Source organism: Nothobranchius furzeri, chromosome 4 (genome assembly GCF_043380555.1).
Source record: "Nothobranchius furzeri strain GRZ-AD chromosome 4, NfurGRZ-RIMD1, whole genome shotgun sequence".
NCBI classification, from domain to species: Eukaryota; Metazoa; Chordata; class Actinopteri; order Cyprinodontiformes; family Nothobranchiidae; genus Nothobranchius; species Nothobranchius furzeri.
Window position 1 is genome coordinate 53670347 of NC_091744.1, and position 72089 is coordinate 53742435.

General features: G+C 44.6%; 2 protein-coding genes across 11 annotated transcripts; both read left to right on the forward strand.

The window, feature by feature from the left end:
- The first annotated feature begins 4517 nt into the window (after positions 1-4517).
- Positions 4518-12518, forward strand: LOC139069630 (protein brambleberry-like). 10 transcript variants are annotated; one of them, XM_070550272.1, is made up of 10 exons: positions 4518-5065; positions 5167-5230; positions 5305-5558; positions 5972-6047; positions 6129-6201; positions 9863-10100; positions 10185-10311; positions 10403-10544; positions 10637-10718; positions 12361-12518. In XM_070550272.1, exons 6-8 carry the CDS (start codon positions 10033-10035, stop codon positions 10457-10459), a joined length of 252 nt encoding a protein of 83 aa, XP_070406373.1. In that variant the 5' UTR covers positions 4518-5065; positions 5167-5230; positions 5305-5558; positions 5972-6047; positions 6129-6201; positions 9863-10032; the 3' UTR covers positions 10460-10544; positions 10637-10718; positions 12361-12518. The 10 variants fall into 10 exon arrangements, 1 of the variants encoding a protein (XP_070406373.1); XR_011520321.1 differs by lacking the exons at positions 5305-5558; positions 5972-6047 and having other exon boundaries at positions 10185-10325; XR_011520316.1 differs by having other exon boundaries at positions 5167-6201; positions 10185-10325.
- Positions 12519-35757: 23239 nt separating this feature from the next.
- Positions 35758-56924, forward strand: LOC107374406 (gastrula zinc finger protein XlCGF57.1). Its single transcript, XM_054732769.2, is given in 4 exon segments — positions 35758-40751; positions 41623-41735; positions 51355-52855; positions 52857-56924. Coding segments are annotated over 3 exon segments (1644 nt in total). The 5' UTR covers positions 35758-40751; positions 41623-41725; the 3' UTR covers positions 52990-56924.
- The last annotated feature ends 15165 nt before the right edge of the window (positions 56925-72089 follow it).

The window sequence follows — 72089 nt, forward strand, 5'->3', positions numbered from 1 at the left end:
AGGAGAAGGTTTCGGTCCAGTCAGCAGCTCCCTCGTCTCTAGGCCAAAGGATCGAGCCTGCAGTCCACCCAGCAGAGCTCGCCGGTCTCCAAGCTGAGCTGGCCCAACTCCATCAGAGCCTCAGTCTCCAGGAGCTCCAGCTGGACAATCTATCCTCCCTGCTCTTCCAGTTACCGGTGCCACTAGTTCAGTCAGCTCCAGTTCCAGTGGTGACCCAAGAGGCTCTTCCCCCGGGCCGGACTGTCCATGTGTCAGAGCCCAGTCCGGCGGCTTCAGCCAAGGAAGCAGTCCTGTCTGCAGCAGCTCCTCCTCCACTCCAGAAGTCAGCGGTTCAGAAGCCGGTGGTCCCGATGCCGATGTCCAGAAGCTGACGGTCCAGAAGCCGACGGTCCAGAAGTTGACGCCTCCGGACCAGAAGTCGACATCTCCGGACCAGAAGTCGACGCCTCCGGACCAGAGGTTGACGCCTCCGGACCAGAGGTTGAAGCCTTCGGACCAGAAGTCGACGCCTCCGGACCAGAAGTCGACGGAGGTCGACGCCTACAGCCCTGAGGTTGACGCCTCCAGCCCTGAGGTTGACGCCTCCAGCCCTGAGGTCGACGCCCCCTTGTGTCCAGAAGTCAACGTTCCCTCGTGTCCAGAGGTCGACGCCTCCTCGTGTCCAGAAGTCGACGCCTCCTCGTGTCCAGAAGTTGACGCCTCCTCGTGTACAGAAGTCGACGCCTCCTCATGTACAGAAGTCGACCCCTCCACTCCAAAGGTCGGTGCCCCTTCCAGCCCTGTGATCAACGCCCCTTCCAGTCCTGTGGTCGATGCCCCTTCCGGTCCTGTGGTCGACACCCCTTCCGGTCCTGTGGTCGACGCCCCTTCCGGCCCTGAGGTCGATGCCCCTTCTGGCCCTGAGGTCGACGCCCCTTCCGGCCCTGAAGTCGACGCCTCTTCCGGCCCTGAAGTCGACGCCTCTTCCGGCCCTGAAGTCGACGCCTCTTCCGGCTCTGAAGTCGACGCCACCGGCCCTGAAGTCGAGCCCTCCGGCCCTGAAGTCGACCCCTCCTCCAGTCCAGAGGTCGACGTCCCCTCCAGTCCAGAAGTCAACGTCCCCTCCAGTCCAGAGCTCGACGTCCCCTCCAGTCCAACGTCTCCTCCTCCAGTCCAGTGGTCGACGTCTCCCCCTCCAATCCAGAGGCCGACGTCTCCCCTCCTGTCCAGAGGCCGACGTCTCCCCCTCCTGTCCAGTGGTCGACGCCGTCCCCAGTCCAGTGGTCGACGCCTTCCCCAGTCCAGTGGTTGACGACGTCCCCAATCCAGTGGTCGACGCCGTCCCCAGTCCAGTGGTCGACATCGTCTCCAGTCCAGTGGTCGACGTCGTCCCCAGTCCAGTGGTTGATGCCGTCCCCAGTCCAGTGGTCGACGCCGTCTCCAGTCCAGTGGTCGATGCCGTCTCCAGTCCAGTGGTCGACGCCATCTCCAGTCCAGTGGTCGACGCTGTCTCCAGTCCAGTGGTTGATGCCGCCGCCTCCAGTCCAGAGGCAGACGCTGCCTCCAGTCCAGTGGCCGCCGCCTCCAGTCCAGTGGTCGACGACGCTGCCTCCAGTCCAGAGGCCGACGCCGCCTCCTCCAGTCCAGTGGTCGATGCCGCCGCCTCCAGTCCAGTGGTCGACGACGCCGCCTCCAGTCCAGTGGTCGACGCCGTCGCCTCCATTCCAGTGGTCAACGCCGTCGCCTCCAGTCCAGTGGTTGACCCCGTCTCCAGTCCAGTGATCGACGCCGCCGCCGCCTCCAGTACAGAAATCAAGGACGTCTCCTCCGGCGTCTCTGCCTCCGGTCGCCGCCAGTTCTGCCCTCGCCAGGCACGGGCCCCCAAGAGCCCGTCAGCGTCTCCTCCTCTGCCCCAGACGCAGGCCTCCAAGAGCCCGTTGGCGTCTCCTCCTCTGCCCCAGACGCAGGCCCGCCGGACTCTGCTGGTCCCTGCCTCCTCTCCAACGGTCCCTCGGCTCTTCTTGGCCCTCCTTCCTGGTCCCCCTCCTCCCGCCCTGTTCTGTGTTCCTGTGGGCGTCTGGGATCCACCCTTTGAAGGGGGGGTGGGGGGTACTGTCACACCCTGTCTTGTCTCCCCATGCTGTTCTGTCATGTGTCTCTGTTAATTGCTCCCACCTGCCTCTCGTTTTCCAATCACCCAACCTCCCAGCCCTCATGTATTTAAACCCCTTCAGTTCTGTGTCTCTTGTTGGTTCATTGTTTCCATGTCCTGCGTGCGTTTGTCATTAAAACCTTTTACATTATCCAGTTTGTCTGCCTGCCTGCTTCTTCACCCGCGTGTGGATCCTCACCTCCGCTTCACTCACCGGCATGTTTGTGACAAAAGGTTTCACAAACCACAAACTATGCTTTAAGGGTTCTGTTGTTTGTTTAGATTCATGTAGTCCAGGTTTGAAGAGTCTTGTAGTTTTATAATTAAAACCAAATAATGACGTTCAGGGAGTGGAAAATGAGTTGGAATTGCTCTTTCTCACTCAGAAACTAAGAAAGGGAACCAACTTTAGCTTCATCTGTGTTTTATTTACTTATTATTATTTGTAATCATTTAATATCTTGTTTTTCAATCAAATAAAGAAACAAGCTAAATGGGCACATACATCCATAACCACATCTGAGCTGATACACACGAAGAGGTGGTGCACCTTCACCCCTGATTTGGCTTCCTCAAGTACCAAATGTTGGTTTGCAGAAGAAGTTTGAGCTCATGAAGGCTGCAGCTCTGTGAGATGATCAGAGCGTGGCGTGTGCGAGCTAACGAGCATGTGTGTTTTTGCCGTTTGGGCGGTGTGGAGCAGGTGTGGTCAAAACGCACATCAACTACAGAACCAACGGCTAAACCGAGGGGAAACTGATGTGACACAGGTGTGCAAAGGTGCAGGTTTTAGTCACCAAAGGGGGAGGGGCTAACAGCCAGCGCCTCTCAGAGGGACTAGACTGATGATGCAGTTTATGAGCAAAGTGCATTAAAAGTGTGAGCGTTAAAACCCTCACAACCCATGGCTGTGGTGTTTGATTCTTCAGCGTGAGATATTGGAGGTGTGGCGTGAGAGCGTGTGAAGAGAATCAGATGCTTGTGTTCCACACTCAGTGTGTGGGTGTTGCAGCTGTACATATTAGTAACAATATGAATAGAAAACCTATACAGTTTTTATGTCAATAAAATAATTAGAAACTGCTGTTCCTTTGCTGCTGCTACCTTCTTCTATATATTGTTTATCTGGTTTTATGAATGTTGAAAATCTCCTTCACAAGGTCAATCCATTATCCATCCATATTATTACTGTAATCTATCTTATTTATTGCTGTAATCCATTTTATTACTGTAATCTATCTTATTTATTACTGTAATCCATCTTATTTATTACTGTAATCTATCTTATTAATTACTGTAATCCATCTATTTATTACTGTAATTCATCTTATTTATTACTGTAATCCAGCTTATTTATTACTGTAATCTCTTTTATTTAGTAACCTAATCTGTCTTTTGATTATTTCCTAACTTTTTCAGAAAGCATTTCCAAAGAGCTTATAATTAATAAATGGAAGTCAATAAATAAATAAAAAGATAAGAAATAGTGAAAATACAAAATAATTTGATGGGTTAAATTTGATTGCTGGTGGGCCTGTTCTGGCTGACAGATGTGATTTGGGTGTCGGTTATTTGTTGGGATGCACATTTTGTATCTGTGTTCTGTTTAGGTGGTTTTATCTCAAAAGAACCTTGAAATCTCATCTCTAAACAAATCTTATTTCACAAACCAGGAATATATATGTGTGTGTATATATATATATATATATATATATATATATATATATATATAATAAGCTATGTATACTTTAAGTTACTGTAGCTTACCATTAAATGTGTTATCTATGAAAGATTAAATGCTTTGTGGAGTGAAATAACAGGATTTTCTGGGCCAAGCCCATCCTATTTCACAGACACATCTCTGGCGTTTATAACAAATCAAACATTTTGAAAATCAGTTGAAAATTGAGCAAGTTACACCCCAATGTCAAGAAAGGGGGGAGCTGTCTCAGGTAAGATGGCCGCCACGATCCTACGTCGCATCCCATTTGCGAACAGCGGCACGTGCACAGAGCAGCCGCAGAGCAGCGCAGGATGTCGTAAAACGTCGCGCTGCTGTAGCACGAGAACGACTGGGCAGAAGATTAAAACAAAGACCAGACATACTTCAGCTAACACTTTTTAGAATAAGCATGATGGGACTTAAAATACATTTTTTATGGATTCCAGCTCATTGTGGAATCAGAAGTAATGAAGGAGTCGATAAGATGGCTAGGGAAGCAACAATTAATGCATCGGTTCAGTTAGATATTCACTTTTGTCAAAAAGAGATCAAGAGCATAATAAGGCAAGAAATGAAGAAGAAATGGCAAAACCAATGGGAGGAGGAAAGGAGGGGAAGATGGTTGTATAAAATTCAAAGAAGAGTAGGAGAAATGAGAAACACTGGAAGGAGTAGGAGAGAGGAGGTGATCCTTGCTAGACTAAGGTTTGGACATACTGGGTTAAACAATACATTATTCATAATAGAGAAACATAATACGGGGGAATGTGATTATTGTGGAGAAGATGAAACTATAGATCATGTTATATTACAATGTCAGAAATATCAGGCGGAAAGAAGGACAATGGTTCACAATCTTAGTCGGATGAAAGTGAAACTGGATCTTGTTGATTTATTGAGACAGAATTCAAAAAGTGACTGTTTTTGGATTTTATTTCGGATTTTGAAAGAGATAGGGGTGTTTGGGAGACTTTGAGTTTTTTTTCTTCCCCTGTTAGGTTTTGTTTTGAGGCTGCTGTTCCAGACCACACTCCACACTAGTTGGTGGCGGTAATGCACCATTGGTTGTTTGCCAACCGCCATTAAAACTCCAAAAGAAGAAGAAGAAGAAGAAGAAGAAGAAGAAGAAGAAGAAGAAGAAGAAGGAGGAGGAGAAGACTTAAATCGAGATTCACGACTCGAGTATCTATGTTTCTGGACAGTGAAAAGACGTAAGTTGATGGAATACTTTAGTTTAATTTGGAAATCTGACTGTTGTTCTTTGATAGTCGGATAATGATTGTTGAACGTAAAATGTTTCTACACTACTCAGAGGGGAGATACTTGTGCTGTGTTGAGCTCCACGTGTGTAGCTTTGTTAGGATCACCCTGCATGGGTGAGTTCACTACTTTCTTTGTCTAAAGTGTGTTTTGGGTTAAGACTGAAGTTTAATGGCTGTTCTTTTTGAAGATTACACTTACGCAATGTTTGATAAATGAGACCTCAGGAAGTTTGTCCTCCACCGCTGTCTGCTGGATTAGCTGTCTCTGCACACCGAGTGCTGGGCGAAAATTAGAATCCGGCAGCTACTAACGTTCCCAAAAGGGAAAACCGCATTTCAACTAGCAGAAAACAAAAACGTTTGGACTAACCAGGGTGAAGGTTGGCATCACATCTCAGCAATGGCGGCAGTCACGCGGCCTGAAAATCGATGCTATGCTAAGGTTTGTATTTTACTTTTGGACAAATTATTCTTGCTTCGTATCACAACGTCTCAGCAACATAAAGGCGTTGTTTTATTGTCTGGTTAGAAAGATTGAAGTGGATTATTGCGTTGTTTCATACTTGTGCACGTCACCTTCCTTTGTTAGCACTAATAGCATGCTATGCTAATGCTACTTAAACAGAAATGAACGTGAAACGTGACTTTATGAAAAATAACCGGGGACAAACAGATCAAGATAATCTTAGTCATTCATGTAATTTCCTGTTAATATCTTCACTTTTGGATTTTAGTAACCAACATCCAGCATCTTCTCACTCCTTCGTAGCATGAATAAAACAATATGACTGATCTGAGTGTAAATTTACGTCCAACACATGTTTGATAGCTTGTGTGTGCTTTTATGTCCACTAGAGTCCTTATTTGTGTCAAGATGCTGCCTGTGAGAACATAAATGTCTGCAGCGTTCTCCACTTCTACTTATTTAAATGTAATTTAAGTAAAATAGTGACTGCAAATCTCTGTTGCGTAGTTTATATAATTATTTTATCAACTCTTCATCCATCCAAAGGTGTATGGCAGAAGAAGGAACCACAATAACACCCGTGAGATGCTCTGATGAAACTGACAGCAAACACATTAAGGTAGAGAACAACACTTTAGCTTCTGTGTAAAACATGAGGATTAACAAAAGTACCATAAACGTTTTATATGATAAGAACATTTAATTACCTTATTTTTTATTTCATTTATTTCTTTGTTATTTTAAACAAATGGTAACAAATGGAACAAAACAATACAATTTACACATACCTGAATGAAAAGGAGCAGATTAAAAGATAATCTACCGTAAATCCTCTAACACAGGCCCGGGCCTGTATTTGACTCAAGCTCCAGGCCTTTATTGGAAGGAGGACCAGAATTAGAGGCAGGCCTCTATTTCTATTTGAGCAAAATGAACTAAGGGTTCACTGGAGTTTTTGACAATTAAAATTGCGCCCACATTTTCAAAGTTAAACACATTTCTTTTAACAACGGTAGTTTCTGCTTCAGCCCTCTCCCCCCTCCCCCTGCGCAGCGGCCGCAAACTCACTGATGCTCCTGCAGCCTCTCGGAGTTCCTGCTGCTCTAAACATTAAAATAATTATTTCATTTTCTGTTCCTCACTTCTGATTACCTTCAGTGGTGTCTGTTTGTTGCAACCAGCAGGCACAAAAACTAACTTGTTTTTATTTAACTATTTTTCTGTCCTGCCTGTTTATTATCTTCCTGCATCTCCTCTCAATCCTAAAGAGAAACTGCTACCTGGGTTCATATATATTCACCTTATGAGTTACCTTTTAACTGCAGTTCTAAAAGATCTACCGACCGCAAAAACAGCGGAGTGCTCGCTGCTTGGTGGCCGCATCATCGGTGCATCACCAGAGGACAAGGTGATGTGCCCCACTCCACAGCAGCGAAACACATCAGGTGCAAATAGAAGACAGAAAACATTAAAGGAAATGAGCCGACATGAACGATCGCGTGTCAGTGCCGACGCTCTGGCGCAGCGCGTTGCCCCCCCCAGCGCAGGAGCTTGTCACCTGCTGACAGCAGGCTGCTGTCTTTTCCGAGGGCTGCATCTTGCCGGTCATTATCATGTGACAGCGACTAGTCGATGACAGGCATAAAAAGTCACTATAGTGAATTCGACTAGTTCATACAACCCCTGCTACTGCTCCCCAGAGTGTTCTGCAGCATAATCACCACGTTCTCTTTGAACTTGATATCAAATTTTTGCCTCCTCTTCATCTCCGCACGGTTAAAGTTACCCTCGCGGTCTATCACTGGCAAATCAAAAGTGAGACGGATGACCCCCCCCCCCGTACTTGCTTGTTTACCACATTCCACCCGGCCACAATAAAAAAAAACGGCCATTATTCACCTCCGCTGACTCCGACACAGGCCAAAATGTGATACCCGGCGGTTAATTGAATACAGGCCTGGATTAGAGGATTTACAGTATATATAATCTGCCCCACTCACACCAGATTTGAGATTTTGCTTGGATATTTGATTTCACATGAGCTTTATAGAACAAGTGTAGAGTCCTGTAATCAGCCAGATGGCCCAGTTTTAATATTTGTAACTCAGCCAATAACACACTGGCTGTATCTCTGTGACTTTAGACTAATGATTGTTTTTGCTCATTTTGTGTAAAACCATGAATGGATTAGTGTATGTTTTAGGGCTGTAGCGAAGCCTCGACGACGTCGACGGCTCGATTCTAAAAATTTGTCGACGTCAGATCCGGAAGTCGACGCACCGCGCCCACTTGTTGCATCCCCAGGAGTTTGTAAATAGAGGAGGAATCTGCCTGTTTTTCCTCTAGTTCGCCCTCTTCTCCGCCTTCACTAACATCTCTGCCAAATACCGAAGACCCGGAACAATGTCCGTCCACTACTAGATTATTTTCCTGTTTTGCCCGCCTTCGTCTCCCGGCAACGGACAACAACTTCCGGGGTCAGATGCACTGCTTCGTCTTTACCGCAGATGTAGAAAATCACCGGGAGCGTTTCTCCCTTCATAAAGGAGCTTCTTTCGGACATTAGGAGAGCTGTTTTGGTGGTAGCAGTCTCTCCTCCGTGCTGGTCTGTTTGCTGCTGGGTGTTTTTGGTTTATTTAAACTTGGAAACTTGAACTTAACGTTGGTAAAGCTACTGTTAGCATCTTCGCTAACAGCTTCTTGCGTTTGGATAATGCCGGGCATACACTGTGCGACTTTTTCACTTTTTTGAGCCGATTTTCCAGTCGTGCGAGAAGCCACGACATCGGGGCGAGTTTTGCGCCGAGCGGTCATGTAGTGTACAGGGGGTTACGAGAGGCGATTAACACCACGTGACCAGCCGCCGATCAGCAGTCGTGAGGTAGCAGGGACTTCTGGTGTGTTTAATATTTTGCTCGTCCCTCGTGAGGGTATCGCACTGTTGAAGCGGTGCTGCGAGCAGCTACGATCCAAAAAGTATCAGAACCGCTCACGGCGCATGCGCGCGCAATCCTGCATCAACGCCGGCCGGTCGCTCGCTATTTCCCTAATAACACACGCTGTTCGTTTTATAAATCCCTGTGTGTCCTCCTGCAGCACTCCCGAAGGACAACAGGCAAGACAAAAAAGTCTGACGTGTTGAGTAAAAACTGCTATTTTTAGCACATTTTTAGGGCCGACGTGTTGCTACCAGACGTACAGTGTGAGCAGTCAGGTCGCATGCGAGAACTGGGTCGTACAGTGTGAGCACACGACTCGTGAGATCTGCTCTGCGAGGAAGTCGTACAGTTTGAGCTGAAGCTGAACGCTGCGAGTGAAAAAGTCGCACAGTGTACGCCCGGCTTAAGCTGTTACGTTTTGGTTTAGAGTTCATCTTTTTTGTGGTGTAGATCTCCCTTTTATTACATTTAATGTTGTGGGTTTTCGGTTTAGTTTAAAATATCACCTTGAGTTTGGTTTAACCGCCCAGTTTAGAGTTTGGATCCCTAGTTATTTGTACTTTGTTTTAATTCCCCACAGGCAGAATTAGTTTTATTATTCCCAACCTGTGGATGGAAAGATTTATGATTTTTGTTGTTTTAAATAAACCTGATCATCATTTTAACTTTTAAATCACGTTATTGTCCCTTCCTTTTTGCACACGAGCCAAACTCCCCAGGAAGAGTCGTAACACCACTCCCCTCCCGCACATAAGTGACCAAAACAAAGCAGCATGGAGACACTCCATCTTCTACCACCTCTCAGGCAGCAGCCTGCACTCCCAAGTTCTACACGTCACCAGAACATAACCAACCGCAACACAATAAAAGCAGTGTTATACAAAATGGAAGGCCCGTAGTGTTTATTCTCTTACAGTAAGAATTTATCAATTTTTTTTGAGGAATTTATTTGAGATTTTCTGGTTTTTGTTAATTGTGCAATGGAAAAATAATCATTAGATTAATTTTCTAAATAGTCATTAGAATAGTCGACTATTCGATAAAATAATCGTCAGAATAATCGTTTTAAAAATAATCGTTTACCCCCAGCCCTAGTATGTTTATATGTAATTCCCCAGATTTCAATGCAATAAGTCATATATGGAACAATCACATTATTTTATGACAAAATGCGTTAAAATTCAAAGACTCATTTACTCTGGTTACTATAGCAACTATATACTATACCAGTAATACGTTTATGAGCCCAAAACCTTAATGTCCCTCATTCTATCAACAGTAATGCCTTCTATAGCCAGTGACATGTCAGTATTTACTCCTCTCTCTTTTGTACTGATGCAGTCATGAGCTACCAGCTCCCACACCACCTGCTCACCATCTGCATGCCGGCCTGTCCTTTGGCCAGTGGGATGTTTGAGTGGCTGAGGAACCCACAACCTTCTCCTGCAGCACCTCCTCCTTCTCCTGTTGCTCCAGCACATCTCTCACCTAAGGATGCTTAGTTTGAGGTGATGATGGCAGACGAGAAGCTTCTGTCTGAAGCGGAGCATCTGGAGCACATGACATCTGCCATTACAAGGTGAATGGAGCGGTTTGTGTTCTTTAATGTTTGTTTTTTTAATTCAAGTTCAGTTAATTTAAGCTTCAGTCTTCTCTCTCAAAGGTGCAGTTCTTATCCGGTGGTTTCCCAGGTGAGGTCCAGCTGTGAGAGCCTCTTGGAGGAGACTTTAGTAAAGCTGGGTGTGGAGTTGTTCAACTGCCAGACAGACGGGGGTGCGAGACTTTCCTGTGTACGTGGTAAATGGTAACGTTTTATTCTGTTTAAATCGATGTTTCCTCACCAAAAAAATCAGTATTCAGTTTTATACGTTTGATTCTCAGAGCAATAAGGAGTGCACGTCTGACATCCAGACATGTGGAACACCACATAGTGGGTAACCTAGCTGGATCGGTTTGCTACACGAGCCGTCAGCAGCTCTTTCTGGACCAAGCAGAGCTCACGATTAACACCCTCATCTACACGGTGACCATCCAGCTTCCTGAAGAATCTCCTTTGTGCTGTGAGGCTGTAGATCTTGGCCTGAGCCTTCCTGGTTGTTTTTTTTTATTAAACAGGAGGGACGTCTGCAGCTGAAGGACCTGACCGCAACTTCTCTGGACAAGCTGGCGGAGGTCACGGGGCTCTGCAGGGGAGCAGGTGAGCAGTCTGGCCTCAAATTAGTATCACGTTGAAAGTTCTTGTTTACATCCTGGTAACTGCTCACATCCACACAAGCTGGAAGGCAACAAGCTCGTCTCCAACCATTATCCAGAGCTGTGTTTCTGTGATTGAAGCTAACAAAATAAAACCTAGGGATTTAGATCTTACTACTTTAGATCATCTAACACATCTTTGTGCAGATGAATAAAGAAAACATCTCAAAGCTAACGGTGTTTAGTACAAAGCTTCCAGATACCTTTGAAGTAGGGCTAATGAGCTGTGAGACGACAGTCCTCAGAACCGTCACTTGGACAATGAAGGTGTTCTTCTACGTCACCGGTGTCCAACTCCAGTCCTGGAGGGCCACTTTCCCACACGTTTTAGTGTTTTTCCTGTTCCAGATCTCAATCAGCAGGTGGTAATCAGGCTTCTGGGGAGCTTGGAGCTGCTGCACAGGTGAACCAACTGTGTTGGAGCAGGGAAACGGCAGAAAGGTGCAGGATAGCGGCCCTCGAGGACTGGAGTTTGACACCTCGGTTCTACGTGTTGTGGGTCGTGCTGAAGGATCGCCGTGACAACGCTCGTCTTTGAAGATGAACAGATACTTTGTTTATTCTGATGAGCGACGTAAACAAAAACATGAAACAAACAACATTGAAGGCTGCCAATTACAACACATTTATGTAACTATTGTGACTAGACCGTTACCGCGGCTCACACAGAACTACACACACCTGTTTTCATTTTCACACGTTTACGTCTCAGAACCGATCAGCAGCTCAGTTCTGCCCCTCGTTCCTGCGGTCGTACATAATTATATAAAAGAGCTCATGAGTCATTAGATGGCTATAACCAGTTGGTGTCTGGACGAGTGGGGCAGATGTTTTACTTTTTTATTTTAGACTTAACTTCTGTGTATTTTAGCAGCTGGAAACCTGTAAAATGTTGCTTTTATCGTCCCTCTTTCGTTTACTTGTGCAGCCTACAGCTCCGTGTGTTAACCTTGCTGATGGGTTTTATTTAGCTGTTTATCGACAACTAACGGCTAAACAGGACAGTGGTCAACGGGGAGGTGCCCGCTTCCTGCCCTCTAGCCAGAGGCTGGGGGTGATGGTGCTGATGTCACGTGTCGAGGCGTCTGTATGGAGAAGAGAGTCAGGTCGCAAGGGCGAGCTTGTCCCACTAAGGAAAAATGGATGATAAGAAACAAAAGTTGCCCACTAGATGGAGCTGTGGCAGCATAACTGATCCACTGCAAGTTTTAATAATTTTATCCTCCCATTAAATTTGAATAGATACTTTAAAAACTACAAACTGAGTACTAAATACTTTTATTTATTAATAATGAAAAAGCACAACTGAACAAGTATTAGAGTAAAGGAACAAAAGATTAATAAACACAAAGTATTTCAGATAAATCTTCTATTAAAGATGATTACAAAGAGCTGCATCATGTGAGTTTTGTTTGTTTGTAAACAACAGATGTTAAATGTGAGTAATGAATGTCTTTATGCTGAACTCTGATTAAAATATATTCTGTTTTTGATGATTAAAATATATTCTGTTTTTGATCATAACTGTTGTGTAGAAAAAGTCAAATGCCACGTTGATGTTTTCTTTGTGTATTTCTGTGTTTCAGGCGTACAGGTCCACGGCACAGAGATGCTGGTCAGCCTTGAGGGATCCAACACAAAATGGCTTCTCACTGCACACTAACCTGTTTATTAGAAGCATTTAGGTCTGAGGGAAATGTAGAATATTTTCATTTTAGCTTGTAAATAAAGACACTAAATCCTACGTAGATGGGCCATTTTTTCTTATGGACATGTTTAACTTTGGTGTTTGGAACAAAGAATCCAAGAGTTGTTTTAATGAAAACTTTTACATTTGAATAACAAACAAATGAAAGACCCTGCAAAATGAAAAAGTAATAAACAGAAATGACTACAAATACACACACAGTGATCACATATGGACAAAGGTAATTTAGCAATGGTAAATAAAATGAAATACGTATCAGCAGCAGTCTTTGTCTAATGTAGTTAGCTTCTGTTAGGGATAAAAGCTTTATGTGGTCTGGAGTATCTGTCCCCAGTTCTCCAGACACAATAACTTGGTTAAAGATGAGAATCGTGAATGAACTGTTCCCAAGGCAAATGTCAAAATGCTGTAGAGCCCAGATGAGTGCCAGTTTCCTTTTCAATGGTTGAGTAGTTCCACTGAGCCTGGTTGAATTTCCTGGAGTAATAGCATACAGGGTGATCAAGCCCGCTGGCATCCTGGAGGAGAACAGCTCCCACACCAGTGACGCTGGCGTCAACTTCCAGCTTAAATGTATGGGAGAGGTCAGGAGCAGCTAGAAAAGGAGCTGAGCATAGCAGATGTTGCAGGGAAACAAGCAGTTTGGCAGTCCGAGGTCCACGTGAAAGGAATTTGAGGGCTGAGCATGTTGGTAAGTGGCTGGGCCACAACAGAGAAATTTCGGCAAAAACACCTGTAGAACCCTGCTAGGCCTAAAAATCGCCAGAGTTCACAACGGGTTTTCGGAAGGGAAAAGTAAATCATAGCCTGGATTTTATCCGACAAGGCTCTCACCTTCCCATGGCCGACTTCCTTCCCCAAGTAGTGGACGGTTGCTTTCACAAACTCGCATTTCGCTAGATTCACCGTGAGATTAGCATGTCTGAGGCAATCGAACACGGTACGCAAAGTTTCGACATGAAGATCCCAAGACAAAGTAAAAACAACATTGTCCAAATACGCGCTGCAGTGAGAAACATCACCCAGAACCTGGTTCACGAGTCTCTGAAATGTAGCAGGAGCAGTCCTTAAACCAAAAGGCAGTACAGTGTATTGCAAGAGGTTGTCTAGAGTTACAAAAGCTGACACTTTAAAGGCAAACGGAGTCAACTGTACCTGCTAATAACCCTTCAGGAGGTCAAGTCGGGTAACAAAGGAGGCGGCTCCCACACTATCTATGCAGTCATCTACACGAGGCAGAGGGAATGCATCTGGGTCAGTCGCAGCGTTTAACTTACGATAATCGGTGAAGAACCTATAGGTACCGTCGGGTTTGTTCTCCAACAAACAGGGAGAACTCAAGGAGCCAGTGCTAGGTTTTGCCAGGCCATTCTCAAGTAGATACTCCACTTCGTTTTTCATTAACTCCCGCTTATGTGGGCTGGCTCGGTTGGGATGCATACGCACAGGTGTTGGGTCTGAAAGAGTGATGTCATGGGCTATGAGATGAGTCTGTGACGGGACATCCGAGAAGAGTTCCTGAAATGAGTGAATTAAATCTTGTAGCTCAACCTGCTGGGAATGCGAAATATGAGTTAGGCAGTCATGTAAATTTTTATTTGCTTCCGAATTGCACGACCAGGGAGTCGTAGGAGGACCCACAGCGGAGGCGCGACAGAACACATCAGGGTCCTCAGGTGGAGTAGAAATCACAGTAGTGGCCACAACCCCGGACTGAGAGGGACCAGAGTCTTTAACATGGAGCAACTTAAGGCGGTTTATGTGACAAACCTTGGTTTTTCGGCGCATCAGAGGGGTCTTTATAACATAGTTGCGGTCATCTAATTTTGACACAACGTCAAAGGGGCCCTCAAACTTTGGAGATAACAAAGTATTCATTGTGGGATTCAAGAGGAGGACTTGGTCTCCTACTTGTAGGTCTCTAGAGCAAGACTTTAGGTTAAAACGGGCCTTCATGGAGGCTTTTGCCGTCCTCAGATGTTGCTGGGCTGTTTGGTTAGTTTCTTTAAGTCTTCTCTGAAAGGCGTTTACATAAGAGGGTAAACTGGACCCAGCTGGAGGAACAGGCCAGAGAAACTTTTCCTTTAAAGCCTTCAGCGGGCCTCTAGGGACATGACCAAACACTAGTTGATGTGGGCTGAAACCAGTGGAATCCCGTACGGCATCTCTGACGGCAAACAAAACAAAGGGAAGACCTTCTTCCCATGAGCAACCCGAGGAAAAGCAGTGCTTCCGTAGCATGGTCTTTAAAGTTTGGTGCCATCTTTCTATCACACCCTGACTTTCGGGATGGTAACTAGATGAGGTTTCATGTTTAATGTTCAGTGTTTTCGCTACCTGGGAGAAGATCCGCGACGTAAAATTTGTCCCTTGATCTGATTGTATGACCTTGGGCAACCCGAAAACCGAAAAGAACCCAGTTAAAGCTTTTATTACATTTTTGGTTGTAATGGAGGTCAGAGGAATAGCTTCCGGGAAGCGAGTTGCAGAACACATGATGGTCAATAGTAAAGCTGAGGAAAATAATCGATGCATCGGGGTGCAGACATAAACGATTCTGCATCGTAGAAGAGTACGCCATAATCAATTATAGTGGAAGGTTTCAGCTTCCTAGCTACCTGTTTTTATTTCTGTCACCTGATTTTTGGCATTAAAATACTTTTGAGTTTTACTTTTTTGTGTTTTGATCCTTTCCAAAGCCGACAGTATTAGGAAAATAAAAATAAGATACGTTAAATGACTAGTATGTGGCCTTATGTAAAATATAAGGCAGAAAAAATACAATAGATTTATTCTATTGTAGAGAGGAATGTTTATTTTCTCGTATTTCCACCCCTACTCCTTTCCCAGCTAGGGGGAGGAGGGGGGACTCCCTGCACAGCGTTTCATTGCTTTGTTGCCAACCCCCCTCGCCCGTCCTCAGCTGCGACAACGGTCGTGTGCCGCCGAAGCGCCGCAAAATGGGAACCGCCTTCATTCGTCGCCCTTGTTATCCGAGTCAGGTCTTGGCTCTTGGGATCGATGAGTTAAGGTGAACTCATCAGCTAATAATGCAGCGGAAGAAAGAGAGGAGACTTTTTGTTCATTTAAATATAACAGTAGCCTCTCAGGCACATGTCTCATAAATTCTTCCACCAGATTTAGCTCCTTTAAGTCAGCTAAAGTGTTTACTCCAGAAGCTGAACACCACTTCTCAAAGAGAACAGATTTAAGGTGAGCATATTCTACATATGACTGGTTAGGCCTAGGTTTATCTAGCCGGAAACGCTGACGATAGGCCTCAGGAACAAGTTCATAAGCATTTGAAACTGCTGCTTTCACACACTCGTAACTAGCGCTGTCTGTTAGAGACAGAGCCGAAATAACCTGAAGGGCCTTACCTGAGAGCTTGCACTGCAGAAGCAACGACCACACCTCACGAGGCCACTGCAGAGTCACCGCAATCCGCTCGAAAGCAAGGAAAAACTCATCCACTTCAGTTTCTCGGAACAGTGGAAGGAGGGAGACACACTTGCTGACGTCGAAGCCAGGCGGTAATGACGAGGCACCTGGAGGAGATGGTGAGGCGTCTCGGTGCAGGGCACGGGGAGGCGAAGACGAGGGCGAAGGACGGTCGGCAGCTGTCTTGTTCGAGGAAGCGGCAACGTCCAGAGTCCTCATCTGAAGTTCTAGCTCTCGGAGACGAACCTCAGTGTCCATCCACTTCAGTTCTATCTCATGGCGGAGATTCCTCTCATGAGTTTTTTCCTCGGCTTGTATTTTGAGTCGAGCAAGCCAAAGCTGGAGTCGAGCTCCTGTTAAATGGGAGCGAGGAGAGCTAGCTCCCGGCGATGCTGAAGCTGGAGGGGAGAGTTCAGCTGATTGGTCGACGGAGGGCAGAGCTGAGACGAGGGTCTTCTTCTTTTCATCCAGCCAGTCCCCCTCTCCATCCGAGGGAGGTGGAGAGGCACCTGAAGCGGAAGGCGGAGGGAGGACTTCCTGTGTCTCCAGGTAATCTGTGACGAGCCGGCAAAGGGCATCCTTAGTTAGCTGTTTTGGGACGAGCAAACTGAAGTGGGCTGTAACCTGCTGCAGATCAGCTTTGCGGCAACTCTCCAGCAGCCGGCGCGAAGGAGCCGCCACAAACGCATGCAAGTCAAAGGATGCCATGCTCCGACTCTAAGGGACACAAACACAAGGTTAATATCTTTACACACACACAATCCCGGGAGAAAAAGTAAATTAAAATGAAAATCCTGGACGAGCCCCTATTTATGTCCCTCAGCCCGCTAGGAGAGATGTTGTTGAGGGAGAAATAAAGTTTGTGTGTGGGTTGAATCATGACGGAGTGCAGTGTCGCTGTACCAAGGATTTTAATTACAGAAAGAAAAGCCAAAAAGTTTCAGCCATAATATATACAAAACTAAAGAGGATGTACACAAAAGAAAAACCAAAAGCGCCAGCCCATAAGGGGCCGGGAGGGGGGATTAATTAACCGAAATACAATTACTACAGTCACCAAGCTAATTAAGGGACGTCCTGTTAAGCAGGGACGCTGGGAAAAGTCTACAAGCAGAGTCAAACAGCCATTCCAAGGTCGGGGTTACCAGAGAGTCAGATTCTAATCCTAATATCGAATCGAATATCTAAAGCCGAATGTAATGAACGCACGCGAGGAGAAGAGAGCAGCAAAAACTCTTCCGAGTCTCCACTACCCTGGACCTTTTCAAAGACTGTGGGCATGAGAGCAGCTTTTAACAGCTGACCCATGATTGCCCATTACACACAGCTGAGCAGGAGACAGACGAAGCAGAAGCCACTGAGGCCATCCTGTGGCCGTAAAGGGGCAGAGCACGTAACAATATTAATTTCAGAAACCGTTAATTAAGGTCAGAAATAGATTGAGTAACACAAGGTAGAGGTACTTTTTCATAACTTTTAAAGAACTAGATTCTTCAACTGCAGTGATCCCTCGCTACTTCGCGGTTAGTTTATCGCGGATTCACGACTTCGCGGATTTTTTATTTGGAGCCTTATTCAAGGGAAATTCGCAGATTTGCGGTATTTTTCACCGATTCGCGGTATTTTTCTATGCGAAATATCAAGAAATTCCTGGTTTTTTTCATCAATTTCATCATAAAATGCACTTTTTGTAATAAAACTATAAAAAAACCAAGTAAAAAAATTTTTTTCTTGAGTTTTACCCACAAAAAGAGAATGTGATCATACGATAATTCAATATAGTACTGTATGTCAGACTGGTCGGCTGGATTCGGGAGTTGAGCTTGTAGGGAAAGTGGTTTCACAGACGCGGAAGTGAGAGCGTCGGTGAAACGCCGGCTCATGATTTAAGCTAGGAAACCCCCGAGCGTTCGAGCGTCAACGAAGTGACACGGAAATGCCGGGCTTTCCAGAAGTAAGTAAGATAACTTACTATGAGCTGATAGTTCGTGGGATGGATCAGTAGGTTGGAAACTCTGATCATGAATCTGAAGAAACGATGACTGAGTGGTGAGCTGGAAAGGCGACTTCCGTTTATAGCCGCGGTTTGTGACGTAGGTGCGACGTGGAGGGAATCCCCGCGAGGGGCATGCTGGGAGTTGTGGTCCATAGTGGAGGCCGGCTAGCTGGAAGAGGCTGGCCTGGGAACTTGGGTTCTGACACTGTACTGTAAATATGGTGTCCCTACTTCGTGGATTTTCACCTATCGCGGCCAGGTCTGGAACGCATCTACCGCGATAAACGAGGGATCACTGTATACAGGTAAACATCTCCATTTAGGAATAGCTCATCATAAATTGGATGTTACTGAAATTATGAACACAAAATCAAAGTTTAGGATAACTTAACCTTAACTTAAATGAGGAGAATTGTTTATAAGACTCATTTGTCAGAAAAGTTTCAAAGTCACAAACGGACAAAACACATGGTTCAAGTAGGAGCTTTAAGAAGTCAAATGTCATCATAATGGATAAAGCCTGGTGTCTAGAAACCTCTAATGGATAATGTTTATAATGATATTGGATAATCTCTAATGGATAATGTGTAAGAATCCGCTCAAAGCAAGCAAACCAGATCAAGGTTCAAGATACGTTAATGCAAAAAGTCACAATCAGTACTTTTGAAAGTTTATAGATGTCATATATTAATCTCTTATTTCCTAATGATAATTTAATTTAGGTTCAACAAACAAAACATCATCATTCCTATACCTGACATTTCAATTCTGTTCACTTAACCTCCTATCAGGGGTTACACTAGCCTTAATATTATTTTGGTTTACTCTCATTATCAAGTTTTATTGGTATTCAACAGACGCACAAGCTTCAGATAGATAGCAGATTATCAAGACGAATCAGCTAACTATCTTTCTTTGGAAAAGTGTCAGGCTCCACCGACCTCTGTGTGTGAATAGGTCAGCATAGCCTAGCAGTCTCCTTCTGTTTGGGTTATGATAAGGAGACAGTGAGATATGGCTCAACAATTGAATCAACAAAAACAATTGAATCTTCAACATTTAAATCCCATTTACAAAATAAATTTAGGTGTGTAACAAAGATTTGTTAAACTTTATCATGTTTTCTGAAATCTGAGTTATAAATGTAGGTAATTTCATACCGTCTGCCCTTAAAAAAATGAAATATTTGGTCATCGACTAAATTACTTGATTTAAATTTAAATTAACTGATAAATTTAAATAAATTTATTTGATGTGTTCAGCAATAAGTCTGTTCATTAATTGGTTTAAATTTTACCAATATTAAATGTTTCAGTCAAAAACTACATATCTTGTATTTGTCCCAATCCTAAAGTGAGCAAGGCCAAGCAGCTGTGTCAACATTAACCTAATCTCTACCTGTTCCGAAATCATGGGCCGATGTTTACATTCCAAAGAGGACAGAAAACCTCAAATCAAACTGTCCAACTACTTCACACTTAGTTTCAAGGTGTGCAAACTCAATTTATAAATTAAAGCATTAACTTATTTTTGGTTTTATATTTTCTTTCAACAGTCATTTCTCGAAGCCATACTGATGTCTGCTTCAGCCTCTTGGCTGATAGATTTTGGTTTCAAATTGGATTCTATCAGGATGCGTGTTTACTTTTGATATGACCTTGCTGTTTAACCCAGACACAGAGGAGCGTGAAATTCTGTGTCAAAGCATTTAAAAGTTCCCAACCTGAGAATACATGAACTAAAACAATTCAAACTTTTTAAATGTAAATTCCCTACAACAGCTATAATCTGCTTTACTATTATTATTTTCACTTCTGACAGTTTCTCCCCTTGTTCTGACCACAATGTCCGCTAACCGGAGATCTGAACAAGTTCCTACATTTGACAGACGCCAGAAAGATTCAGTTTAGGGCTGCAACAAACGATTATTTGGATAATCGATGAATCGGATGGGGTCTCGACATGATTAATCGATTAATCGGATTACATGGGGACATTGTTAAAAACTGCTAGGGAAACGTTATTCCTCTCCTTCCTTCACTTTATTAAACACAACATTATTAGAAAGCAGTTCAATAGCAGAAAAACAACATGCCATCACCTAAATTGTCTTATAAGGTGTATAGACAGAGACCCTAAGCTACACCTATCTGTGACCTAAAATGCTTGGTCCAAGTTAAACAGCTTAAAGAGCAAGTCAACCCCTACCAGAGTCTAACTCCACTCCCACTTCATGTTTGAAAAATGCAACACATGCTGTTGCCTGGCAGACCGAGAGGGCGGAGCCGCTAACAAATACACACTCACTCAGGCTCACGACAGCATTGTGACATCATAATGTACCAGTTTACATCATAGCATACTTCTTAGCCAATAGCGGTGGCAGATTTAAATTAAAATACAGTGCAGAGTTTTTACCTGACAACGGCACAACACTGCCAGTTTTAGGCAGAATATTTAAAATTGAACTAAGATGCACTGAAGTGCCAAATTATTGACGACACGTGTCTGCAGCACGATTAGACACTCATTTATTTAGTTTATCAGCAAAAAAAATGTTTATTTGGGGGTGACTTGCTCTTTAAGGGGAATTCTCATCTGTTTTGTTTGATCTCATCTGTAGACATTTATTATAACTGGGGATGTCAAACAACTAATTTTTAAATGTAATTAACAACTAATTTTTAAATGTAATTAAATATAGACTGTGAATTAATTAAAATTAATCACCATTTCCAAAAATGACTGAAAAAATACCAAATAAAACAAAAGTAAATGAATGCCATCCTCCTTGTGATGATGTCCTGGGCAACTGCCATAAAGTCACATCAAGAGATGCTGCTGATCATTCCAACGATCCCAAATAGACTCACATTAGGCCACATGAAAGCAACTGAACCCAAAAATATAGTAACCAGTAAATAACTGCACTCTCACACAACACGCCTGCAGCGAGAGTTAGTACTTCTCCCTCCCTTTTAAAAGCGTTTTCACTTCTGAAGACATTGTGGTGCTAGTAGTCTGGCCCTGGTGTAATTAACCAGTTTCTGCGGGAATGTGACGGCGGAACCGGTTCGCAGCAGCGCGAGTCCCCCCCACCCACCCACCCCCACCCCATCTAATAGCGTCGCGCTTACGATTTTATAGACTTTTTTTTACGAGCTTAGGGCATGTCTAGCCTGTGTAATAATCCGGGGCTTGGGTGAATCACTTTTGAAAGAGTTGCGCAACACAACAAATCGATGACGCAATTCGTTGCCAACGCTTTTAGTAATCAATTTTCATCGAATTTATCGATTCGTTGTTGCAGCCCTAATTCAGTTTATGACAGCTGATATTTTTTAGTGTTCAAAATGCAGTTTTCGACTTCAACAAGTACTGCACACCAGATCTGTCACCTGGGTGTGATTGTCATTTGCTGAAACTCCCTTCATCTTATTTAAAATGTCAGAGGCAAAGATTTAAAAACAGACGAACAAACAAAAAAAGGAGATAATAAAAATTCAATTTGACTATAGTCACTAGTTTTTGTTGGTCTGAAATTACTGTTAATTACATAGTCAAATTTCTCAGTCTCAGGTTCTACTAAAAACCTACATACTTAGCTTTTATTGGTCTGGAAGTACTGTTAAACAATCAATTTCTCAAACCGAGGGGTTCCACTGAAACCCTTTCCCTTTCAGCCACCAAAAGTGACACGGTTCATAGTTCAAATTATATTAGTCACCAAAATACCAGATAATTATGTACACCGAACCTGAGGTCAGCTACTTCAATAGGGTAGATCCCTTCAGCTGCACTATATTCTTTAACTTGGTCAGTGCTTAACCCTGTGATGCATGAATTATGAAATCTTCAACCATGATTTTGTGACAATTATTTTCAATCATCTTTGGGTGTGAATGAAACAAATTCCAAAAAATATTTTTGTAACATCTCATAATTTACAAATAGTTTATTACATGTCCACCTCAGTGGACAGCGTGTATTCTGAATGTGAAATATGTTGGCTGGACTTACTGAAGTCCAAATGGAGGGGCTCAAATGCAAAAAAAGTCTGTTTTACTATCTCAACTTAAAGGTCACCTGCAAGCGTAACACGTCAGCAGTTACCAAAATACCTGAGAAACATGTTTTTCATCAATCGTCTGATAATTTTCAGATAATTTCCCCATTTGCTGGATTTACATTTCCATCAATGTACCATCTTCATTCAAAAGGTGCTTGCGAGTTCTTCTTCCCTCATATTTAGATACCACACGTACAAAGCAAATCCATACACTCTCTCATTCATTCAAACAACAGTTAAAGCAGACAACATTTAAACAAACAAACAACAAAAGATAATTAGAGTTGCGTTTCTATTCCGGCTAAAACGCTCAAAACCAAGCCAAACTCATACAGCATTCGGAATTTGTCAAAAACATCACTCCCGGTGGACGACACCAAATTTGAATCTCATAGTTATCATACCGGTCTACTTTATTTCTGTAACAGAAAGAAATGACTGTTTTCCACCAAAAGTCATTTTCCCCCTCTCCTCTGACACAGGACCAGTCTGCATGAGCTATCAGGACCGCCACGGCTGAAATCCCACCGTCACACTGTCAGACTCGAAGACTGGGTTCGGGAGTAAGAGCGTTTATTATACAGATGGTGGGCTGAAAGCGATGCTGGAACGGCTGACGGATGAGGTCTGAGGAGGAAAGGTGGAGGTTTAGTTGTAGTAGCTTTGGAAATACTCTGATCATGATCACGGTGGAACGATGACTGAGTGAAGAGCCGGTATAGCGTCTTCCATATATAGACATGGATGACGCAGGTGAAACGTGGAGGGAATCCCCGCGAGGGGCATGCTGGGTAATGTGGTCCAAGACGGAAGCCGGTCAGCTGGGAGAGCCCGGCCTGGGGGCTTGGACTCTGACAGGACCCCCCGGTCCAGGGACGGCTCCAGAAGTCCCCGGGCCACCTCGGTGGGCCCAGAAGTCCGAGATGAGGGCAGGGTCCAAGATGGAGCGGGCCGGCTCCCAGGAACGTTCCTCGGGGCCGTAGTCTGCCCAATCTACAAGGTACTGCCAGCCCCGACCCCGGCGGCGAGCGTCCAGAATGCGCCGGACTGTGTAGATGGGCTCACCGTCGAGGAAGCGGGCCGGCGGAGGTGCTGGAGCCTGAGGTGGCAGGAGGGGAGATTCCACGTAAGGCTTGAGCCGGGAGGTGTGGAAGGTAGGATGGACGCGAAGGCTTGTAGGCAGCCGCAGCCGGTACGTGACCGGGTTGATGACCTCCTGCACGGGGTAGGGCCCGAGGAACCGGGGAGCGAGCTTCCTGGAACCGGCGCGGACCCGGAGGCCTGCTGTGGACACCCAGACCTTGTCCCCTGGAGCATAGGAGGGACCCGGGCGGTGCCTGCGGAGGTGTTGGTGTGAATAACGGGCGTTGGCCCGGGTAATGGAGGCCCGCGCCTTGATCCATGCGTTCTTGCAACGCCTCACCAGGGATTGAGCGGCTGGCACCGCGACTTCGGGTTCCTGGTGGGCGAAGACTGGGGGCTGGTAGCCATAGCAGACCTTGAAAGGGGGTTCATCTGAGTGGCCGAGGAGGTGTGAAGATTATGGGACAGCTCCGCCCAGAGGAGGTACTTAGGCCACTGCGAGGGCTGGGCCGAGACAAAGCAGCGGAGGTACCGGCCCAACTGTTGGTTCGCCCGCTCCGATTGACCGTTGGTCTGTGGGTGGTAGCCCGAAGACAGGCTGACAGAAGCTCCCACTAGATGGCAGAAGGCTTTCCAGAAACGGGCCGTGAACTGGGGACCACGATCTGAGACCACGTCGACCGGGAACCCATGGAGACGCACCACATTCTCCAGAAACAGTTCTGCAGTGCGTCGGGCCGAGGGAAGGCCCGGGAGGGCGATGAAGTGAACAGCTTTGGAAAACCGGTCAGTGACCGTTAGGATGGTGTCGAGGTCGTTGACCGGCGGGAGACCTGTGACAAAGTCCAGCCCCACATGGGACCAGGGGCGGCTGGGCACCGGAAGAGGTCTGAGGGTGCCAACCGGAGCCTGGGTGGATGCCTTAGAGCGGGCACAGACGTCACAGGCGCTCGTGAATTCCTTAACGTCCCTCTCCATACGTGGCCACCAGAGAGCCCGTTTCAAGAACTTGAGAGTCCGAGAGAAGCCCGCGTGACCAGACAGGCGTGATGAGTGGGCCCAGGCCAACGCCTCACTGCGACAGGCCGCAGGGACGTAGAGCCGACTGGCAGGGGTCTCTGGCGACGCTGGGTCATCCCGGAGGGCGTTTTGGATGGCCTCCTCCAACGGCCACCCAAGGTGGGCCACGAAACGGTGCTCCGGGAGGATGGGCGCCGGCTCGGACGTGGGCGCTGAATGTGTGAACTGGCGGGAGAGGGCGCCCGCCTTCTGATTTTTAGTCCCGGGGCGATAGGCGAGATGGAACTCGTAGGGTTCGAAGAAGAGGGCCCAGCGAGCCTGGCGAGGATTTAGCTGCTTGGCGGACCGGATGTGGGTTAGGTTCTGGTGGTCAGTCCAGATGGTGAACGGCTGAGGGGTGCCCAGAAGCCACTGCCTCCATTCCTCCAACGCCCATTTTATGGCCAGCAGCTCGCGATCCCCTACGCCGTACTTCTGCTGGGTGGTGGAAAACTTCCTGGAGAAGTAGGCGCAGGGGTGTAGCCTGTCATCTGGGCCGCCTTGGGACAGGATGGCGCCGGCGCCGACATCCGAAGCGTCGACCTCGACCACAAAAGGGACTGCTGGATCCGGATGGCGCAGGATAGGAGCCGATGTGAAACGAGCGACTAGGTAGTGGAAGGCCCGAACGGCATCTGGGGTGAGCCGGAACGTTTGACCAGGAGGGCTCGGTCGGGTGAGAGAGGTGAGAGGCGCCACAATGGTGCTAAAGTCTTTGATAAATCGACGGTAAAAGTTGCAGAAACCCAGAAAACTCTGCAGTTGCTTCAGGCTGGTTGGTAGGGGCCAGTCCTTCACCGCCTGGACTTTCTGAGGGTCCATAGTTAGACCTTGATCCGAAATCAGGTAGCCCAGGAATGAAACGGACCGCTGGTGGAAGGAGCACTTCTCGGGCTTACAGAACAGGTTGTTGTCCAGGAGCCGGGTCAGGACAGCGCGAACATGGTGGTAGTGTTCGGCCTCTGACTTGGAGTAGATCAGAATGTCATCCAGGTAGGCAAACACCCACCGTCCCAACATGTCACGGAGGACATCATTGATGAAGCGTTGGAAAACGGCGGGGCTATTGCACAGTCCAAAGGGCATGACCTGGTACTCCCAGTGACCGGTGGGGGTGATGAACGCCGTCTTCCACTCATCTCCAGCTTTGATACGGACCAGGTTGTAGGCGCTCCGGAGGTCCAGCTTGGTGAAAATCCGCGCCTGGGAGATGGCATCCAGGGCGGACGTGAGGAGCGGCAGAGGATGACGATCTCTGACTGTGATCTTGTTCAGTCCTCTGTAATCTATACAGGGGCGGAGATCACCCTCCTTTTTCCTCACAAAGAAGAAGCCTGCGGCACCTGGGGACGACGAGGGTCGGATGAAACCCTGCCGGAGGGCCTGGTCAATATATTCCTCCATGGCTCTGGACTCGGCGGGAGAGAGAGAAAAAAGGCGCCCCCGGGGTGGACTGGTTCCTGGTTGCAGCTTAATCTCCATGTCGTACGGGCGGTGAGGCGGCAGTGTGGTGGCGCGCCGCTTGTCGAACACCGCAGCCAGGTCCCGGTAGGGCAGTGGCAGATTGGGCGGTGTAGGACCAGGGTCACCGGCCGGGCAGTCTGGCATGGATGGAGGAGGAGAGAGGTGGGCCTGGCACTGGGCCCCCCATTCCAAAAGGCGGCCCTGGGACCAGGAAATCCGGGGGTCATGGAGACGGAGCCAGGGAAATCCCAGGATTAGAGGAGAGGAGGGAGCACATATGATCAGGAACTGGATGGTCTCTCTGTGGCCTTGGACAATCATCTGGAGTGGCTGGGTTCGGTTTTGGACCGGATAGGGTTGGAGGGGCCTACCGTCCACCGAGGTCACTGGCACAACTCTCTCCAAGGGGGTCATGGGGATCCGTAGGCGCTTAGCCAGATCCATGTCCATGAAATTGTCAGCGGCCCCCGAGTCCACCAGTGCGTGCATCTGGAGTGAGGCCTCACCATGAAGGAGGGAAACATAAAGAAGGAGTCGATTTGAAGAGGTGGGGGCTGAAGGTGACCCAGGCTGAGCGACCCCGATACTCAGTGGGTTCCTTCGTTTCCCAAACGTAATGGACAGTTCAGGCGTCGGTGGTGGGAGGAGCCACAATAGGCACAGAGACCCTCGCGCCACCGTCGCTGTCTCTCCTCTGGAGGAAGGTGGCCTAATTGCATGGACTCATCAGTAGAAGCGGGTCCGGGAGCAGGCGTGGGGGAACGAGGAAGAGGTCCAGGCGCCCTGGATGGGCGAGTGAAGGGCTTGGGCCGAACCAGAACCCGCTGATCCATGCGCAATGCCAGATCCACCACTTCATCCAGGTTCTGGGGCAGCTCCTTTCCCGCCATCTCATCCCGGATGTAGGTTGCCAGTCCCTCCAAGAAGACGGCTCGAAGGGCAGAGTCATCCCACCGCAGCTTGGCGGAGATGGTGCGGAACTCCGACGCATAAGCGCACACAGAGCGCTCCTTCTGGCGGAGTTTTAGGAGTCGTGCCTCTGCCCCCATTTCGCTGCTGGGTGGAACAAACGTCTTTCTGAGGGCAGCCACGAATGCAGCGTAGTCATTGCAGTCCGGTGATTTAGAATTATAGAGCGCAGCAGCCCACTCTGCCGCGCGTCCGGTGAGCAGGGAGGTGAGCTGTGCCACTCGAGAACGCGCAGTGGGAAAGCGTCCTGGGTGGCACTCGAACTGCATCTCGAGGGTAGCGAGCAGACCGTCTGGACTCCCCGTCTCTCCATTCCACTTCTCCGGGAGACTGAAGTGTGGCTCTCCCGTCGGTGGAGTGAGGGCTTGCAGGTGGAGAGCATGAACCTGCTGCTGGAGTGCCGTGACGGCAGTAGACAACTGCATGGAGAGATCGATCTGGGAGTTCAGTCTGGTGTTAAGCCGGTCGACCTGGGCGTGGAGCTGAACGTTCTCGTTCACCAGTTGCTCCATCTTTATCTTCACCTGCTCGAACTCCGCTGGATTAAAGGACTCAGTCATCCTGTCAGACTCGAAGACTGGGTTCGGGAGTAAGAGCGTTTATTATACAGATGGTGGGCTGAAAGCGATGCTGGAACGGCTGACGGATGAGGTCTGAGGAGGAAAGGTGGAGGTTTAGTTGTAGTAGCTTTGGAAATACTCTGATCATGATCACGGTGGAACGATGACTGAGTGAAGAGCCGGTATAGCGTCTTCCATATATAGACATGGATGACGCAGGTGAAACGTGGAGGGAATCCCCGCGAGGGGCATGCTGGGTAATGTGGTCCAAGACGGAAGCCGGTCAGCTGGGAGAGCCCGGCCTGGGGGCTTGGACTCTGACACACACCTACAAGAAAAGCCCAGAATCTGAATGTGACTCTGAAGGAAAAAGCTGTTAGCTCTACTCCGTGAACTCTGGTGACCAAAGGTCCTCTTTTCCAGAATGAATCCAGTGTTTCCCCAAGGAATTTTTCCAGCTGTGGTGGTGGGGTAATTATGACACGTCTCACCTTTATGTTAATATTGTTTTAGTTGATGCACTCCACTTTGAACTGCACCAATCCAGCAACTGCTGCACTGTAATAACTAGTATTAAAGGTGAATACACCAATATTTGCACAAGAATAATTTTTGTTTTAAACTCAGTGACACACTTTGCAGGGGGGATTTGGCATTTAATTTTTCTTGGCATCTGGAAAAACATCTCCTTCCACCCCCTTTATTTGACTTTCTGCTCCCTTTATTTTGGTCCAAGATCATTACTGGGCTGGCCCTATTAAACACGTTCTACACCCCTGCTTAGTAGACTTAATGAAGTATTTTTAAGCCAGTATAAAAATGAAACATAAATTTACATATTTGGCATTATTGACCAATATCTTTGATTTAATTTATTTGTTAAGAACATCAAGATGCTTTACAGTGAACATTATAATAAAGTAAATTTTTCTAGTGCAGAGAGGAGACAACCCATAGAAGCACTGATTTGATTTCATTTCAGAGAAAAATAGAACAGGTCAGATGCACCTAATAAATAAAATTACTAACAAACTCAGGAATCTGTTTCTTTGCTTCATTGTTCTGGTGCTGAAAACATCACTAATGCAGATCAAAGGAGATACACAGATGAATGCACCTTATTTGGAAATTAGTGGGTGTTGTTTACATCAATACATTATTTTAAATCTGAAACTGATATGGATTGATCAGAAGTTGATATGTGTATTGTTTATTTGAAAACTATTTACAGAGCAGCCTCAGAATTGAGATTAAATATTTTTGATCACAACAGTAAAGGAACTATTACAGAACAAGTTTTTCAGTAAAATCAGAACATTAATATTTAAGTGCATGAATTAACGCATCTGAACTCATGCAGTAGGAACTAGGAAATATGAAATACTAAAACCATTTTATTTTAATTTGATTAAACTGATTTTTTCCTAACGTTGTTGGCATTTTTTCCACACACAGTTAAACAAAACAATGTTGATTGAGGCGTGTGTGTGAGAGAGAGAGGGAGAGAGAGTTAAAATAATAAAAAAAAAAACTGACCGGAGCGGAGGCAGTGACCGACGCATGCACGAGCCGTTATCAGCTCTGTCTTGTCAAATGCACCACGTATGTTATGAAAAAAGTAACTTTAAATATTCAACCGAAAAAGAGGCAAGCTGAAGAATACCTAGGGAGCACTGAAGAAACATGAGCAACAGTGAAGCAAGCACAGAGAGACCCGTTACTGTGTGTGTGTGTGCGTGCGTGCATGGATGGGGCGGACGGACTGAGCTCCCGGCTGCAGTTTTGTGTGTAGGGAGTAGGGTTGTCACGGTGTGAAAATTTAACCTCACGGTTATTGTGACCAAAATTTCCACAGTTTTTGGTATTATCGCGGTATTTTTTTAAACGTGCTACATTTTCAGACAATTAAATAAACCCTGTATGTCAGGAAATATTGTCCTCAGTTTGTGTCTAAATTTAGCCTAAAATGTCTCTCTCGTCTCTCGTCTTCCTCCGCTTATCCGGGTCCGGGTCGCGGGGGCAGCATCCCAACTAGGGAGCTCCAGGCCGTCCTCTCCCCGGCCTTGTCCACCAGCTCCTCCGGCAGGACCCCAAGGCGTTCCCGGACCAGATTGGAGATGTAACTTCTCCAACGTGTCCTGGGTCGACCCGGGGGCCTTCTGCCGGCAGGACATGCCCGAAACACCTCCCCAGGGAGGCGTCCAGGAGGCATCCTGACCAGATGCCCAAACCACCTCAACTGGCTCCTTTCGATCCGGAGGAGCAGCGGTTCTACTCCGAGTCCCTCCCGAATGTCCGAGCTCCTCACCCTATCTCTAAGGCTGAGCCCGGCCACCCTACGGAGGAAACTCATTTCGGCCGCTTGTATCCGCGATCTCGTTCTTTCGGTCATTACCCAAAGCTCATGACCATAGGTGAGGATTGGGACGTAGATCGACCGGTAAATCGAGAGCCTGGCTTTCTGGCTCAGCTCCCTCTTCCCCACGACAGATCGGCTCAGCGTCCGCATCACTGCAGACGCCGAACCAATCCGCCTGTCGATCTCCCGATCCCTCCTACCCTCACTCGTGAACAAGACCCCGAGATACTTAAACTCCTCCACTTGAGGTAGGACCTCTCCCCCGACCCGGAGGTGGCAAGCCACCCTTTTCCGGTCGAGAACCATGGTCTCAGATTTGGAGGTGCTGATCCTCATCCCAGCCGCTTCACATTCGGCCGCGAACCTACCCAGCAAGAGCTGAAGGTCAGAGCTGGATGAAGCTAGGAGGACCACATCATCCGCAAAAAGCAGAGACGAGATTCTCCTGCCACCAAACTCGACACACTCCACACCACGGCTGCGTCTAGAAATTCTGTCCATAAATATGATGAACAGAACCGGTGACAAAGGGCAGCCCTGGCGGAGTCCAACCCTCACTGGGAACAGGTCCGACTTACTACCGGCTATGCGGACCAAACTCACGCTCCTCTGGTAAAGGGACTGAATGGCCCTTAACAGAAAGCCACCCACCCCATACTCCTGGAGCGTCCCCCACAGGGTGCCCCTGGGGACACGGTCATAAGCCTTCTCCAAATCCACAAAGCACATGTCCCATGCCCCCTCCATCACCCTTGCAAGGGTATAGAGCTGGTCCACAGTTCCACGGCCAGGACGAAAACCACCATGTTCGAACATAAGGATGCCCACCGGTACACTTGGTACCAGGGCTCCTCCTTGAACCGTCACCTTATCGTGGTGGAGGAGTTTGAGTGCCCTAATGATCCTAGGAGCTATGTTGCCTGGGGCACTTAGTGCCCCTGGTAGGGTCTCCCATGGCAAATTGGTCTTAGGTGAAGGGTGAGACAAAGAACGGTTCGAAGGATCTTTCATGGCGGTGAAAACGAAGAGTCGGAGTACCCGGCCCGGAGGGTTACCGGGGTCCCACCCTGGAGCCAGGCCTGGGGTTGGGGCCCGTGAGCGAGCGCCTGGTGGCCGGGCTTTCGCCCATGGGGCCCGGCCGGGCCCAGCCCGAACCGGATACATGGGCTCGTCCAACTGTGGACCCACCACCCGCAGGAGGAACATGAAGGGTCCGGTGCAATGTGAATCGGGTGGCAGACCAAGGCGGGAGCCTTGGCGGTCCAATCCCCGGACAAGGAAACTAGTTTTTGGGACATGGAACGTCACCTCGCTGGCGGGGAAGGAGCCGGAGCTTGTGGCAGAGGTTGAGCGGTACCGGCTAGATATAGTCGGACTCACCTCGACACATTGCATTGGCTCTGGAACCCGAGACCTGGAGAGGGGTTGGACACTCTACTTTGCTGGAGTTGCTCCGGGTGAGAGGCGGAGGGCTGGGGTTGGCTTTTTGTTAGCCCCGAGACTCTCTGCCTGTGTGTTGGGGTTTACCCCGGGGGACAAGAGGGTAGCTTCCTTGCGCCTTCGGGTCGGGGAACGGGTCCTGACGGTTGTTTGTGCGTATGGGCCAAATATCAGTTCAGAGTACCCACCCTTTTTGGAGTCCCTTGGACGAGTGCTAGATAGTGCTCCATCAGGGGACTCCATTGTCCTGCTGGGGGACTTCAATGCTCACGTGGGCAATGACAGCTTGACCTGGAGGGGTGTGATTGGGAGGAACGGCCCACCTGATCAGAACTCGAGCGGTGTTTTGTTATTGGACTTCTGTGCAAGCCGCAGTTTGGCCATAACGAACACCATGTTCGAACATAAGGATGCCCACCGGTACACTTGGTACCAGGGCGGCCTAGGTCACAGGTCGATGATAGATTTTGTAGTCGTATCATCTGACCTGCGACCGTATGTTTTGGACACCCGAGTGAAGAGAGGGGCGGAGCTGTCAACTGATCACCACCTGGTGGTGAGTTGGATCAGATGGCAAGGGAACATGCCGCGTAGACCTGGCAGACCCAAACGCATAGTGAGGGTCTGCTGGGAACGCCTGGCAGAAGAACCTGTCAAGACGGTCTTCAACTCCCACCTCCGGCAGAGCTTTGACCACGTCCCGAGAGCAGTGGGGGACATTGAGTCCGAGTGGGCCTTGTTCCACTCTGCGATTGTCGAGGCGGCTGTTGCTAGCTGTGGTCGTAAGGTGGCCGGTGCCAGTCGTGGTGGCAACCCCCGTACCCGCTGGTGGACACCAGAGGTTCGGGGAGCCGTCAGGCTGAAGAAGGAGGCCTACAGGGCGTGGCTGGTCTGTGGGTCTCCGGAGGCAGCAGACAGGTACCGGATAGCCAAGCGGGGTGCAGCAGTGGCAGTTGCCGAGGCAAAATCTCGGGCGTGGGAGGAGTTTGGTGAGGCCATGGAGAAAGACTATCGATCGGCTCCAAAGAGGTTCTGGCAAACTGTCCGGCGCCTCAGGAGAGGAAGGCAGCAACTCGCTCACACTGTTTACAGTGGGGATGGGGAGCTGCTGACGTCAACTGAGGCTATAGTCGGACGGTGGAAGGAATACTTTGAGGAGCTCCTCAATCCCACCAATGCGCATTCCGAGGAGGAACCAGAGCTGGGAGGCCTGGGGATGGACTGTCCGATCTCGGGGGCAGAAGTTGCTGAGGTAGTCAAACAACTACACAGCGGCGGAGCCCCGGGGGCGGATGAGGTTCGTCCTGGGTATCTCAAGGCTATGGATGTTGTAGGGCTGTCATGGTTGACACGTCTCTACAACATTGCGTGGTCATCGGGGGCAGTTCCTAGGGAGTGGCAGACCGGGGTGGTGGTCCCCATCTTTAAGAAGGGTGACCTGAGGGTGTGTTCCAACTATAGGGGGATCACACTCCTCAGCCTCCCTGGAAAGGTCTACTCCAAGGTACTGGAGAGGAGGGTCCGATCGATAGTTGAATCTCAGATAGAGGAGGAGCCTAAAATGTGTTATTTTGTAATGATGTTGTTTGTTTACATTTTTTCCCTTTAGTTTTTAAAATACCAATATTTGCCCACAACTTTTTATTTTTTGTCTGTTTGATGTCATCATTTAAAAAATACAGGTGCTGGCCAGTAAATTAGAATATCATCAAAAGGTTGAAAATATTTCAGTAATTCCATTCAAAACGTGAAACTTGTACATTATATTCATGCAATGCACACAGACCAATGTATTTCCGATGTTTATTACGTTTAATTTTGATATTTATAGGTGACAACCAATGAAAACATCAAATCTGGTATCTCAGAAAATTAGAATATTCTAAAGGCCAATGAAAAAATGTTTGTTTCTCTAATGTTGGCCAACTGAAAAGAATGAACATGAAAAGAATGTGCATGTATAGCACTCAATACTTAGTCGGGGCTCCTTTTGCCTCAATAACTGCAGTAATGCGGCGTGGCATGGACTCGATCAGTCTGTGGCACTGCTCAGGTGTTATGAGAGCCCAGGTTGCTCTGATAGTCGTCTTCAGCTCCTCTGCATTGTTGGGTCTAGCGTATTGCATCCTCCGCTTCACAATACCCCATAGATTTTCTATGGGGTTAAGGTCAGGCGAGTTTGCTGGCCAATCAAGGACAGGGATACCATGGTCCTTGAACCAGGTGCTGGTGGTTTTGGCACTGTGTGCAGGTGCCAAGTCCTGTTGAAAGGTGAAGTCTGCATCCCCATAAAGTTGGTCAGCAGCAGGAAGCATGAAGTGCTCTAAAACTTCCTGGTAGACGGCTGCATTGACCCTGGACCTCAGGAAACAGAGTGGGCCAACACCGGCAGATGACATGGCACCCCACACCATCACTGACGGTGGAAACTTTACACTGGACCTCATGCAACGTGGATTCTGTGCTTCTCCGCTCTTCCTCCAGACTCTGGGTCCTTGATTTCCAAAGGAAATGCAGAACTTTCTTTCATCAGAAAACATAACTTTGGACCACTCAGCATCAGTCCAGTCCTTTTTGTCCTTGGCCCAGGCGAGACGCTTCTTGCGCTGTTTCTTGTTCAAGAGTGGCTTGACACACGGAATGCGACACCTGAATCCCATGTCTTTCATGAGTCTCCTCGTGGTGGTTCTTGAAGCGCTGACTCCAGCTGCAGTCCACTCTTTGTGGATCTCCCCCACATTTTTGAATGGGTTTGTCGTCACAATTCTCTGCAGGGTGCGGTTATCCCTAGAGCTTGTACACTTTTTTCTACCACATTTTTTCCGTCCCTTCGCCTGTCTGTTAATGTGCTTGGACACAGAGCTCTGCGAACAGCCAGCTTCTTTAGCAATCACCTTTTGTGTCTTGCCCTCCTTGTGCAAGGTGTCAATGATTGTCTTTTGGACAGCTGTTAAGTCAGAAGTCTTCCCCATGATTGTGGTGCCTTCAAAACAAGACTGAGGGACCTTTTAAAGGCCTTTGCAGGTGTTTTGAGTAAATCAGCTGATTAGAGTGGCAGCAGGTGTCTTCTATATTCAGCCTTTTCAGAATATTCTAATTTTTTGAGATACCAAATTTGGAGTTTTCATTAGTTGTCACTTATGAATATCAAATTTAAATGTAATGAACATTGGAAATACATTGGTCTGTGTGCATTGCATGAATATAATGTACAAGTTTCACGTTTTGAATGGAATTACTGAAATATTTTCAACCTTTTGATGATATTCTAATTTACTGGCCAGCACCTGTATTAGATCAGATGATACTCAGTACTCAAGTAGCCTTCTAATCAGATACTTTTTTACCCTTACTTGAGTAATAAACCCTATATCAGGAAAATATTGTCCTCGGTTTGTGTCCTTCCAGTGAGCTTTGCAGATTTGGGAAAATGTCATCAGGCAGTAATCATTGTTAAATTCATAATTATTCTCGGAGAGAGACCAACTCTTATCTGCCCCTGGGAGCCCCGTAATGCATAGCGTCATTTCAGCATGGGGGTGTCCGCGACACGGTTTATATGCAGGTAGCGGCTGCTTTATTTAGCGACTCGTTGCGAGTTGTGGGTGATGGTCACGCAGATGTGTCATGAGATTTGAAGCATTGCTGCCTTTCACAGACATTCTTTCTGCACGTGCTGCAAACAGGATAGCCGTCTGTTGGGTATTTTTATAATTGTACTTTTTTGAGGCCTAAAAGATGCCAATTTTGTGTTATTGACACTGCATGAATCTCTGTTTTTGCCAACTGTTGTTGTTCATGAAAGGTTGAGCAAGGAGGTTGATTGCAATTGAAACCTTTGTAACTCTGTAACCTGAGAAGGCCCCGCCTTCTCCCCCATCCATTTGTGAATAAAGCCCCTGGGAAACTGAGGAGACTTGGGAGTGACGTGGGGAAGCCTCGGAGGAGGTTTCTCTGCGTTAACTCTCCATGTTTTGGGGACTCAGGGTAAAATGTCTTCCTTGATGTCATATGTGTTTATTTCAGGTTTCAGGGTTATGGAGATTAAATATTACCTAACATTCTGTTCTCCTGATGGAGAATGCGGGTATGCAGAGCTGGTAAGGTGAAGGCTTTGAGGCTGGAACAGAGGGGGGCTGGTTAGCTCCATGGAGGGGTTTGGTTGAGTCCAGCTCTCACATGACGATTCATAGACATTACAAATAATCTCTCTCTCTCTCTCTCTGTGTCGTCCTTTTAAGGTAATATGGGATGAATCTAAATTACCTACAAATAATCTTTCTCTCTCTGTGTGTGTCGTCATTTTAAGGTAATATGGGATGAATCTAAAATTACCTATCAAATGGTGGCCCGTACGGGGAGGCAGAGCCGTCAGTGGGAAGCTGTCTTCGGGGAGCTGTGCAGGCGCCACTCCTGGGAAACTAAAAATGTTTCACCGGCCAGTCTTTTAGCCTTGCAGGTAGATTCCCATTTAAGCTCTCGCCTTCCCAAACTCAGGACGAAAGTTCCACGCGGAGGAGAGTAAGTTAATTCATTAAGTTAATTCATTAATTTGCGTCTGTTTCTTTAACCACTGGCAGTGTGGTTTAAGTTGATTGAGGTGGGCCGATTGCAGCCGTGTGTGTGTGTGAACCTCTTGAGTGTGTGAGAAAGTTTGGTTGATGACCGGAAAAAGACGTGTGAGATTGTTTGGCTAAAATCGTTTTGAGCCTGTTTTTGGTAAGGGAGACGATGGATCAGCTCTGGTGAAAACAGCTCCGGAGAGCAGAGTCTCGGTGGGAGATCGCTTCACAGTCCGGCCAGCTGAATAGCACGCCGTGTGAGTACCTAAATTAATTTGCACCTTTTTCCTCAACCGCTGGCAGTGTGTTTTTAAGCTGAGTGTGGTGACAAGGCATTCACACACGACAAGACATTTTCGTGTCCAGCTAGGGGTTGCACTTGTGAACCGTAGAGGTAACACTGAATACGTGAACCGTGGCTGTAGTCCTGGCCTTGAGTTTAGGAGGTTTTAATAAGTCTTGTGTCTGCGCGCACAGGGCGTCCCGCAAAGCTGTGGGTAGTAATTACAGGTGAATGTTCAAATAAACCTAAAACTGTTGCTAAACCAGCGCTGCATTAAAGCAGACGCGGATGGTGAATACACGCAGCAAAAGTGCTGGTGTCGATTGGAGAGGTTGTTGCTAAAATCACACTGCCGCAGGGAATTGTTTAAATATTTTATGGTGCTTACACTAAAATTAATCACCGTTATTTGGCTTAAAGATCTCAAATTGGTCTAAATTTCCGGTCTGTGTTATGTGTGTTGTGATTTTTCTGGTGTCATGGGGCTGAGTCCCATTTTGTGTTGTGCTCAGGACGCCACGCAGAGGGAGTGAGTATCTGATTCAATTGCACCTTTTTCCTATCAATCGGTTGACAGTGTGTTTCATGCATGTGGAGTATTTGCCATTCTCGCACGAAAGACGTTTCTTGCCCCGGCATGAGGACTAGAACTGAGAGTCGCTGGACCAAAGCCTGCTAGGTTTACCTCAAAATAACCAGCGCTGCGTTAAAGCGGCCAGCCGTTGGCACAGGCACACACTCCTTTTGCAGCTGCCGATAGTGGGGAGGGGACCGATTCTGTTTAACGCTGTTTACTTTGAAGTACGTTGAGTTATACAACAGGACATGTTGGCTTCGCGACCCAACGTGTTTGTTTGCTGTATCAAATAGGTACGTGAGATGTACGCTGACGTGGATAGATGATGGTAACTTGCCTGCTTGCAGCACTGCGATAGGAAGCGATGTGCAGCCAGATTAAAGCGGATAGCAATATTAAATTGAGAGATAGAACTAAAGAGAGGTAAAAAACTAGAGAAGGGTTGTAATGTGAATACCCCCACAACGGATAGGTGGGTTGTAATTTGGTTGAATGTGCAAACCACTGCTGAAATCACACTGGGGTTTAGCTTCTACGCAGACTGTTATAATTGGACATTAAAACAAGTTCTGTGCAGGACAACCATATGTTTTTTAAATATTTCATGGTGCAGAAAATTAATCATCGTTATAATTGGCTAAAAAGACTCAAAACCGTTCATAATTCACCCTTGTCGTTCGTTTGTGTGTTTGTGGTTTTGTAGGCTGGGCTGCGTCCCATTTTGTGTTGTGCAGCCTGAGATTCATCTCATTGTGTCTCTGTGTATGAAACCTGCAGGTTCTGTTCTAAGTGTGATTGTGTAGCTGCAGTTCTGTCGGCTCTGTCTGTCTGTCTGTTCTGTTCCGTTCTGTGCATGTATGAAAAAGTATGACTAAAGTTCTGGATGTTGGACCGGTCTGGTGTGTGTGTGTATGGGTTTACGTGAAGCTGTGAGTGTGTGTGTGAAACAAAGGGTAGGAAGTGAAGAGACAGCGTAGTTATGACTGGTGGGAAAGGGAAAAATACAAAGCTAATGGGACCTTAAGAAATCAGCAGTGGAGTGATTTAGTCAGCATTTACAAAAGTTAAAGTTAATGGCAGCAACTGACAAAAAGAAATTGATTAAGGAGGAACGGTTAAAGATAGTGACGATTTGGCTTGATGAGACAGGGGGATGGTTTGATAAGGCTGCAGCCCACCAACAAATCAGATAAGGAAAGAAATGAGAGGTTAGCAGAAAGAAGGAAAAAGCGGACAGGTGGAGAAAAGTAAGAGTTAAAGAAGGCAGAAAGAGAGGAGGTTTTTTTGTTTTATATTCAATTTCTAAATTCTTAATGTTCAAAATACTTTTTATCCAGACAGGAAGGGTTCATTTGATGACAAATTACCCGGGTATGTTTATTAAACTGGTTTGTGCGGTACCTGTTTATGTTCAAAACTGCATAATTGAGCATTACAAAGCAATGTTTGTCATCATTTAAATCTCTCTGATGTCTGTCTTCATGAGACGAGTCTAACTAGAAATGGGCAAAAAGCTCATGAAAGAGTGTGTGTAGAAAACAGTTGCTTTAGTGGCTGCTGACGTTATCTGAAGAAGTTATTTTGACATATGCCCTTATCTGCATTAAAACTAATAGGGTGGAGGTGATTCATGCGATTGCCCCTCAAAGTAAACTAGATCCCTGTGAAAATAATTAAATACCCTTTTTTACAGAGCATGCCATAGTTCCCCTAATCTTTTATTGATGGATTTGACCCCAAGTTACAGAATTTGAAAAGAACATTATTAAAAATACAAACTTTAGAAAGTTCTATATAGATAGTTTAAAACAACCCCAAACTAAATGTTTCGACCTGGTTTATTGTTTCCTCTAGAACTAATTAAGTAGACGTGGTTTAATTTTAACATTGTAATTTATGAGACCTATTGTTTAAATTTTCTAGTCTGATAGATGTAAGCTAGTGTCACCATGTTCTGGATTATTATCATATGACTAAATCATGTTAAACTTGGTGTTCCTGTCATAAGCAGACCTTACACAGTTGACTCAGGAGGGTGTTCAGATCTTTTAAATGTAAATATCAACTCAGCCCCTGCAGACCATAAATGCTAATCATAGTATTTTATTTTGCTCAACAGTAAGGCTGTTTTGTAATTATTTCAACATTTGAGCTATTATTCCATCATTTATTTTCTGTTTAGATTATAAAGTTTAATTGACAAATTGATTGCTTAGATCCTTGTAAATGTGTAAGAAGCTAAAGTGGTGTTTTAACCTTTGATTACCCTAAACACTCTCCTGTAGAAAAGTTGGAGATGGGCTGATTCTCCACAGCCATTATTGACATTTAAATTAGAATGCCTCCTGCCTGAATGCAAAAGTTTCCTGAGCATCTAATCAAGGCTAGACAATGATAAGTATTTGTTTAAACGAAAGGTCATCGATCTTCTTTGATCACAATTTAGAGTGGTGAAGAATGGCCTCTGTGATCATTTCCTGAGACAAGATGAAGGTCCAACAACATTTGTTGATTAAGTTACCCCGTTCAGCTGATTCTAAAGAATGTTGATTAAGTTACCGGTCAGCTGAAAAAATTGTGTAAACTTCTGGGTGTGTCTTCCTAAGACTCCGTGGCACTCTTTTGTGAATAACCTCTTTGAAGCCTCTGTGACGTGATTGGTTTAGCTCTGCTTTAGTGTAATAGTGTGATAGAATCTCTTTGATTAAACTCCTTTTGAGACAAGCTAGTTTTAAAGAATTTGTATGTGTTTTATTTCATTTGTGATAAGGTAAGGCAAACCTTACCAATTTTAACCAGACATCAATTTTGCTTAATAATAAGATGTTGTTTATTGGGGAAAATTGTTGGGGGTCATCCTTCAGTGGCTGCCCCTACCGTAAGATTATTGGATTCATTTTTCACTTTGTGAAGTACTAATGAAACTTGATTAACAGGAAGAAGACCTGAGCGCACCCTGAAAACAAGGAACTATGAGCCCATTGACCTCAGGAAAATAACACAAGTGTTATGAGTACACCTTCATGTGCTGTGTGCAGCTAACTGACAGACTGGGAGACTCCTTGATTTGTGTCCTGCTGTGATGGTGGCAACTCGATTAACAGGTGATAAAGATCAGTGGCTGACCTGCATTGGTTCCTGTAGAAAACATCAAAGGACACGGGTCGGACACAAGAACCTTTGTGCCCCATTGATCTCACCTCCCAACAACCAGCTTCTGTGCTTTCCGAATGCAGGAATGGCTCGCTCAGGAGGAAAGTGGAGACGTAAAGACTTCGGAAGGGGAAGGTCGCCCGGCCATCACCAGCAGGGGGAGTCTGAATTCCCCTGTGCAGCAGCTGTGACAGTTCACGAGGAGGTGGAGACTACTGACCTGCAGTCTAAGATGGAGAAGGAACTGAGCTGATGTAACGCTAAGTCAGCTCAGAGGTTCCCAAAATGATGTCAACAACAGCCAGGTGGCATCTCCATCATGCAACAACAAGTTCCTCCGGCCTGCAGGACGATGCTAGAGCTGAGCACACAGTCAGTGACCAAGACCCACTGCAGTGCATCACACCTGGACTGGAGATGAGGTGCGGGGGTCAAACACCAAGTTCAGGAGGGAACCAGAACCGCAGGCCAGCCAGCCTCGGAAAATACAGAACCTGTGACACCTGTTCAGTCCTATAAGCGATCGATTGCAGCACAGGAGGTAACGACGGATGTGGAGCAGAAGATCCACAAGTGTTTGATGACAAATGATGTGGGTTACCTTAATAAAGCTAGGAGCTCAAGATTATTATGTAGGTTTTGGTGTCTAGTTTATTCATTCCTAATTCCAGGTCTTAACTCTTGCTCTGGGTTTTGTTGACAGAATAATGTATTTTATTTTTATTATTACTCAAAGGAAGCAGTCAGGGGGGATAAATTAATAAAGCTAGGAATGCAGGATAAAATTGGGTTTGATGTCTGGTTTAATGTTGAACTGAAATCTTATTGATTAATTGGTCATTTTAAATTCCAGGTTGGTAAGGTGTGTCCTAATTTCAGAATAATGTGTTTTATTGGTTTAATCTTTTCTTGCTCAAAAAGTCACATCAGGAGGGAATGTTGGGTATTTTTATAATTGTACCTTTTTGAGGCCTAAAAGATGCCAATTTTGTGTTATTGACACTGCATGAATCTCTGTTTTTGCCAACTGTTGTTGTTCATGAAAGGTTGAGCAAGGAGGTTGATTGCAATTGAAACCTCTGTAACTCTGTAACCTGAGAAGGCCCCGCCTTCTCCCCCATCCTTTGCTGTGAATAAAGCCCCTGGGAAACTGAGGAGACTTGGGAGTGACGTGGGGAAGCCTCGGAGGAGGTTTCTCTGCGTTAACTCTCCATGTTTTGGGGACTCAGGGTAATATGAGTAAAAGGTTTTAAGGTAATATGGGATAAATCTAAATTACCTACAAATAATCTTTCTCTCTCTGTGTGTGTCGTCCTTTTAAGGTAATATGGGATAAATCTAAATTACCTAACACCGTCTTCTATCAACTGTCCCTCGGCATTCTTCAAATATCCAAAAGATGCCCGTACTTCCGACTTTGTCTTCTTTGAGGGATAATAAATGTCCTCCTGAGCGCTGCCGCCTCCTCCTCTGGCCATTATTTCAGCTTTAGCTTCAAGAAAGTTTTGGTTGTAAACAACAAAGCGCGCATGTGCCGCCGGCAACTTCAGCAGATGATACGGTGGCTGGTAAGGGTCACCACGCCTACACCGCAGCCACGGTAAATCCACCGAGATAATATGAAATGAGTATCCAGCTCATCCCTAGCTGTAACCACCCTGCCCTGCCTCCTCCTCCTTGCTGCCTGCCGGCTGTGATCACAAGCAACAACAGAGTAGTTCCCGCTGCTTCTTTGGGTAACGGAGCAAAAAAAACAAACAAACAATAAAACTTGGATCTTGTAGGCATGGCACTGGGATTTCAGCCGCCACGGCTACGCCTATGTAAGGGAAACACTGTTGTTGGCTCCATGAGATGCTGCCATGCTGGATTTGACTTTTAGTGAGCCACCAGACAGAACTAAACAGGAGAAACCATTGTTAGTATTTTTGTAGAGCATCCATCTTCAATTTAGTCAGTAGCTGGAAGAACAGAAGAGAACTCTGTGAACTCTGGTGACCAGAGGTCCTCTTTTCCAGACTGGATCTGTCCTCAGCTGATCAGAACCAAAGCGTTGGATCTTTAATCTCCTGCGTTGTTCTGAAGCAGCATCTTAATCAGCTCTCCTGCTTTGTTTCTATTGCAGCTGCTAGCTAAACACGGCTAAAGAAAACCTGCTACCACTTCAGGATCATCCATCAGCTGGGACTGATTCATCGTGTGTTCTTCACCACCGCAACCTGGACAGCATGGACACAGGTACTGGTGGATGAATGACTGAAACTTTTTGCCAGCCGTTTTTTTCCAGCAAAAATATAGTTTATAAAAATCTATTTAATACTATATTTCTACTACTGATGACACGGAACAAATTATGATGAATGATGGTTGAAACAAGATAACAGACAATGAATGAGATGATGGGATGTAAGCTTAGATGTTACGTAGCAAAACCTTATGAAGAACAACAAAGTTTTGGTTGTAAACAACAAAGCGCGCATGTGCCGTCGGCAACTTCAGCAGATGATACGGTGGCTGGTAAGAAACCTAGAAACTAGTGATGTCTGGGTTGTAAAATCAGTCTGACTGTACGGTTTAACAAACTATCAATAATTCAAAAAACCCATCCGTGCCAGTTAGGCAGAGACTACAGACCCTTGTGGTGAAGGTTCCCGGTGCGATCCAGGGGGTCTGCGACGTCGGTACGGACAGACTGCCGGTGGAGTTGGACTTCTTGTATTGGCGCACATAGCTCTACCCCAATACGGCCCATGTGGTTTGAGAAACCTTCCAGGTGACTGCAGAAAGCTGGCCTAATTGTTCTCATCTGATGCCACTTGCAAAGAAGGCTTTCTAGGTCACAGCCCTCATTTGAAGACATGAGGTCTGCATGGTGTTCCTATCAAATGGCTGTAAAAATGGCTAAATCCACTTTTTTATCTGATATTATTAGCTGTAATAAGTAGGGATGTCCCGATACAGCGCTGTTCTCTTCCGATGTGATACCGATATTGCAGCCTTCAGTTTCAGCCAATACCGATATCAATTCGATACGATATCAGCCTGAATCATACATACTTTTACCTATTTCGTATGAAAGGATATATCAGGAAACACATTCCTTACAGGAATACTTTGCAACTTTTGCATATTTTTAGATCAGTTTCTTGAGCCAGTAGGTGCTAAAATGATCCTTTACAGGGTTAATGAAATGTCACTAATAGGCATTTTTCACCGGCCAAACTGGCATGGAATGCGAAGGATCGGGTCGCTAAATATTTTGTTTCGAGTGTTGAACCATTCCAGGAAACCTACCCGGACCGGACCAGAGCGGAACCCCTTCTGATGTGGGTCCAGAGATTTTTGGTCTGGGCGGAGCCACAGCGTAAAAGGTCTAGGGTTGATTGGGGGAGAAATTACGTAACTACCCGCGACAATCCCAGGTGATGGAAAAGAGCTAACAGTGTTCCAGTGATTGTGTTTGGCTGTACTCCTTGTGCGCGAAAATGCCTGCAAATAATGGCTTTTGGCCCAATGCGGAGCTTCAAACGTTCCTCACCATCATCGGAGATAGCAACATTCAGGCCGAGCTGGATGGGATGATAAGAAATGAGAAAGTCTTTAAAGAAGTTTCTCAGCACATGGCAGCTGAAGGATTCCAGCGCACCTCCGAACAGTGTCGTGCGAAGCTGAAAAAAATAAAAGCCCACTACAGAAAAGTTAAGGACAGCAACGACCGTAGTGGGAATGGGCGAAGTACATGGAAGTGGTACGATGTGGTGGATGCTATTTATGGATGCAGACCGTCAAACCTAGGCAGCGAAGCAGGCCTGGACTCGGCGACCAGTATCCTGGAGTCACTCGTAAACCCTGTTGGTAAGCATTTCCTTTGTTGTCTTTTTAGCTCTGCAGGCCATTAACTGCAGCACCAAAAACACTGAATAGTAGCAGCACCTATTTAAGAAATGCCCAGCAAGTAAAGAGAGGATTTACCCCCTTGTGTTAACTAGCCTTAGCATCCCCTCGTGTTTATGTTAACCTTCATTTAGCATTCCCTCGTGTTTTTTAACACGCTGTTCGTAATATAAGCCTTTCATGTTTAGCATGTCCTTGTTGCGTACATGAGGCTGGAGTGGAGTTTGCCTTTCTTGTTAGCATCTCATTGTTTAAAACGTGACAAAATCAGTTAGCCTTTCACGTTAGCATCTCATTGTTTTATACAGCTGAGCACCCACAGTGAGGAGCAGCGAGCTGATCTAATATTATAAAGATCCCAAAAGTCACGCCAGCAGTGTTTTTAGCCTAGAGTGGACTTATCACAAGTATATATTTTTCGAATGAATAAGAATATAACATAAAATTGCTATTAATCTGTACATCACTAGCAAATTACTGCCATCTAGTGGGCACATTCCAAATGACAAAATGGCCTTAACTCATGGTAGTATTATTAAGTTTACTATATGCCTATATGCTCTTTTACTGTAAAAATATTGTGCTTTTCTTCCTGATTTACTTTGTGATGTTTTCTTACTGATTTATTTTTTGATGTGTGTTTTTCAGACACATCTGAAGCTGAAAACACTCCCTCTTCAGAGGAACCATCCACTTCCTCAAGTAGCACTCCAGGACATTCTGTGCCACCATCACCTCTGTCCACTACCATTCGAGAGGAACATCTACCATGTCGTCGACGCACAGGTAGTGTCTGACCATTCTAAAAATTGCTTTGTGCATAAACAAAATTGACAAGTTCACAGGACAACTGACATTTTGTTATCCATATAAACACAAATGTAATTGCCAGTGTTGTTGTTTCCAGGTGACCGAAGACGGCGATTGGAAGCACGCACTCAGATGATATTTGATGAGTTGCAGATCGCAGATGGCAGGCAGATGGACAGAATGGAAGGCATAAGCCGGGAGCAGGTTAACTGGATGCAACAAGACACTGCAGCAGCAAGGCAACATGAATTACAGATCGCAGAGCAATATTTTGAACATTTGGGTGCCCTAAATGCTGTTCTTGGACTGGTCGCACAAATAATGGGCAGCTCCTCTGACTTCCTGCCACCACCCAGGCAGTAAGGGGTTGTGTATTTGTCCTGTAGTTTTTTAATCCCACGTTTGTTCTTTTTATCAATAAAATTTCAAAGAAAAACAAGGTGTGCATGAATTGTATTGGCAACAATTTACCTCGCAAATTTAAATTTACATAATAAATGTAGATTACATTACAGCCCACCTTAAATACATGTTAAAATGGAAAGGTGCAACAGTTTGTAATTATGTTGTTTATTTACATTTTTTCCCTTTAGTTTTTAAAATACCAATATTTGAGTAAAATAGTGTACTTTATTAAGTTCTGAAAATAAAACAAACATTTCAGTTCAAACTACAGGTTTCCAACAGTTAAAAGTGTCAAAACAATAAACAAAGTAAATGGAAAGACAAAACAAATTGAGGTCAGCGGTTGAAGTGTCGCATCAGAGCTTCACGCACATCACTGCCCTCCTCTGCAACTTCCTGCATATTTGCAACCACTGGTTCATCAGCAGGTGCGTCACATTCTACATATTCCTCCCCATGGCTCTCACAGATATTGTAAAGCACACAACAGGTCAGCACCGTGTATTTAAGAAGCGCTACATCACTGTCGTTTCTCTTCAGAAGACATCGCCACCTACCCTTAAGCCTCCCAAATGCATTTTCGACCACAACTCTGGCTCTGGATGTTTTCCTGTTGTACGCCTGTTGTTCTGCAGTGAGACGACCGTTATCTGAAAATGGTTTTAGGAGCCAGTTCTGTAGAGGATAGGCAGAGTCCCCGAGCACATAAAAGCCTACATTTATTCCCTCAATGTTCTTGGTGCTAGTCGGGTGCAGTTGTCCATGAGCAACCAAGTCCCAAAATGTGGACAATCGCAGCACATGGGGATCATGTAAGCTACCTGGCTGACCTGCATTAACATTCCAGAACATGCCTCTGCCATCCACAATGCCCTGGAGGATTATGGAATGCCAACCTTTCCTATTGAAATAGTCTGTGTGGAATTCCTGTGGTGCTATTATTGGGATATGGGAACCATCGATGTTACCCACACACTAAGGAACCCCCCACCTGGTCTCAAAATAGTCAGCCATTTCCTGTAGCTTTTGCAGAGTTGGAAAAGCATAACCTCGGCAGGCAAGATTTTACAGACAGCCTTACAGAAGTCCTGCACACAGCAGCACACAGAGGTCGTGCTTACACCAAAAAGAAGCCAGATGCTCCTGTATTCACTGTTAGTTGCAAGCTTCCACAGTGCAATTGCAACTCTTCCTGAGTGGCACGCAGGCTCTGACGTTGGTGTTCATCTTCTGCATGGCTGGACGGAGCTTGGAACAAAGATATGAAAATGTCTCTTCTGACATTCTGAAATGAGCTATCCAATCTGACGGAGTGAAGTTTGGCATGGTCACATTCCAGAAGGCACTGGCACGGCTGAAGGCCCACACAGTTGGTTGCCGTCGCTGATTCAAAAGAGCCAACTAAAAAAAAATTCAAACAGTCATAACACAGTAAAAGTAAAAACAATAGTGCAGTGAAAAAGATTGAAACAGTATGGTTATAGACAAAAAGTTCACATAAATATAATTTGTTCAAGGTTAAAATAACAGCTGTTCTTTATGGAGCTACCAGTGACAGGCTATGTTTTGTTCACTTTATTAAATGCACAAATGTGGTATTGCTTGTAATCATCAATATAATTAATTATAATAATTTCAACAAAGCTGCACAACTTATCTGTGACATGCCCAGGAAGTAAAGAGTGATGGATTCAGGCCCTCGTGTTGACTAGCATCACCATGTGTGCAGAAGCTGTTTGAAACCTGCATAGTTGGTTGTTGGCCTTCCATGTTTAGCATGTCTTAGAAAACAATCAATATACAACCAAACCATTTGATTTTGGTGCTTTTTTTAGTTTGTCTTTTTTGGTAGTTGCCTTAGACACCCCCTCAGAGATTATAATGACATATTACAGCTTTAGAAGTTACTTACCACCTGGCGCCTCCGTCTTTGTCTAAACAGTAGAAAGTTATGCCTCGTGTCCGATATTAATTTCAGAAAGCGTTGTCACCTTTCAGCTGCCCTCCTCCTCGATGCGCACAGCATAGCTCTAAACGTTATCGTGATGTGGGTGTAAAGAATATACCAAACACCAAGAACAGAAAGAACGCGCTGCTCACTGGACTCCATTGTTGTTGTGTTTTGGCGCGTTCTCGTCGCGCTGTATGACGTTAAGGCACACATTGCATGTGACGCATTACGCTACCCTGCCTAGTAACTGGAGCCTGGAATGCAATAGAAATGCTTGCCAGAAAACTTCTAGACCCATACCTGTCCATAATGCCCAGACCTGACCGTTCCAGACCAGGCGATGGAAAAGAGCTATTAGACCCTATAGCCCTCTATGGCCACAATACCGTATTTGCAACTTGCAGCCTGGCGGACCGCTCTGTTGGTACTTGAAAAAAATTGAGCTTGTAGTCACAAAGAAAGGCTGGGAGACAATTCAGCTGTTAGATTAAGGTGTTGAAAAGACAAATAGACAGCGAGGAGAAAAGTTTCACTTCACTTCACTGTTGAGAGAATTAAAAACGGACACCAGGGAGTGCTAAAACAAGCAAAACTGCCTAATCTGCCTTTGAACAAAGAAAAGCCAGACATTAAGTGAAAAAACAAAACGACAGACCAAATATTTATTAACCATTGGCTGCATGAATGTGAACTTTGATGATAATGTATAACAAATGAATTGAAGAATAATACATTTGACCCTGAAAATATTTTAAGTCAATAAATAAACAAAAACATGTTTTTAAAGTGCAAAATACTAATTCAAGGTCACTTCAGATATTTTTACTAGTAGGAGGGCACAAAAGACAAAAACATATTACTGTTCATTGACTATTAACTGCTACAAGTTCTGTGTCCAACGTTTCAATTTCACAGTCTGCCAAAAGTACTGTATTTTCACGACCATAGGGCGCACCGTGTTATAGGACGAAGCTTCAGTTACAGGTGTCTTTTTGGTATTTAACACATACAAAAGGCGCACCGGGTTATAGTGTGTGGGCGTGGGCACGGTAAAACGTACCGGTAAAACATCTGTGCGGGCTCGGGACTCGGAACATATCAGTGCAAACCAGACATTGTGAAAATTATAAACAGCCAAAAGCATGCTTCACTTTACTGGTCTAGTCCTGGTTCAGACCTGGTTTAGAGGGCACGTGCACTTCCTCATTGTGTGCGCTGACGGCTCGTGCTCTTCTAATGGGCTCGACACACGGGAGGCAACTTCGCCTCTCCTCCATTCATTTTCAATGAGATGCGCGACAAAGCTATAATCGCGGGTCTCCCTCCTACTAAAGCCGGGCGTACACCGGGAGTGCTGCAGGAGGACACACAGGGATTCATGGGGGTTGGATGAGTGAAACGAAATAAAGTAGATCTGTGTTTTGTGATCAGTTTAATTTGACATGAACACGACAAGCACACTTTCTTGACAATCTTTGTGAGTAAAATACGTGTAGAAATAAAAACGAACAGCGTGTGTTATTAGGGAAATAGCGGGCGAGCAGTGTTGATGCATGATTGTGCATGCGCTGTGAGCGGTTCTGGTACTTTTTGGGTCGCAGCTGCTCGCAGCGTCGCATTAAGCACTGGTGCGCTGTGTTGAAGTTCAGAATGTGTTTACCGGTAGTTGGTGGATTTAACCACATAAACTTTCCACGTGAACAAAATCATATGTGTGTTATTAATAGGCCTAAGAAAATAGTGTGATTTGAATTGTGTTTTATTAACCCTCTGGGGTCCACTGACACGTTCCGCGTCTTTTGAACAGGTCTGATTTGGGAAGCTGTAGCAGCAAGACTCCGCCTCCCTGAGTTTTGGTTTCAATTCAGCTTTAAAAAGGAGATTATAAACTACACCCCAGTTTTTACATTTTGTTAATAGGCAACGTAAAAGCTGAGTTATACTTCAAAACGACCTATTTTTAGACAATCTGATAACTTGTCAAAACAGCAGTTTAGTAATCCGTGAGAGGGAATGTGCTTGTGAACATAAAAAAACCCACAAAAACATGAGATCCTTTTGCTGTTGGTGGAAATCTCACATATTCAGTTGATGAAAAGCATCATTATGTAGCTGAGAGAGAGAGGAGGGCTGCACGAGTAACGAGATGTGTGCAAAAAGGAGCCGCTTCGCGGGGAAAGGAGTGGCGCGAACGGAGTAACAACAAACAATTATACAGATATTGACGGTAAACTTCATATTTTGGAGCGATACAGACAGATATATTGTCGCTGCAGTTTGGTAGGCTTTTATTGGGCTTTAATAAAGGATGATGAGAAGGATAGATGTCCACCAGGCAGTTCAGATAGTACGGCTGTTTTTTGAACTGGAAGCAGAGGAAGTGGACGGAGACTCACATTCGGAGTCTGAGGCAAATAGCGAGGATGTTGATGACGATGTGGCAGATCCAGTCACAGCTCTTTATGTGTTTGAAACCCCTCTTGAGAGCTGTGATTGGCTAGCCAGAGTCCTGGTAGGAGCTGCTGAGGTTCCAATGGAGCATGCCTAGACCATTCCTTGCAAAGCAAGAATTTGGTCTAGTTCACTAGGCTAAAGGTTTCAGGCAGCGTTTGTTGTTTAAAGCCAGGGAATTGTTTCTTCGTCTCCGTGGTCTTGTGAAAATCCTCATGCAGCTTTGTGTGATGCTTCTTCAAATGCGCAATGAGGTTTGATGTATTAAATTTCCCTGGGTCTGTCCCACAATGGGAAACTTCTCCATGACAAGTGTTGCACTGAGCAACACTGTCTTTTTCATGCTTCAATGAAAAATACTGCCACACAGCCGACATGTCTCTGGTTCCTTGCTATTTCCCTAGCAGACACGTTCTGATCACGTAATGTGGGCTTTGCGTGCTGGATCTGGACGCTGCTGGATAGAATACCTGGAACGGAATTTACACGGAACAGACTGCTTATATCGGACATTTTTAATGCAGTCCGATATAATCCGATACAGGTTTTTTGGTAGAAATCGGACCTATTTCCGATATCTATATCAGAATGGGACATCCCTACTAATGAGCATAACCCAAGAGTACTATTTTCTACCGTAGATGAGATTTTAAATCTTTCGTGTGCAGGTGGACTTAAAGCCTCTTCGACTACTGCTGAGAGGTTTCTGACATAATTTATAGGCAAAACTGAAACTATTCAAGCTCAAATTCCCCAGCAATTTTGTTCTATTGATGAAGATATCTGTTTTGATTCAACTACTTTGAATTCTTTTGACTCTGTATCCCCAGATATGTTGTATGAAATTGTTGGAAGGATGAAACTATCCAGCTCTGCTTTCGACATCATTCCATCCTCTATTGTTAAGAATGTTTGGCCAGCTATTTCAAATATGGTTCATAATGTAATCAACTACTCTGCAGTGTGGGGAAGTTCCAAAGAGTCTGAAAAGAGCTGTAATCAAACCCCTTCTTAAGAAACCCGGTCTTTATGTCTTGGTATTATCCAATCATCGACCTATTTCTACGCTGCTATTTCTTCCTAAGGTTCTTGAGAAAGTCATTTTTAAGCAATTGTCAGACCATTTAGGTAGTAACAAATTTTAGAAGTTTTTCAGTCAGCTTTTAGAACAAAGCATAGTACTGAAACTGTGCTTGTGAGAGTGTTCAATGATATTTACAAATATACTGATGTTGGTGATGCTCCCCTGAAATGTAGGGTCCCATAGGGCTCTGTACTTGGTCCTCTGCTTTTCAATTATATTTGCTCCCTCTTGGAGCCATCTTCAGGAAATATGAACTTGACTTTCATCTTTATGCTGATGACTGTCAGGTCTATGCTCCTTTTAAAGCTAAGGATTTAGCTCCGAGTTGTCTTCGTGAGGTTAATGATTGTGGATGGGTTGTAATTTTCTCTAGATTAATGAGTCTAAGACTGAGTTGATTGTGTTTGCACCAAGTGGTGCTCCTGTAGTTACTCAGTCTCATATGATGCAAAGGATGTTGTGTCTAATTTGGGTGTTAAGATTGATTCTCAGTTTAAATTTGATGTTCAAGTCAATAATGTGGTTCAAGTATGGTTTTTTCACCTAAAGAATCTTTATAAGTCCTTTTGATGGGAAATCATTTTGATGAGCTTATTAATGCATTTAATGCTTTTTGTTTAGACTACTGCAATAGTCTTTACTTGGGTGTTGATCATGGATGTATTGCTATGCTGCAGCTCGTCTTTTGACAGGCACTTGTGGATTTGATGATATCACTCCAGTTGTTGCCTCTCTGCATTGGATCCCAGTTCAGTTCTGTGTTCAATTTAAGATTTTGATTCTGGCCTACAAATGTTTAAATGGCCTTGCTCCTAGCTCTTTATCTGGAATTCTACTGCCATATGTCCCAGCTTGTGGTTCTGAACTAGTGGGCATGCAGAGAGGCATAGAGCAATACATATTACATTCAGTTGATTGAGTCCATGGTCAAGAATTAATAAACATACATTTTTCCCAAACAGTATCTCTAGGCTCCACAGTAGCAGCGACGGACGGCTGGTTTGACCGGCTTTGAGAGGCGTTAATCAGAATATGCAGATAGCGTTTTTTTTTCCTTCTACCAATCGCATAGTGATGTCTGGATGTAAAAGCAACTCATTAGATTCATAGTTATTTGTAAAAGTCATGCATTACCATAAATAGTAATGTGTTTACCAACATTGGTTATGTATATTACTGATTACAAAAACACCCCTAGGTATTTTGTCTTCTCTTTTTACTGAATATTTTTATTTTATATATTTCTGCTTGGTTCACTGCAGAGTCAAGGAAGAGAGAGGAGACAGATGAGAAACCTCTGCTCTTACATTTCCACAACCATCCAATGAAAGACGGAGGTGTCCCAACCAGCAGCTTGGCTGGGCAGATGACGGCAAAAGTTGGTGGAGGAGCAGAAACTATCAAGAACCTAGATCTGGACCCTAATGAAAAGACATCTGATTCTTCAGATATTGAAGTTAGTGGAGAAGATGAAGATGATGTCAATCTAGACTCTGAGCGTTCAGACTCTGGGCCTGAAACTGGAAACGGAGACCATGGCTGTAACGAGAACAAGTCTTCGGAGTCAGATATTAAGACCGTCAACAAATCATTTAGATGCCCTGTGTGTGGTATACGGTTCCTCCACAAGTGGTCTCTTCAGAAACATGTGAGAGTGACAAGTCATTCAGCAGTAAAGTGTTCGGTTAATGCAAAATGTGTGAAAGAGAAGCAACATGGAGGCTCATGCAGAAAAGTCCAGAAACAACTGAAATCATTTAGTTGTGATGACTGTGGGAAAAAATTTAGCCAAAAGTCCAGTTTAACCCATCATATGAATGTCCACACAGGACAGAAGCCCTTTGCTTGCGAGCTGTGTGGGAATAGATTTAGTGAAAAGGGAAATTTAAACACACACTTGAAAGTCCACACAGGAGAGAAGCCTTTTGCCTGTGAGCTCTGTGGATACAGATGTACCAAAAAGGCACATTTAAACGATCACATGAGAGTACACACAGGACAGAAGCCTTTTGCCTGTGAGCTCTGTGGATACAGATTAAGACAAAAACATGGATTAAACAAACACATGAAAATCCACACAGGAGAAAAGCGTTTTGCTTGCGAGTTCTGTGGGAATAGATTTAGACAAATACATAGTTTAAACACACATATGAAAGTCCACACAGGAGAAAAGCCTTTTGTTTGCGAGCTCTGTGGGAATAGATTTAGTGAAAAGGGAAATTTAAACACACACATGAGAGTCCACACAGGAGAAAAGCCTTTTGCCTGTGAGCTCTGTGGACAAAGATTTAGCCAGAAACATATTTTAAACACACACATGAAAATCCACACAGGAGAGAAGCCTTTCACCTGTGAGCTCTGTGGAAAAAGATTTAGGCATAAACCTAGTTTAAACACACACATGAAAGTCCACACAGGAGAGAAGCCTTTTGCCTGTGAGCTATGTGGAAAAAGATTTAGCCAAAAGACAACTTTAAAGAGACACATGAAAGTCCACACAGGAGAAAAGCCTTTTGCTTGCGAGCTCTGTGAGAATAGATTTAGTGAAAAGGGAAATTTAAACACACACATGAAAGTCCACACAGGAGAGAAGCCTTTTGCTTGCGAGCTCTGTGGGAATAGATTTAGTGAAAAGGGAAATTTAAACACACACATGAGAGTCCACACAGGAGAAAAGCCTTTTGCCTGTGAGCTCTGTGGACAAAGATTTAGCCATAAACATATTTTAAACACACACATGAAAGTCCACACAGGAGAAAAGCCTCTGTGGAAAAAGATTTAGCCGAAAGACACATTTAAACAGACAGATGAGAGTCCACACAGGCTTTTCGCCTGTGAGTTCGGTGGAAAAGATTTACCCAAAAGATCAATTTAAATGGTCACAAAAGAGTCCTTAAAGGACAGAAGCATTTTGCTTGTGAGCTCTGTGGACAAAGATTTCGCTGTAAGAAAACTTTAAACAATCATCTAAGCTTCCACTAGGGCTGAATGATCTATTGCAGGGGTCTCCAACCTTTTTTGGCCCGTGAGCTACTTTTACACAATGAAAGTACAGCAGAGTTACTGCCATATAATTTATTTACATTGATACTTTCCATGTGTGAACGTGCTTATGTTAAACATGTTATACTTACTATATTAACATGCATTGTACTCACAAGTTGATTTCTCTGTATTTCAGTACATCAGTATATATATTTTTTAAAAGTATAAGTAAACTAGTGACATTCTGAAAACCAAATTGAACAAAACATATTTAGTTTTTTTTAACTAATCAGATACTTTCAGATAGTGAATAACAAATCTACTTCATGTGAATGATTTGGTATTTTTTTAGAAGGTTAGTAACATAAGTTTTTAAGCACACAGGAACAGCTAACCTGTAAAGCTGATGATATTTTATATAAAATAAAGGCTAAATATGATGAAAACACAAAAGTCTAAATAGTTTGAATTGAAGTAAGAAATGTAAAATCAGAAATAAGATTTGTTCCTGCTCTCCTGATTTATTGAATAATTTTTATGTTTTTTTTTTTGTCTTGAAAGTTAAGTTTTGCTGCGTTCATTGCTGATAATATTAAGGTTGGAGGTTTATCTTCTTTTCTGCATGTTTTAGGTTTTTTCTCCGCAGGTCTGAAGGCTGTGCGTTACACAGAGCAGAGAGACAGAGAGCAAGAGACCACAACCAAAAGAAATGATCACATCATACAGGGGTGGACCGTTAAAGCGCCCGAGCGCCAATGGCGCTAATTTTTCTCGTCGTGCGGTAAATACTTGACGACTTACCGCCCGGGTGGCGCCCAAGCCTTGTTTGTCATTTACACACCGGCTTTCACCTACATCATGGCCCCGCCCTGTAGGAAGCCGCCGTTTTCGTTTTGCGCGCGTGAACCTGCGCTCCTCTAGCCACGTACTGCACTTGTACGATTCACGCACGTACTGCATGATTCTAGTTGTAGTCACGTGAACTATTAAAGATGAAGTGGAACCACGCTAGAAACACACAAGCATGCAAGAAGATCGCGCCACCATAGGGTTTGGATTTCTTGATGAAATCTCTGGGAAAACGCTTTAAAACTGTTGAGGAGAAGCGAGACAGTTCGAAACGGTATGAAGCAGAGAAGCGTGTGCGTAGGTGGAATGATTCTTGGCGGTTTAAAGAAGACGGGAGGCGCAGAGAATGGCCGTGTTCGAGTTGAGCAAAGCCGGCGTTTAACGCCGGGGACACACCGGCCGCGGAAGCGCCGAGAAGCGAATCGCTCACGAAATTCGGCCGCTGCTCGCCGCTCCTCAGTTCAGATCAGACGCACCCCAGTCGAGGCGCGCCTCGGCTCAGCTGTAGTTTTTCTTTTAACTACTTGGTGTCCTCCATTTCCCCTCTGCCTTTTCTCAGCTCTTTTCCTCTACGTGTGTGTGTGTGTGTGTGTGTGTGTGTGTGTGTGTGTGTGTGTGTGAACCTATGGTGTGAACCAGTTGTTTCTGCCAGTTGAATCTCTTGGAACCCGCTCCAGTTCTGCAGCTGTATCCTAACAGTTTCTTCTGAAATGGGTACTTAAATAACCATGTTTTTCGGGGGTTTTACAGCTCTTTATGTGTCCTTGTGTTTCTCAACTTCCATAATTAATTTAAAGTCATCCATCTTAACTGCTTGCCTCAGACTTTCTGCCTCTCTGTCCTGTTTGCTCCGGTAAAAAGACACCCAAAATCACTTACCCCTTCACGTGGTCACACACACACACAAGTTTGATGTGTGTGTGTGTGTTTGTGTGGTTTTTCTGCAGTGTCGAAAACATTTTACTGCGGAATTTTATTTTGAAATGCTTTCTTTTGTTAAATTTCCCGGCCTTCCTCTTATGTCTAGGTTTGACTTCCTGCCAGAATTGACGCTATTCACCCGCGGCTCGCAAAAAAAAGAGCAGAAGCCGAAATGATCGCTGCACGGCGCGGGCTGAAGCGCCGGCGCAAGGCGATTCGCGACGCTTCAGCGGCCCATGTGGTCTATAGAATAGCTTAACAAGGGTGCCGAATGAAGGCGGTCCCATTTTCGCGGCGCTTCAGGGGCCGGTGTGTCCCCGGCGTAAGTCGGACAGATTTCCCTACATGTGTAGCTCGGGGGTGACGATGGCTGAAGATATCGCGTTAGCATTCACACTTGTTCAATTTTCAATTTTAATTCTGGTGCCTGTTAGCAGCTGAAACACATCCTCACGTGCTTGTGGATGTCATATATTCTATATGAAAAATGACTAATAATAAGTAAAGGTTATCAGCTGTAGGTTTAGTGTGCTCATAGGAAAGGTGACAAAAGAAAACAAAATACATTTCTCTTTATGGCCTATATAGTTGTCATCATCAACATAACATGATTTACAGAATACATGTGACCAACTAACATTTCATGTTCTACCACCGGATGTTTGGATCAAAATATGAACCAATCAGATCTTAGATCAAGTGAGAGCCAGGCGTTTCCCGTCATCCCCTAGGTTTTGCAGCCGGTAGAGAACAACTGCAGCGCCTTGCTCCAAAATCTGCGGCCGCCTTGATCTCACGAGGTTATCGTTGCCTACGTATGCATGACGTCAGAGCAAGTCGGGGTCAAGTCGGACACAAATCTAACCGGCATGCGCTGCTCGCCGATCACTGCTGGTCTAATCTGCGCAGAACTGGCTCATCTCGAACACAGCCAATGGCTCGAGTACAGCGAAGCGGAGTTGGTGATGTACTGCGTTATGTGCCAGAAGTCTGTGACGACAAAATCGAGTTTTGTTGAGGGAACAAACAAATTCAAACTTGAATACGTTATTATGTTTGTGAATGTGTACAAAATAAAGGTTTATTACATTTAAAACGATTCAGTTGTTATTTTGACTCGTTTTGGCAGCTGACCAGCGGGGCCGGTAGATTCTTGGCGGGGCCGGTAAATTTTCAGAGTTACCGGCCCGGCTGGCCGGTTGGTTTTGAAGTTAATGTCCACCCCTGTCATACCAATCTTAAAATATTTACATTGGCTTTCAGTAACTTACAGGATTTATTTCAAAGACCTTTTACTTACTTTTAGATCATTAAATGGCCAATGACCTCTGTATAGAGCAGAGATGTTTGAAACGTATCACCCTTCAAAATCACTTAAGTCAGCAGATAAATCCCAACTGGTACAACCCAGAGCCCGCACCAAGCACGGAGAGGCTGCCTTTAGCTGCTATGCGGTTCGTCTCTGGAACTGTCTTCCAATAGACATTAAGACCTCTCCCACCATTTCCATTTTTAAATCCAGATTAAAAACTAAACTTTTTCATGATGCCTTCTATTAACCTATCCTTGCATCTGTGCTCTATTAGGTCTTTATCTGTACTGTGTTGAATTTATTTTATATGTATTTTTATGCATACCTATTCTGTACTGTTTTATTGTGTATCATTGTGTAATTAAAGTGAGTAGTTGTAATAAAGTGTAGTTATTGTGTAAAGCAGTATTACTAGGAATGATTAATAAAAATAAAAACTATAATTGAACTTGAGTTACATGGTAATAACAATTTAAGAACTCAGAAACAACAATACACTAACTTACTAAGTAATTACCATGTAAGTACTAAGTAATTACAGGACTGTTAAAGAAAGTGCTACCAATAATTGTACTTAATATGCTTTTATTTTTGTGTACTATGTTCTGTGTCAATATTCTTTTATTTTATTTTACACAACATGATGTGACATTTTAACTTTTTCATTTCACTTGTGATTGTTTTAACTATGTGAAGCACATTGGGCTACCGTTTTGTGTATGAAATGGGCTATGTAATAAACTTGACTTGAGAGAGAGTTTACAATCATGTTTTGTTACTAAATGAGACTCAGCTGAAACTGGGGGGAAATATATGATGAATCTTAATCACAGGAGATGTCCAGAGTTTTTGAAGCCCGTGTTCATCATGTCGTGGGTAGGCCACAAAGAGGCTACACTCACACCCAGTTCTTGGGACCACAGACATATATATTGACTTGGGACTGTTTGTATGTAAATATTGTTGACTGCTTGGCCGCTTTATCAGAACCAGAGACGTATGTGTAACAGACCATCTGGGTGTTCAAGGGGCCGTATGTGGAGGGCCACACAGAGGCTACGCTCACACCCAGTTCTTTGGACTATGTAAATGTAGCAGGACTGGTTGGCGTCTCAACCAGTTGATCGGCCAGCCTATCACACATTAATCAAACCATCCCACCATTAAAACATATTACAGATGACAACAACTCTACTGCTTGTACTATAAGATTAATGCACACAATTTAATTTAAGACATTTAACTGCATGTGTGTGTTTGCACTGAATGTGCTCGTGCGCATGGTTCACACGTACGACCATCTAGAACAAAGTAGGAATTAACCGAAAGAAAGCGAATTGACTACATATTGATTTGGTACAAGCATGCTCGCTCTCGGCGGCTTTCACTCTGTGATTTAATCCCAAAATGCACAATTTCCTTCCGTCATATCAAGAGAAGAAACAAAACACTTTCTAACACCTTAACCCCCAAATTCCACTACCTCCGCTCCGCCCCCGCCTTCCACAGCCGCTCGCTTCCGAACTCAATTTTTACTGGTACCTGCTCTACAACGGCTCCGCTCCGGTGCGGAGACCTGAGGTGGGCAAACAAGCATGCGCGGGATTTTCGAGATCTTGCGATACAGTCCGAGCAATAAACACGGAAGTTAGATCCAAACACCGGTTGTGTGGGAGAAGCATCGAAATGAACTGTTTAATCTGCCCATCATTTGTGTTGAGAGATCAGCAGTGTTTGGATCAACCAAGTGTGACTACTTTGATAGTGGAAACTGTATTTATGGCTTACTTTTGTGCATTTAAAGTTCAGCCGCCATTGATAGTTGTTAAAAGTTGTTAAACCTGTGCATATGAAACAAAAAACGCCTTTTGTTTATCGATTTATTGTGAAAAACAGAAGTTGTGCTTGCTCCTTTTCCTGTTGGGCGGTTGTGATTCCTGTCCATTGACTGCAGAGGTGCGCCGGCGTCCGGCAAAAATAGGATCGATTCTATTTTTGCCGGACGCCTGAACAGAGGGCGGCGCACTGCCGGAGCACGGCCGCAGTAGTGGAATTGCTGATTGACTACAACGGGACCGATTTTGCTCCGGCGTTCGTGTTGGAGCGGAGCGGAGGTAGTGGAATTTGGGGGTAAGACTGTTTTATTTACCTGTTCAGTTTTGGCAAGGTGTGCTAGCGGCAGCAGGAGTATCCGGAATGTTGTCCCGTCTGTTTCTAAATAAACAAACATGATTCGGAACAGAAAAGATGCAGAAATCAAGCAAGGGGCGTAGCTCACTAAGCGCCGACGTCACATTAGTTCCGTAAGAACCACAGAAAGTCCCAGCCTCGGAGTAAGTAAGTAAGTAAAGTTTATTTATATAGCGCTTTTCACAGATATAAATCACAAAGCCCTGTACAACATGAGTAAAATAAGGGCAAATACCTCAAACCAATAAAAACATCATAAAAACTAGCAGTGACAACAGTAACCAAAATCTGGAGTAAAAACAAAGTCAAGGTGTGAACAAGAACAAAGCCATCTTTTAGAATATTTAGTGGGGGAAAGCCTGGATGAAAAGGTGAGTTTTAAGATGTTTTTTGAAGACCTCTACAGATTTCAAGAGATGGAGATTTGAAGGCAAACTGTTCCAAAGTCTGGGGTCAATAGACTGACAGGCCCTGTCCCCTTTGGTTTTTAGTCTGGTTCGAGGAACAGCCAGGAGGTTTTCAGATGTGGATCAGAGGTTCCGTGAAGTGGTGTGTGGGGATAAAAGCTCAGATAAATAGCTTGGAGCCTGGTGTTTAAGAGCTCTATAGGTCAGCACTAAAACTTCAAACTGTATTCTAAATTCTACCAGGAGCCAGTGGAGGGACTGTAAAACTGGGGTGATGTGAGCTTGTCTGCTGGATTTGGTTAGGAGTCTGGCTGCTGCATTTTGGATGGCTTGAAGGCGTGAGAGGGAGGTTTTGCTGAGACCAGTAAAAAGAGCGTTGCAATAGTCTAAGCGTGATGACACAAAAGGCATGGATGATTTTTTTCCAGATCTGCAGGAAACAAGAGCGGGAGATGGTTTTGACGTGTGAGTCTAAACTTAAAACCGGATCAAAAATAACTCCCAGGTTTCTAATGTTGGCCTTGGCTGATGGGCAAAAGGAGGCAATTTCCTGCCCGATTTTTGGTTGAAGTTCTGGGGGTGCAGAAATCAGGGTCTCTGTCTTGTTGGCGTTGAGAACAAGAAAGTTGCTGGACAGCCAGTTACTGATCTGGGTCAGGCAGAGTACAAAGGTGGCCAGCCTGTCCAACTGGTGTGGCATGAAGGACATGTAGAGCTGTATATCATCAGCGTAGATGTGGTAGGAGATGTCTGGGAAAGAATGAATGATGCCAGCTAGAGGAAGAATATAGAATGCGAATAGTAGAGGCCCTAGAACTGAACCTTGTGGAACCCCGCATGTTAGAGAGGCAGTGTCTGAAGAGAAGGTTTCTGACTTCACTGTGAATGTTCTGTTAAAGCCCTTTTCAGATAGACATTCTGGAACATTTGTGGACAATTCAATCCGTTTTTTAACCGGAACTGTTTTTTCAGACACATCACTTTTGTACCGGAACTTGTCCTTTCGGCTGCGTTCACACAGCAGGGAAAAGTTCCAGAAGTCTGGCGGGGGGTGGGGGGAGAATCGGACTTATGTTAAGAAGAAGAAGAAGAAAATATCATTTCTATAGCACCTCTCAAGATAAAAATCACGAGGCGCTTAAGCATAATTCTGCGCACACGAAGACGCATAAGAGACCTGGATGATGAAGCTCAATGGTTTAAGGAATCACTGAAGCGGTGTGAAGCGCTCCGTCGCGCGTCTAGGTGGTACTGTAGGAGGCGAGCTGCCGTGGTTCGCTGCATGCTACAGCAGCGAGCTATAGGTGTGCACAGCGTCCCCCGGTCCCCTCCTCCTCCTCCCCCTCGCCCTTGTCCGGAACTTTACCTCACCATTCTGAAGCAGCCACCCTGTCCGTAACAATTCCGGACCTGTTACTAGGGGCTTTGTCCGGTTAAATTCCGGAACACGTTATCCGGATGTTTGTATTCAGACACAAAGGTCTTACGGACAGAGTCCGGAACATTTCCGTTTTTCATGGCCTGTCTGAAGGGGGCTTTAGTGAGATAGGAAGAGAGCCAGTCCAGAGCAGAACCTGAAATCCCAGCCAGGGCATTTAACCTGTTTAGTAGTATGTTGTGGTCTACAGTGTCAAAAGCTGCACTGAGGTCAAGCAGGACCATGACAAAGCATTTCCCAGCATCAGCAGCCATCAGGAGGTCATTATGCACCCTTACTAGAGCAGTCTCGGTTGAGTGCTGCTTCAGAAAGCCAAATTGGAAGGGGTCAGAGATCTTTGACTTGGAAAACCAGGATCTGAGTTGGGTTTCCACAACCTTCTCAAGTACTTTACTGATGAAAGGTAGTTTAGAAATGGGCCTAAAGTTACTGGTGGAGCTGGCGTCAAGGTTGGGTTTCTTTAAGAGAGGAGTCACTAATGCATTTTTAAAGTAAGATGGAGCACAGCCTTGGCTCAGTGAGCTGTTGATCATAGTCAACAGAGATGGACTGATGGAGGCAAGGGACCCGACTAAGACAGAGGGAGGTAAGATGTCTGATGAGCATGATGAGAGCTTCATCTGACTGATTATTGAGGCTAAGTCATTTAGTGTAATTGGGGAGAAGGAGGTGAAAGACTTGGAGCACTGGGGGGCCTCCCCTCCTGGGGGGGGGGGGGGGGGAGCTGGTGGAATGCTGGATCTCAGATTCAGCACCTTTTTGGCAAAAAAGTGGAGAAAGGTGTTACAATCATCAGCTGAAGATAGCTGAGCCTGCTGCGGAGGAGAAGAAACTATGCTGGAGATGGTATCAAACAAAACCTTAGGATTATTCTTATTTTGACATATGAGGTTGCTGAAGAAAGAAGACTTTGCATTTTCTACAGCTTTGTTGTATAACTCTAGAAGTTCTTTAAAATATTCGCAATGAACAACCAAACCTGTCCTCTTAGGAGTAGGAGCTAAAATGGTGTTAGGAACTACGGTAAAAGGTTCCTAGTTCCTACTGTTGAACACGCGCAAACGGGGGCTGGAAAGGTTCTAGGAACAAAACAAAAGGAAACACTGAAGAGGATAGTAAAGTGGTCGGGTCGCCTGCTTGGAAAACAAGTGAAAAGTGTGGCACAACTGTACAGCGGGCAGGTAGACAGAATTGCCAACGCTATTGTTAGGGACACGGGCCACCCACTGCATGCCCAGTTTGCCCTCCTGCCATCAGGACGGAGATTTATTGTGCCTAAGTGCAGGACCAAGAGGTATAAAAGGAGCTTTATTCCTGAGGCAGTAACAATTCTCAATAAGAAATGAGTCTGGCGTGGCTACTTTACTTGATTTTATCTCTATTTATTCATGTATTGTTTTTATAATTTTTGTATTTTTATGGATGTGTGTATATTTTGTGAGTGTGTGTGTAACTGGGCGCTAATTCTCATGTCACATGGCAAATCAAATTTACCTTCGAGTACTAATAAAGTTACCTTGACCTTGACCTTGAGGAACTACAAAAGGTTCCTACAGTCCGAATGTGCCTTATGAGGACACACACAGCAATTTAACAAAATAATGTGGTTCAGAGTCTCCAAAAGCCACACATGCCTGCCTTTGTTTATCTTATTATGGTGGACACCGCGGCCTTTCGCCCAGCGGCTCGGGGATTTCCACATCCCTGAGAAGTCCTTCAGATTTACAGTATATGTAAGCACTACACCGCCCATCGAGACCGAACTGACGCTATCCTCCCCGCACCGTACCGACGCTAATGTGTAAGTGGCAATTAAGGCTCCATCAGATGTTGTTTTTCATCTGGTGGTGGGGTCCAGAAGCAGCTGAGATGCTGACCTCAGCGCTCTGACTGGATCATGATGCTGCAGCTTATCAGACACATTTCATTTCCTTAAAGAGTCTTAACACCTCCTGAACTGAATGATGAAACTAACCTAAAGCAGCCAGGGCGCATGATCAATCTGAATACGGTCACACTCACCCTGTCACAAAAGGAAGACTTCAGCTTGTTAGAGAGGAAATGTTTGTGAGGCAAAGAGCTTTTCCAGACAACATCCTGAACAAAGTGACTCCAAGAAGAAGTGAATGGAGGAGAACCAGATGTTCATGGAAGAATGAGAATCAGAAGGGTTTTATTGCCATATGTGCGTGAATCATAACAATAGGAAATCGCTGCGGTACTTGGTACAAGAAAAAAGTAAATGATAAGCAAAATTAGAATTAAGAAATGAACACAATGTAATGATAACAATATAGGGAATCAATAATTAGAGAAGCAGCTACTTTGTATATGTAGTTAGAGGGAGCTTGTTGGGTAATTTTTACTTCTCCATAACCCTTGAACCTGAAATAAACACACATCATAAGAGGGAATTTCATTGTACCCTGAGTCCCCAAAATGATGGAGAGTCGACGCAGGGGAAACCCCCTCCGAGGCTGGCCCCATGTCACTCCCATGAGTCCTCAGTTTACCAGGGGTTTTATTGACCAACAGGACAGAGAAGGTGGGCCTTCTCAAGTTACATACAGGTACACCCATCTCCTAGGGTTACCATGGTTACCACATTCCAGAGATCTGGCCTCAGGCCTTACAAAGAAAGATTCACAGACCAACCAACATGAACATTTAATAAAAATACCTAACAAATCCCTCCTGATGTTCATTTTGGTTGTCATAACAAAACCAATGCAAGATGTCATTAACCCAATAATCAATTAGTAAGCAAGAATTATGATTGACGCACCCTATCAATGCGAGGACTTTAGCTTAACACCAGACAGACACCATTTTATTCTGCATTCCTAGCTTTATTAGTTTATTCCCCCTGAATGTTACCTTTGAGCAATAACAATAAAAATAAAATACATTATCATGTCAACAAAAACCAGAGTACGAATTATGACACACCCACCAACCTGGAATTTGGAATGACCAATCAATCGGATCTTAGCTCAACATTAAACCAGATATCAAAACCTCTATAATACTCTGAGCTTTATTAAATCAATTCACACCAGTAGACATCAAAAACCAGATAAAATTGATGACCATTACCCAATGCATGAAGTGCATATCATAAAACGCTGAAGATGATTTACGGATCTCTGAACCTTCTCCACATCTGTCATTTCCTCCTGTGGTCAAACCATGGCTTGTAGGACTGAACAGGTTTCAAAGGTTCTGTATTTTCAGTGGCTGGCTGACCCGTGGTTCTGGTTCCCTCCGAACTTTGTGTTTGACCCCCGCACCTCATCTCCAGTTCAGGCGTGATGCACTGCAATGAGTCTTGGTCACAGACTGTGCTCTCAGCTCTGTGTCGTCCTGCTGATGTGTCGACGCAGGATGGAGGTTGGTACTGTTTTGTGTCACTTCCTGAGCGAGCTGACTGATCCACAGCAGGTTTGTGGTGTTACATCAGCTCAATCATGTCTTCTGGCCTCATCCGTCTTGGACTGCAAGTCAGCAGTTCTGCCATGTCTTTCTGGCCCATCTTGGACTGTAGTTCAGTGACCTGACCTCCTTGCGAACTTTCACAGCTGCTTGCACAGAGGAACTCAGACTTCCCCTGCTGGTTATGGTATTTGGGTGATCTGATCCTGTGAAAGTTTCTAGGTCCTGGTGTTCAAATATGTCCCAGTCTGTCTCTGTGAAGCAGTCTTGTAATTTGTTGAGAGCATTTTCTGGCCAGGTTGTAACAGTCCTTGTGGTGGGCCTGGCACTGCGCCTGAGGGGAGTGTAGGCTGGGGAGAGCAGGAGAGAGAGATGGTTGGACTGACCAAGGGAGTGTACAGTCGGTAAAAACGGCTCTCCCTTGCCCTGCCTCCAACATGCCTCCATCTAAATAGGATACATTATCCAGAGTTATCTCTGTAGTTATGCTGCTATAGGCTTAGACTGCTGGAGGATACACTGACCACTTTTCACACTCTACTGCTTTATTCTAGTCTGCTCTTTAACTGTATTATTTTCTGCAATTTCAGCTGTTAACTTTATTTTCCCTCCAAGTGTTTTTCTCCCCAGAAGAAGCTATAATGATGTTCTGCTGAGCTGTGGTGGCCTCATGGAGGGGGCTATCGTCTAGCACACTGCTGCTAACCACTTAAACATTCTCCCTCTACTGATAATAACTTTTTGCTTTCCTTGACGTTGGATGTGCTACTGCTAGTTTATCCATTTAATTATAGATCCACTAGGATAAATATAATAAAGGTTATCTCTCACCAAATAGAATATTTACTAAGAAATCACAATGTAACTATAGACACATTACTTTGTCGTGTGTGTGTGTGTGTGTGTGTGTGTGTGTGTGTGTGTGTGTGTGTGTGTGTGTGTGTGTGTGCTATGTCTTCTCGATCCTCTAGTGGTTTTTCCTGTTAAAAGGGAGTTTTCCTCTCCACTGTCGCTTTATGCTTGCTTAGTATGAGGATTGCTGTATAGTCACTGACACTAGTCAGTGACTTGATGCAATTTGCTGGGTTCCTTATATAGGAAACATTATTTCTGAATGGCTTAATGAACTGACCTGAATTGGAATGTTTATTATGTGAAGTGCCTTGAGACGACTCTTGTCGTGATTTGGTGCTATATAAATAAAACTGAATTAAATTGAATTGGGAATACATAGTAATAAAAATTTATCAGACGTTAGACATAACAGAAGAGAAGAAACTAAACTGAAGTATATGGTGGGAGAAGGGGGCGAACAAAGATCATCTGCAATGGATGCACCATTTTCATTGTTCGAATTAGACAAGGTACTGAGGTTGAGTAAAGTATCAGCGTCAGGAAAAGACAATATCAGCTATGTAATGCTTAATCATTTAGGGGATAAGATGAATGCTAAACTGTTGGAATTGTTCAATAAAGTCTGGGATGAAGGGAAGCTGCCAAGGAATTGGAAAGAAGCATTAATAATACCAATACTTAAACCAGGAAAAACCCCAAGTAACCCAGAAAAGTACAGACCTATAGCATTGACATCACATTTAGGGAAGATCATGGAGAGATTAATTACGGACAGATTAAATTATTATTTAGAAAGTAAGAAATTGTTAACTAAGTATCAAAACCGATTCAGGAAAGGTAGAGGAACAATGGATCCAGTAGCGAGTATGGAAACTGAAATTAGAAGAGCACAGAATAATGAAAGTCTAATAGTTGTTTTTTTTTCTCGATATTGAGAAAGCTTATGATATGTGTGGAAGGAGGGATTACTGATTAAATTAAGAAGATTAGGAATTGTAGGTAAAACATATAATTGGATAAAGGATTTCTTATTTAATAGATTCATTCAAGTGAAAATAGGGCATAGCACTTCAAATAGTTATACGGTTGACAATGGTACACCTCAGGGTAGAGTAATTTGTCCAGTGTTGTTTTCTGTTATGATTAATGATGTGTTTGATGATTTAGGATTAGATATTGGTAAAGCTTTGTTTGCGAATGATGGTGTTAAAAGGAAAAAGGGATGAAATATTAAATATGTACAGAAGAAACTACAGGAGGCAATCATGAGGGTAGAAGATTGGTCTTTTGACTGGGTCTTTAAATTTTCAGTTGACAAGTCTAAAAGTATGGTTTTTACAAATAAAATAAATGTCAAAATTGAACTCAAATTGTATGAAACTTTACCAGAGCAGGTTCATAGTTTCAAGTCACAGCAAATTGAAAAGTGTTACTTTTCCAGAGTTTGAGTATGTAGTTATTTTTTTTACACTGCAGTGTATATTAATAATTTAATACACTTCCTGTGTTGATAGAGTGACTCCTACTGGTGTCAGTTGTTTAAGCAGGATTGGTGAAGAGTTTTTCCTGTCCTTACTAGCTCTCTTGGTGTTTATTTGTGATTGAGTCTCCACGGTTCTCATTTCACATATCGTGCGTGTTTACGTCATGGGCGTCTGTTGACGCCGACGCGTGCAGGCGGCCAAAGGAAAGTTTTCGGCGGGACGGTCCTCCATTGATTTACGGAGCAGTGGAAGAAACAGCGATTTTCCAGACAACGTAGCTTACAGGTAAGGCATATATTGATGGAATTTTAATTTCAAAGACAACGTTTAATAAACTGGCCGTTAGAACTGGTACATATTGTCATCATTATCGCCTGGCTTTTAGTTTAGGAGAAACTAATTTGCCGTTGCTAACTAAAGACAACGCAAAATATGTATTTATACACAACTCTCAATTTTAAAATGCAGTAAATAAATGCCATGGAAGCGGTCTTTAACTGAAGCTGTTTAGCAAGAAACCCAGGGAATACTTTGTTGTGTGCTAGCAGTAATAGAAATGTGCTTTGTAGTGATGGGACGAGCTAACTTAACGTAGCAGTTTTTTCCCCGAAATACTAGTTTTCTTTTTGAATTGCAGTTCTGCTGACTCCCGCCTTTACATGCTTTAGCAATCGTGGAGAATGCTTTTAGGTTTATTCCCAGAATTTTTCATAAAGCTAATCCTAAAAACAATGAAGAAAAGCTTGAAGACCCAGGCGGTGTACACTCTAGTGGCGAGCACGTTTACAAATCATCCAACCCAGGAGTGCCACTTTGTTTTCCGCCTTGATGGCGACATTTTCCCTTCGGACTTCGTAAGCTAGGAAGAGTTGCAAACCAATTCCCCGCCATGGACAACAGAGGGCGTTGCGCTTTCCTGAAGAATCCTGCCACCATTATGATTGATCGCTGCAGTTCTCCGTCCTCAGTCTCGATCAAAGTTATTAGAAAAATACGAGTTTTACATATCCTTGTCTGTTAGTGCAGCCAGCCACCCAGCAAGTAGTTACCATTTTACTGTGAAATCAACTAAATAAAAGCGATAAAAGGCTACAGACAGGCTTGTTTTGACTAGCTTCACCGGAGTTTCAACGTGTGTAAACGGCCTTTTTCAATTCAATTCAAAGATACTTTATTATTTTGCCGTCCATCAAGGTGAACGAGCCGATCCCATGTGTGGCGTGAGGTCACATGCAAAGGGTCAATACCGACGCAGACGGAGAAGTATAAATCCGGCTCAAAGACTGAAAACTGGGTGTTTCTTTGGAAGGAGCCTTGAAAAGCTAAGCTAAGTAGGAGCAATCGATTTCAGTTGGGGAAACAAAATAAATCTGGACTAAAGATGAGAAGGTTTCCACTGTGCAAAGGAATGCATATAAAGGTTATTGCTATATGCTGGCTGCTGTGATTCTTCTTTTTCCCAGACGATGCTTTTCAAAGTGCAGTATATAGGAAAAAAAACGCTATATCAAGCTCAATGGAGCCTCATATTCTACATTCCTCAGTCAAGGTATTACATTTTTGTTTTCATTTGGGTTCACCTGCTTAAAATTATGCATTTTTATGTTTTTTTATACAAGTTAAATTCTTAATCTTTGAGTAGGCAATGTGTTAAATATTAGGTAAATATAATGAAACTACAAATTGTATACTTGAATAATTTAAGCTTCTAAAATAATTTTATATGCATTTACAGCCAAGGAGAAGTTTGGCATCCAAGATGATAAAAGGATGTATCTTGTGGATGAAACTGGGACAGAAGTAGATGAGGATGTCTTTACTGATGTTCTGGAGGAGAAATCAGACATTGTCTGGACCCTCATTGATGCCTCTTCTGTTGAAGGTAACAGTAGCACTGTTAAATTAGCTGCATTTTATTTTATACATCTAACTAAAAGTTAAAGGTTATTACTTACACTTCATGTTTAAAAAAAATTCCCCCTTCTTTAATGTTTCAGTGAAATTCTGAAGCCTTAGACATAATTAGTTTCTTAATTTAGGCTAAAATGATTTAATGGTTGTCCAGTACTGATCTGTATTTCTGTTTTTCCTTAGAATCTTCGGTGCAATCCTCATGCACAGACACGCTCTCCTTGTCATCTTTTTCTTCAGACAGCGAGTTATCTGTTCTGTCCCCTAAAAGACGTCGCATTGATGAAACCACGATGATGTCCCCAAGAAGAGATCAAAATGAAGACACTTCATTACAAGCCAAAGAGGTGATATTTTCAATTCATTTAAATAAATTACATTTATTTGATTTAATTTTGTGTGAATTTGTTTCTAAATGGAGGCTGTTATTAATAGGGAGGCTAAGTCACACCCATCTACTTCTGGACCACGGGTCCCCCAGAAGAACAAAAAAATGAATGCAAGTCAACGGGGCTAAAACCGTTATTTTCTAATTTCGCTTGTTATGTGCCATGGATTTTACATATGATGTCCGTGAATTTTAAAGATGCATTTTGATACCAAGAAAGCGCTTATTTTCTAACGGGAGGAAACGTTATTTTAGATGTTGTGTGAAAATAAGCCCAAGACTACAAATGCATTTCACAAAAGTGACGTCATCGAACCAGACACGGAGAAAAACAGAGGGAAAATAGCTGTAAGTTCAGCAAACTTCAAATCCTTCCTTCAGACGGAGAAAACGCCATAAATCTGGCCATTTGGTAAGTAGCAGCTACGCTACGGGAGAAGAGATTCTGTGGTGACGTCATATATGCAACGTGCTGATGTTTGATTTGCAGTCATTCTAATTACGAACATTTACAAGCTGATAAATCTCAAAGTACGTGACTGGTGGGGTCCAAACACCCATCATTAGTTTTCATTTAAATTGCAGTACAACATATGTGCGATCCAGGGCGTAAGGCAAAGCAGATTAGAAAATAGCGGTTTTAGCCCCGTTGACTTCCATACAATGTTTTCATTCTTCTGGGGACCGATGAGCCGACCGGAAAGGGAAGAGACTTAGGCTCTCTATACAGTGCCTCTGGAAAGTAATCACATCACTTTTTCCATATTTTGTCTTGTTACAACCTTACTCCATGTTACAACCCAAGCATCTAGGAGATCTGGGGTAACATTGAGGACACGTAGCACAGGTAAAAATCAGTATAAGAAACATAATTTAACAAAAATGGCCCCTGACGTCAGGCTTAAACATTCACAGAAACTGAAACTAATACAAGGAGCTGAATTGACTGAAAAGGAACACACAATGCAAACACACTCAAAGTCTCATTAAATGACACCACTGTGTCCAAACTGAGACCAAACACACAGTCTCCACAGACATTGTGATATCTTGGCTGTGTGCTTAAAGACGTTCTGCTGAAAGATTACCGTCTCTTCAGTCCGAAGTCAAGGGTGCACTCAGGTGTTTATTTAGGAGGTCTGTGCATTTCTACATTAATCTTTCCCTCTATCCTGAGTTTTCTCTCAGTTCTTCCTGCTGAAGAAAATTGCCATAGCTTAATTTTGCACTTTATCTCAAAAATAGTGAATATTTATGCTTTCGTAATTAATTACCCTGTTTAACACAGTTGCAAAATATCCCAAAAATCTTTTTTCACATTATTATGGAGGGTTGTGTATAGAAGTTTAGTTAAAAAAAACAGGAAAGTTTAAGAAAAAAACAAGGCTGTAGCCTGTAAGAAAACAAAATGTGGGAAAACAAAAGTGATGCACGGTGAATAATTCTCAAGTGCACTGTCTGTACTTTAATTATTTTTGTCGTTTCACTCTGAAGCTTGTTGAAAAACTTCTGCAAACCAAGCCAGGAGGTGAGAAAATACTCAAAGAATACAGACAAACAAGAGAGGTTAAGGACCCATTACCATAGGCGTCATTTTAACCGGGGACGCCGGGGACATGTCCCCGGCAAAATTTGTGATTGGCAGCTGTGTCCCCCCCACTTAAAAAAAAGCCTGCTGATGAGGATTTTTGTTTTACCAGCTCAGATCTTATACCAGGGTTCGGCAACCTGTTCCCATCAAAGAGCCATTCTTACCCGTTTCCCACAGTAAAGAAAACACCGCAGCAGCCGCGGCGTTGTGGGCGGGGCCTACCCTCAGACAGCAGAGAGCTGCTCACAACCAGGTGACAGCAGCCAGTACCGGTCGCTCGCATGGGCGTCGCACCCGTGGGGGACACAACACCCACACTTTTCCTTCTGTTTTGCTCACCTCCACACCAGTCTGGTTTCTTTACGTCGCACTCACATCTCCTTCTTCACCTCCCTCTTCTGACAGCCGATGTCGGGTTTCCAGGAGAGCAGGAGAGGGAGGGACGGAAGAGCTCGACTGAATTCATAATTTTACATCTTGACATTAGCTGTACAAAGTCTGAGTTTGATAACGTGAAGAACAACAAGTTGCAGAGGTTTATAACAGGCGTGGCGCCAGGTTTTCATTTTTGGGTGGGCCACGGTAATTCTGGACGGAACTTAATAAACAGTGACTTAGTGAAGCAGGCAGGGCACGCTAGAAAATTTCATTTAAAAAGACGTCATAAATGTGTTCCCCCGTCATTTTTATTTATAAAATATGAAGTAAAAACTCCCAGTTTAATTTTCATTCATTTGTCATTAATATGTAGTCTACACCCGTGCGTTAAGTGGACCATCTTCCAGTAAACGCAAAGCATCCAGCCCACCTCTCCAAATGCGTAAAATGTGCATCAGCTGCTAGTTAGGCGCGCCGCACGCACCATCAGCTACGTCAGCCCAGACAAGAGCAGAGCAAATAGAATAGAGGATAATTGTGTCTGGATGTGGATGGAGATTACATTTTACAGCAGCCTGATCATCATTTAAATACGTAAGCCATCACCTGTCTTCTAGTGCACGCTATCAGCATTATTTTAATTGGTGTGTGTGTGTGTGTGTGTGTGTGTGTGTGTGTGTGTGTGTGTGTGTGTGTGTGTGTGTGTGTGTTTTCCACTTCAAACACTGGTCTAACCAACCAGACCAGCGTGTCCAGTAACATATTAATGTTACACTTCATGTAGGGAACATTTCACCTGCCGTGGCCCGACTGCTTCTGCTCCACATAAACTTTGTGCGTAATCAAATGTCTCTACAGGTGCTTTATGAGCTGAAGAGGCGATTCTGCCTCAGACTGGATGCGTAATGCGTCTCCATATTAGAGACGGGAACAAGCGCTGTTCAGCCAAAGTTTCATAATTTCATAAAAAGAACATTTTCCAGGTGACACATCCCTCAGAGAGACCGGGTTTCCAGAACGTTTCAGTGGGAGGAAATCTTACCGCATGCACCGTGGTTCTGCACTGCACTGCGAACCCCTCTACAGATCTTCAGCCCACTGTCCACCGTGGGCGCTCCGAGCCGCGCTGAACACAGTGTCCAGTATAAAGCTCTGATGTTCTGATGGGAATCAAGTTACCTCTGCGATGTGCGTAATGATTAAAATGTCAGCTCATCCATGCGCGTCGTGGTAATCCTTTCAAAACAACCAACATCCTTGAGTTTATCCGTCAATATGTGGCAAGGTGGAGAAACGAGGGCCCGGGCGGGATTCGATCCCCAGACTCCCGGGTGAGAGTCATACGCTCTAACCAGTCAGCCAAAGGGACAACCCCTTGGCCAAGTAGCCAGGGCGCATTATCTATCGGGACACTGTGACAGGACACTCACACTGCCACACCTGATTATGAAACTTTGGCTGAATAGTGCTTGTTCATGTCTCCATTGTGGTGACGCATCCAGGAACCTGTCTGAGGAGAAGCCCAGAATCTGACATCCTTCAGCTCAGGAAGCGCATATGATTACGCACAAGCGTGACGCGTCAACCCGGTCTCACAGTAAGACCGGGTTGGACCTGTTCAGGTTTACGCAGACAATCTTTACATTTAGAATTGGCATACAGATGTAAAATTAATGCAGTAAAATATAAAGCTTTTTATTTAAATATCCATTCATTATTTTACAAGCACAGAGAGCCGCATCAGATGGATGGAAGAGCCGCATGCGGCTCCGGAGCCGCCGACCCCTGTGCTAGCCTACTTTATTGTCCCCAGCAATTTTTAAACCCCACTCAAGTGTATGGTTATTGTCTCCAGC

Excerpts from the sequence above, each read along its gene's own strand:
- LOC139069630 (XM_070550272.1), top strand. The coding sequence starts at position 10,033 with ATGATGGCAGACGAGAAGCTTCTGTCTGAAGCGGAGCATCTGGAGCAC. Across the intron at positions 10,101-10,184 it reads ATGACATCTGCCATTACAAG|GTGCAGTTCTTATCCGGTGG; the intron begins GTGAATGGAGCG and ends TCTCTCTCAAAG. Across the intron at positions 10,312-10,402 it reads GGGGTGCGAGACTTTCCTGT|AGCAATAAGGAGTGCACGTC; the intron begins GTACGTGGTAAA and ends TTTGATTCTCAG.